This window comes from Mobula birostris, chromosome 9 (assembly GCF_030028105.1).
Source record: "Mobula birostris isolate sMobBir1 chromosome 9, sMobBir1.hap1, whole genome shotgun sequence".
Lineage (NCBI taxonomy): Eukaryota > Metazoa > Chordata > Chondrichthyes > Myliobatiformes > Myliobatidae > Mobula > Mobula birostris.
The window spans coordinates 4621943-4675832 of record NC_092378.1 but is presented as its reverse complement, the minus strand read 5'-3'; the positions used below and the strand labels follow the sequence as shown (position 1 = coordinate 4675832).

Here is a 53890-nt window from a genome sequence, read left to right as displayed (position 1 = left end):
ATGGGAAGCAACAGAGAGACATTCTGTAATGATCAATAAACTATTTGTTTGAAATTAAACCACCTTGCCTGATGTCTCAAGGCTGGGTGTGTCTGCACCCACACCACCCCCCACCCCTGACATTCCTTCTCTGCCACCTGTCCCACTCCCTTCCCGTTGAACACCTCCCTCACCATTCCCAACACCATTTTCCCCCACCAGATTTACAAACACGCTCTCCACTCTGTTGACAAATACAGCATTGCGCAAATATCTCAGGTGCTCCAGCAATATACACTGTATAATGTATATGCCTAAGACGTTTACATAGTACTGTATATGCCTGTAATTGTTCAGTGAATTTTCCAGTAATTGTGATACAGTTTCTTCTGTATTTTTCCAGAAGCTTCTGAGTTATCAGTAGCCAGTGTCACACCACTTGAATCTGGCCATTTCATGGGTTAATTTTTATCACTGTGATGTTGTTATCTCTCGTCTTCATATGAGACGACCACGACTGCTCGTTCCTTTGTCTTTTCTTCTCTCAGCCCCTTTCTTGGTCATCTTCTACTCTTCCAACACGTAATAAAACAATTGAAAGCATTATGTCCTATATCTCACTCTTGTATTCCTAAGAACCTTTGGATCACAGAAATATCAGGATCCAACAAGGGGGTATTAGAGGTCAGGCCAGAGTCCAGGTTGGGGAACCCCGCAGTCGAAGGCCAGTGATTCTCATGCGTGGATATTGTGTCAGCAAGTGCTGTGGACAACGACCAGTGGAAATGTGGGTTGGTGAGCCCTCCCACCACCCCCGCCCCACCGGCTGGCGGATCCCAGGAGGTTCATGCAGGCAAGCGGCACAAGGCTGTTGGCTCATTAGGTCATCGAGACCAGAGTTTGAGGCCTGCACTTCGCCATCCTGGCATTGACAAGTCTTGGAGTTGATAGTGAAGGCTGAAATCCAATGGCCAAGGAGCAAAGTCAGAGACTATGCAGTCCAGAGGTCAAGTTACGACAGCCAAACCCGTATGCCTGCTAGGCCACAAGTCCACTCAAGGCTGGAGGCCTAGAGGTGGCTAGTCCTGGAGTTAGAGACTGTGTATGTGGGTGGCTGAGTGATTGGGAGGGAGGAAAGGGGCTTGTTTTGCTGTTGTTGTTGCTTGGGTTGTTCCGCTGAGCATCGTGGGTAGGCTATGTTGGCACTGGAATGGGTGGGAACACTTGCAGGCTGCCCCCAGCACAACCTTAGGTGTGTTGGTCGTTAACACAAACAACACATTTCACTGCCTCTTTCCATTCATGTCTGATCAATAAACTTCAACTTGAATCAATACTTCATTCAAGTATTGAATCTTGAGATACTTGATACTTGAGAAATAAAAATAAAAGTGTAAATAAGTTATGGAATATTTATGGAATGTCAGAATTCTCTTGAGCTGGGCCATTTCAGGGGTAAGAACTGTTCATAGTGGTGTGGCTGGTTTGACGTATTAGCAGGACTGGGTAAGGATAGCAGATGATCTTCTTTAGAACATAGAATACTACAGCACATTACAGGCCCTTCGGCCCACAATGTTGTGCCGACCCTCAAACCCTGCCTCCCATATAACCCTCCACCTTAAATTCCTCCATATACCTGTCTAGTAGTCTTTTAAACTTCACTAGTGTATCTGCCTCCACCACTGACTCAGGCAGTGCATTCCACGCACCAACCACTCTCTGAGTAAAAACCCTTCCTGTAATATCCCCCTTGAATTTCCCACCCCTTATCTTAAACCATGTCCTCTTGTATTGAGCAGTGGTGCCCTGGGGAAGAGGCGCTGGCTATCCACTCTATCTATTCCTCTTAACACCTTGTATACCTCTATCATGTCTCCTGTCATCCTCCTTCTCTCCAAAGAGTAAGCCCTAGCTCCCTTAATCTCTGATCATAATGCATACTCTCTAAACCGGGCAGCATCCTGGTAAATCTCCTCTGTACCCTTTCCAATGCTTCCACATCCTTCCTATAGTGAGGCGACCAGAACTGGACCCAGTACTCCAAGTGTGGCCTAACCAGAGTTTTATAGAGCTGCATCATTACATCGCGACTCTTAAACTCTATCCCTCGACTTATGAAACACCCCGTAAGCTTTCTTGACTGCCCTACCTACCTGTGAGGCAACTTTCAGGGATCTGTGGACATGTACCCCCAGATCCCTCTGCTCCTCCACACTACCAAGTATCCTGCCATTTACTTTGTACTCTGCCTTGGAGTTTGTCCTTCCAAAGTGTACCACCTCACACTTCTCTGGGTTGAACTCCATCTGCCACTTCTCAGCCCACTTCTGCATCCTATCAATGTCTCTCTGCAATCTTCGACAATCCTCTACACTATCTACAACACCACCAACCTTTTTGTCGTCTGCAAACTTGCCAACCCAACCTTCTACCCCCACATCCAGGTCGTTAATAAAAATTTGTAGGGTATTAGTGAACATCTTAATAGCTCCCTACTCATTTTTCAAATCACTATTGGTTTAGTTGTTTGAACTTAAATTCTAATTACGCCGTGAAGAACATTGAACTTCCTGAAAGAGGGTTCCCTCTGGCTTCTTCTCCCTTACTTCTCAGTCCAGATGAAGGGTCTCAGCCCAAACCCATCAACTGTTTATTCCCCTACCTGACCTGCTAGGTCCCTCCAGTATTTTGTGTGTATTGCTCAAGATTACCAGCATCTGCAGAATCTTGTGTTTAGAATTCCAGGAATCCCTTTTGTCAAAACGATTCTGGAAAAGAGTTTAGTTGATGTTTCAGGCTGAGACCCTTCGTCAGGACATAGTCTTTTCCATGGATGTTCCTGGCCTGCTGAGTTCCTCCAGCATTTTGTGTGTGCTGATGGGATTTTCAGCCTCTGCAGAATTTCTTTTGCTTGTGAGAGGGTTCAAAGGAGGATCATGAAAATGATTCCAGGATTGACTGACGTCTCATGAAGAGCATTTGGCGGCTCTGGGCCTGTACTCACTGGAATTTAGAAGAATGACCTAATTGAAACTCATTGAATGGTGAAAGGCCTCAATAGAGTGGATGTGGAGAGGACGTTTCCTATGACCATTAGACCATAAGATATTGGAAAAGAATTAGATCATTTGGCTCATCGAGTCTGCTCCGCCATTTCATCATGGTGATCCAATTGTCCCCTCAGCCCCAACCTCCTGCCTTCTTCCCATATTCCTTCATGCTCTGACCAATCAAGAATCTATCAATCTCTGCCTTAAATATACATAAAACTTGGCCTCCACTGTTGCCCGTGGTAAAGAATTCCACAGATTCACCACTCTCTGGCTAAAGAAATTCCTCCTCATCTCCATTCTAAAAGGAAGCCCCTCTTTCTAAGTCTGTGTCCTCTGATCTTAGACTCTTCCACCATAGGAAGTATCCTCTCCACATCCACTCTATCAAGGAATTTCACCATTCAATGGGTTTCAATGAGGTCACTCCTCATTCTTCTGAATTCTAGTGAACACAGGCCCAGAGCCATCAAACACTGTTCATATGCCAGGCCATTTAATCCTAAAAACATTTCGTGAATCTCCTTTGAACCCTCTCCAGTTTCAGCACATTTTTCTAAGATTTGGGGCCCAAAACTGCTTACAATACTCCAAGTGAGGCCTCACTAGTGCTTTATAAAGTCTCAATATGACATCCTTGCTTTTATATTCTAATCCTCTTCAAATGAATGCTAACATTGCATTTGTCTTCCTCACCACAGACTCAACCTGCAAATTACCCTTTAGGGAATCCTGCACAAGGACTCCTAAGTACCTTTGCACCTCAGATTTTTGTATTTTCTTTCATTTAGAAAATAGTCAACTCTTTCATTTCTTCTACCAAAGAGCATGACCATACACTTCCCAACACTGTATTCCATCTGCCACTTCTTTGTCCATTTTCCCAATCTGTTTAAGTCCTTCTGTAGCTTCTCTTCTTCCTCAAAACTACCTGCTCTCCACCTATCTTCATATTATCTGTAAACTTTGCAGCAAAACCATTAATTCCATCACCCAAATCATTAACATATAATGTAAAAAGAATCGGTCCCAACACAGACCCTTGTGAAACACCACTAGTCACTGGCAGCCAACCAGAAAAGTCTCCCTTTATTCCTACTCTTTGCCTCCTGCTAATCAGCCACTGCTTTATCCATACTAGAATTTTTCTGGTAACACCATGGCTTGTTAAGCAGCCTCATGTGTGGCAACTTGTCAAAGGCCTTCTGAAAACCCAGGTGCACAACTGCAACCAATTCTCCTTTGTCTATCTTGCTTGTTATTTCTTCAAAGAATTTCAACAGATTTGTCAGGCAAGGGTTTTCCCTTGAGGAAACCATGCTGACTATGGCCTATTTTATCATGTGCCTCCAAGTACCCTGAGACCTCATCCTTAATAGTCAGCTCCAACATCTTCCCAACCACCGAGGTCAGACTAACAGGCCTAAAGCTTCCTTTCTTCTTCCTCTCTCCCTTCTTGAAAAATGGAGAGACATTTGCAATTTTCCAATCTTCCAGAACCATTCCAGAATCTAATGATTCTTCAAAGATCATTACTAATGCTTTCAAAATCTCTTCAGCCGCATCTTTCAGAATTCTGGGGTGTACACTGTCTAATCCAATTGACTTATCTACCCTCAGACCTTTCAGTTTCCCAAGTAACTTCACACACTTCATGACCCCCGACACCTGGAACTTCCACCATAGTGCTAGTGTCATCCACGGTGATGACTGACACAAAATACTTATACAGTTCATCCACTATTTCATTATCCTCCATTACTACCTCTCCAGCAAAACGATATCTACACTTGCCTCTCTATTACACTGTATGTATCTGAAGAAACTTTTCGTATTCTCTTAAATATTATTGGCTAGCTTACTTTCATATTCTATCTCTTCCTTCTCAATGACTTTTTTAGTTGTCTTATAGGTTTTTAAAATCTTCCCAATCCTCACTAATTTTTGCTCTATTATATGTCCTCTCTATGGCTTTTATATTGGCTTTGATTTCCCTTGTTATCCACAGTTGTATCATCTTTCCTTTAGAATACTTCTTCCTCTTTGAGATGTATATATCCTGTGATTTCAAAATTGCTTCCAGAGATTCCAGCCATTGCTGTTCTGCCATCATCCCTGCCAGTGTTCTTTTCCGATCAATTCTGGCCAACTCCTCTCTCGTGCCTCTGTAATTCCCATTACTCCACTGTAATACAAATACATCCGACTTTAGCTTCTCCTTCTCAAATTTCATTGGGAATTCAATCATATTATGATCACTTTCCCCTAAGGGTTCTTTTACCTTGAGCTCTCTAATCAATTCTGGTTCATTACACAACACTCAATCTGGAATAGCTGATTCTTTAGTAGGCTCAACCACAAGTTGCTCTAAAAAGCCATCTTGTAGACACTCTAGAAACCCCCTCCTGTAATCCAGCCCCAACCTGATTTTCCCAATCATCCTGCATATTGCAATCCCCAATGACTGTTGTAACATTACCCTTATGGCATGCATTTTCTACCTCCCACTGTCATTTGTAAACCAAATCCTTAATACTGTTTGGGAGTCTGTATACAATTCCTCTCAGGGTTTTTTTTACCCTTGCAGTTCCTTAGCTCAATCCAGAATGATTCAACACCTTTTGACCTTATGTTACCCCCTTCTAATGATTTGATTTTATTTTTTACCAAGAGAGCAATTCCGCCCCCTCTGCCTTCCTACCTGTGGAACAAGCTGCCAGAGCGAGCTCGATATCAAGGTTTAAGAGAAGTTTAGCTAGACACATGGATAGCAGGGGTGAGGGGTGTAGAGGGCTATAGTCCCAGTGTAGGTTGATCGGAGCAGACAGTTTAAATGGTTTGGCATGTACTAGATGGGCCAAAGGGCCTGATTCTGTGCTGTTCTTTTCTATGACTGTATAACTCATAAAATCCTGAAGTGGAGGAAAGAAAAATGATAAAACTGTAAACGTAACTTTGCTGGATCAAATAACGACAGCACATGAAGATTGTTACTTATCTTTTCACCTGTTTATTTCTTCAAGCTCAGCGGGCGAGTGAACTTGGACCCGATATCAGGGAGAGACCCTTTCTCATCTCCCCGGCAGTTCTACAAGTTCACTGCCCGATGTCAGAATTGTCAGCAGTTATAAGGCCACCAATTCAAAAGAACAAACAGTTTGATAACCATTCCGGTGAAGTCAATGGACTATTGATACAGAGAACAATCAGTTTGATAACCATTCCGGTCAAGTCAATGGATTATTGATACAAAAGTACAATCAATTTGTTAGACACTCCAGCCACCTTAATTAAAGAAAAGAATGTCCTACCTGGTTTGCTGGAGTCACAACTTAATGACAAAGATAAAAACATCCATCAAATTTGTGCTTTAATTAAGAAAGGAATGTTCTGTCTAATTTCCATCAAGTACTGCTTTTTGTCAAAATCAAAAGATGTGAAAAGCCCAGAGACATCTTATGTGGATCTGGGCGAACTTTAATTATCTTGCTCCAAAGAAGGCAGCTGTGGGACATTATTCAAACACACTGCAGTCACAGACATAGTCAGTACTTGATTCATTATTTATAGGGATCTGAGAATCCCCCATTCCCTTAAACTTAAAAGAGATACAAGATGATGAAACACAAAATCTATCAATTTCTTCAAAACAACTTCACTGATTGGTTAGGGGGCGCTTTGGAATATTTTAAGGTTGTCAGGATGAACACTCCTTTGAAAAGTATTCCCACTATTGGTTAGATGGCACTCTTGCAATTCTGGATTTTACCACCGGGTGGCAGGCAATGTCCAAACATAGCCCAGTTTAGACTGACTTCAGAGTCCTGTGTGTGTTTACATGAAAAGTCAGAACTACCACTGAATTACCTGCTGCTTCCCCACCCTGAATCCACAGAATCCTGCACAGCTCTGCCGCTTGTGTTTGTTGTTTCTTAATTCCCGCCCGCAGCCCGCTGCTACCTCTGGCCGATCCATGTGAGCATCTCGTCTACTCCACTTGTGTTTGAACACACTCTCCAATCCAGATTCAGATTTAGATTTATTTATCACATCTACACGTGTTGTTTGTGTTAACAAGAATGTGCTGGGGGCAGCCCGCAAATGTCATCACCAAAGTTCAGTCTGTGCAAACGTCTTAGGCACATATATATAGCTAGGGTGCCTAAGACTTTTGCACAGTACTGTAGTAACTTTATGTTTTACACTGTACTGCTGCAAAAAAACAAATTTCATGACATATATGAGCGATGATAAAGCTGATTCTGATATGAGTCTCTATTGTGGACTGAGAGTAGGGGGCAGGGAGAGGGGAATCTTGGTTGGGAAAAGGGGAAGGGAGAGGGGAGGGAGCAGGAAGCACCAGAGAGACATTCTGTAATGATCAATAAACCAATTGTTTGGAATCAAATGACCTTGCCTGGTGTCTCAGGGCTGGATGTGTCTGCACGTATACCACCCCCTCCCCCTGGAACTCCTTCAGCTGTCCCACACCTCTTCCGTGGCACTCCACCCTCGCCATTCCCAACATCCTTTGCTCCCGCCAGATTTACAAGTCGCTCTCCGCTCCATGTTGACAAAAACAGTGCTGTGCAAAAGCCTTAGGAACCCTAGCTATATACATGTGGCTAAAGCTTTTGCACAGGACTGTAGCGTGTCCACAATACTCAGCAGGACAGCCCAACGAGCCACAAAACAACAGCAGGGAAACAAGCCCCTTTCTCAGCCCCCCTCACACCCACTCGCACACCAGGACTGGCTTCCAACTCCAGAATAGGCCTCCAGTCTTTAGATGTACATGTCACAGATAAAGCTGGGGGTGTATGGGGTGTCCAGGGAGAGTTAGCACCTCTGGTGCAGGAGCTTGTGGTGTCCATTCTGGGGCAGCTCACTCACCTTGGGTCCCGACCGGACACTCAGCTCTCACCTGAGGCCCCAAGTAACTGTCTGCATGTGACGGCGGCTATCTGCTTCAACAGGCAGGCTAAACCAGGTGAGGGTAGCTGGTGAGATAGGGACATGCCTGTCCCAGTATGCAAAGTCAGTTCTGGCGGACTGGGCAGATGAGATCTACAGTGAAATCCAATGGCCAGTTAGATGGTACTGCAACGCTCCGTGGAGAGAGAAGGGCACGACAAGGCATAGAAGATGCGGTGGTCATCCTCCACAACCAAGGAAGACCCCAGTTTGTGATGCTTGTTCATATCACTGATCCTGGACTTTCAAGGTTAAGAGGGAGGGACTGCCTCAGTAAAATGGCTTTTCCACTTCAAAACCTCTCCCACATAGGTTTCCCGTCATCGTCGGATACGACAGACAGCCACTAGCAACAAATAAAACTAACCTTTAATTTTTAATGTTTACTCATTGACCAGTTGGGGTTAGTGAGTTGTGGGCTTGCTGTGTGAGTGCCAGAAGCACGGTGACACTTGCAGTTCCCCCGGCGTGTCCTTGGACTGCGTTGGTCATTGCCACAAGGATAACGCATTTCACTGTAATTTTCAATGTACTTGCATCGAATAAAGCTAATCTTTAATTTTAAAAAGTACTGTTTATTCCCCTCCATAGATGCTGCCTGAACGCCCGAGTTCCTCCAGCGTTTTGTGTGTGTCCAAACCAAACTTGTATAAACTCCACTTGGTTCCATCACAGTGAACAGCTAAGTCAGCACACTGATTAATAAGGCTCCCCAACCACAGCCTCCAGATCCAAAATAATCTACCTGACTGCATCACCGGCTGGTCTTGGGGGGCGGGGGGGGGCGGGATCGGGTGGCGTGTACTGCATAGGATCAAAGTGAGCTGCAGAAAGTCGTAAACTCAGTCAGCTCCATCATGGGTACCAGCCTCCCCAGCATCCAGGACATCTTCAGGGAGCAATGCCTCAAAAAGGTGGCATCCATCATTAAGGACCCCCATCACCCAGGACATGCCCTCTTCTCATTGCTACCATCACGGAGAGGTACAGGAGCCTGGAGGTATACACGCAACGATTCAGGAAAAGCTTCTTCCCCTCTGCCATCAGATTTCTGAATGGACCTTGAACCCATGAATACTACTTCACCACTTTCTTTGCACTATGGAGGAATCTAAGGTGGGGGCTTATATGGGAGGCAGGGTTTGAGGGTCGGCACAACATTGTGGGCCGAAGGGCCTGTACTGTGCTGTACTATTTATGTTCTATGTTCTATTTATTTAATTTAACATATTCAGTTTGTATTATTATGTATTGCAATGTACTGCTGCCACAGGACAACAAATTTCATGATACATGCCGGTGATATTAAATCTGATTCTGAATTTTGATGTAGATGTGACAAACAAAGCTAATCATTTTTATCTTTATCGTGTATGGTTTGTTGTCTCCTTATCTCAGTAGAAATACAGCTCCAAGGCAGTGGGGTCAAATCCATGCCTAGACAGAAAGGGCTAAGATTTACCTGGTCACTGCTGATCTGCAAGTGCAGTAAGGTTCCAGGGATGGTGGGTTGCCAGGTGAGGATGTTTGTCTTCTCTTGCACATTGGTTGTTTTTGTTAATGTTGTTTTTCATTGGTTCTGTTGTACTTCTCTGTTCTACTGTGAATGCCTGCAAAGAACGTGAAATTCGGGGTCATATATGGTGACGTATATATTCTGTGCGTACTTTGATAATACATTTACTTTGACTTCATATGTCACCATATCTTGCCCTGAGGTTCATTTTCATGCAGGCATTAACAGAAATGTAAAGAAATACAAAAAAATTATGAAAAACCATACTTTGGTTGTGGACTACAGGAGGAATGGAGACAAGCTAGCCCCTATTGACATCAATGGATCTGGGGTTAAGATGGTGAACACTTTAAGTTCCTCGGCATAAACATCACCGAGGACCTCACGTGGTCTGTACATACTGGCTGTGTGGTGAAAAAGGCACATCAGTGCCTCTTTCACCTCAGACAGTTGAGGAAGTTTGGTATGGGCCCCCAAATCCTAAGAACTTTCTACAGGGGCACAACTGAGAGCATCCTGACTGGCTGCATCACTGCCTGGTATGGGAACTGTACTTCCCTCAATCACAAGACTCTGCAGAGAGTGGTGAGGACAGCCCAGCGCATCTGTAGTTGTGAACTTCCCACTATTCAGGACACTTACAAAGACAGGTGTGTAAAAAGGGCCCGAAGGATCATTGAGGACCCGAGTCATCCCAACCACAATCTATTCTAGCTGCTACCATCTGGGAAACGGTACTGCAGCATAAAAGCCAGGACCAACAGGCTCCAGGCCAGCTTCTTCCACCAGGCCATCAGACTGATTAATTCATGCTGATACGATTGTATTTCTATGTTATATTGACTGTTCTGTTGTACATACTATCTATTATAAATGACAATAAACTACACATTGCACATTTAGACGGAGACATAACGTAAAGATTTTAACTCCTCATGTATACGAATGATGTAAGAAATAAAGTCAATTCAGTTCAATTCAATTCAATTAACACAGACCGGCAAGCAACCACAGTGCAAAAGAGGACAAATTGTACAAATAATGAAGAAGAAGAACATAAATGATGTTGAGTTGTCGAGTCTTTGCAAGTGAGTCTGTGGGTTGTGGAGTCAGTTCAGTGTTGAGGTGAGTGAAGTTATCCATGCTGGTTCAGGAGCCTGATGAAGTGTAATAACTGTTCCAGAACCTGGTGGTTTGGGACCTAAGGCTCCAGTACCTCCTGCCCGATGGTAGCAGTGAGAAGAGAGCCTGGCCTGGATGGGGGGCTCCTTGATGATGGATGCTGTTTTCTTGTGGCAGCGCTCATTGGTGGGGTGGGATTTGCTTAAGTTGGACTTCCTGTAGACTTCTGTTCCTCCTGCAGGGAATTTGTTTCTCCAGCTGAAGAGAACAAGGAAGCACTGGAACGTAACACCACAAGGCATAGGAACAGAGTTAGACCATTTGGCCCATCGAGTGTGCGTCACCATTCCATTACAGCTGATTTATTGTCCCACTCAATCCCACCTCTGACACCCTGACTAATCAATAACCTATCAATCTCCATTTTAAATATACTCAATGAATTAGCCTCTGCAATCATCCGTGGCGATGAATTCCACAGATTCACCACCCTCTGGCTAAAGAAATTCCTCCTCATTTTGTTCTAAAGGCTTATCCTTTTATTCTGAGACTGGTGGTATACTCCCCCACTTTCGGAAACATCCTCTTCACATCTGTTCTGTCTAGGCCTTTCAATCTTTGATAGCTTTCAGTGAGATCCCCCCTCATTCTTCCAAGTTCCAGGAAGTACAGTTCCAGAGACATCAAACACATCTCATACATTAACCCTTTCATTCCCAGGATCATTCTCGCAAACCTCCTCTGGGCTCTCTCCAGTGCCAGCACATCTTCGCTTAAATAAGGGGACCAAAACTGCTCACAATACTCTAAATGTGGTCTGACCAATGCCTTACAAAACCTCAGCATTACATCCTTGCCAAGCACTGCCATTGCTACTCCCTGGGCTGCTCGGACTCCTCCCAAAATACGTAAACTGTCCCACCAGGGAGGGAATTTTGGACCTTCAGTATTCTCAATGGAAATGCATTGTTGTGGCAGCATCTATCATTAAGGAGCACCTCCAGCAAGAGAGGAGGTTAGAGGAGAGATTGGACTCATTCTAAAGGTCGCTTTGTGCCTGCTGAGTTGCTGGTTCTTTGAACCAGACTCGGGTCGGGGTCAGATCACCTGCGCCTATTGGAAGAAGCACGGAGGCACGGGAGGGTAATGGGCTAAAGGCCGTAAATGGGGACATGGTGATCAGAATCGTGTGCTCCATGTTTCTATAGTTCCGTTCTAAGATCCGGCATTGGGCAGCCAGTGAAGGGTTCACACCTCTGCAACACAGGAGGTGCCACAGCTGCTGGGAAGCTTGTACTTTGTCAGGGCGTAGAACGACAGCTCTCAGGGTGATCACTTCAGTCCCATTAGCACCACCTATCCCCTCCCCCAATCTATTCATATTCTCTTACTCTCTCTGTTCTCCCTCCCTTTCCCTCTTGCCCTCCCTCCCTCCCTTGGTCCTATCATCTCCCTCCAGGTTCTAAGCCTCACCCACATGCTGGGACCAATTAACTCACCAACCCACAAGTTCTTCGGGAGACCTGAGCACTCTGGGGTCATGAGAGTAGATACAAATTACACATACAGGCAGCATCTGAGGTCAGGATCGAACCCTCTACCAGCTGCACCAATCAGCTGCCTCAACAGGACTGAGTTCCATCCAACAGCGTTGTGGGCACTGGGTAAATAATCATTTTCAGGGATCCTGACTGCGGGATAAATCTTGGGCCTGGGACACACTGGCCCACTTTTCTTCAGAACAGCATCACAGATGCCTTACTCAGCACGTTGGAGCCTGGGTTAATTTCCTAGGACTATAAAGATAAAAATTAAAGGTTAGCTTTATTTGTCATATGTACATCAAAACATACAGTGAAATGTGTCACACACACAAAACGCTGGAGGAACTCAGCAGGTCAGGCTGCATCTATGGAGATGAATAAACAGTCAACGTTTTGGGCTAAGACGCTTCATCAGAAGTGTCTCGGTCTGAAATGTCAACTGTTTATTCCTCTCCATGGACGCTGCCTGACCTGCTGAGTTTCTCCAGCGTTTTGTGTGTGTTGCTCTGGATCTCCAGCATCTGCAGAAATGCGTCACTTGTGTCAGTCCAAGGATGTGCTGGGGGCAGCCCACAAGCGCTGCCACACTTCCGACACCAACATAGCCTACCCACAATTTACTATCCCCACCCCTAAGTCTTTGGACTGTAGGAGGAGACCAGGGCAACCAGAGGAAACCCACGCGGTCATGGGGAGAACGTACAAGCTCCTTACAGCCAGCGGTGGTGTTATAAAATGTTACGCTCATGCCTAGGGCACCACGGTAGCTCAGCAGTTAGCGCGATGCTATCGCCGCTTGGGGCTTCGGAGTTCAGAGTTGAATTGTGATGTAATCTGTAAGAAGTTTGTTTACCAGGAATGTGAGGGTTTCCTCCCACACTGTCATTGTAACTGTCCCATGATTACGCTAGGATGAAATTGGTGGGTCACTAGCGTCGTGGCTCAATTGGCGGAAGGACTTGTTCCGTGCTGTGTCTCTAAAAACCTTAGGTGGGGTGTTTGATTATGCTGCCTGCTTTACTGAGGTAGCAGGCCACAGACAGAATCCGTGGAGGAGAGCTTTCTGCACAATTCTGCAGTTTCTATGGTTACAGGCAGAACAGATGCATCGGGCGAGGATTCCGTTGGCGCGTCGATAGAAATTGATAAGGGTCAATGTGGACATATCAAACTTTACTCAAAGGTGCAAAGAGAATCTCCCCAGGCAGCACTTGTAGAAAGCTCAGTCATAGTGAGCGTGTACTTCCTCTGTAACTGTAACATGGTTATTCTGTTAATGGCTTACCATCAGTGCCCTTTGTAATGAATTGATCTGTATGAACTGTCTTTCAATTTTAATTTTACTTAGAGTTGCAGCACAATAACAGGTGCTTCTGGCCCGGCAGGTCTGCACCACCCAATTGTACCCATCTGTCCAATTAACCAGTATGTCTTTGGAATGTGGGAGGAAACCAGAGCACCGGGAGGAAACCCACGCAGTCACGGGGAGAATGTACAAACTCCTTACAGCCAGTGGCAGGAATGGCACTGTAATAACATTACACTAACAACTACACTACCCTTGCATGACAAGTTGTTCACTTATGCCTTCATACGTGACAATAATAAACCAATTCCAATATATTCACCCGTCCCCTGTCCTGAGACAGTTCATGGAATCCACCATCTCAGTGTTGACAGAGAGTGCTCAGGAGTAAGCACAGCTGGAAATACTCAGCTGGTCAGTCAGCATCTGTGAAGAGGGAAGCAAGGACAAAGCACATCAAAGATCCTTAGGCAGAATTGGGACTGGCAGGGTCTGCTGGGGGCTGCCTTCTTAAGGATGAAGGACGTGCAGCTTCAAGAGAATTTTACTGGTTGTTGAAGTCCGTTTTCAACAAATATCTTTGTTTAACTACTTGAAGTCCTCTTATTCTGACTTCTTTCCATATGACCATAACACTACAAGGCACGGGAGCAGAATTAGGCCATTTGGCCCATCGAATCTGCTCCACCACTCCATCATGGCTGATCCATTTCCTTCTCAACCCTATTCTCCAGCCGCCTTCTCCCCATAACTTGTGACACCTTTCCTAATCAAGAAACTATCAACCTCCGCTTTAAATATTCCCAAACACTCGGTCTGTGGCAGCCAATTCCACAGATTCACTATGCTCTTCCTCCTCCTTTCTCCAGTGCTGACGAAGCGTCTCCGCCCGAATCGGCGACTCTTTATTCCTCTCCATAGATGCTGCCTGACCTGCTGAGCTCCCCCAGCATTTTGTGTGTGTCGCTCTGCATTTCCAGCATCCGCAGAGCCTTTCCCGTTGCGCCGTTGGTCCTGGGAATTTAACAAATGTAATGGACGTGACCTCGTTATTCTTTTTCTTGTTTTGTTTTGGTAATCTACAGCATTTTTTATGCTTTGGCGCTGCACTGCTGTCTAAATACAACGAATTTCACGTCATTTGAATCTGAATGTCCGCGGAGACAATTCGCTTTGAACTCGATTGTCCACGCACTCGATAAAATATTACTTTTAATGCCGTTCCGGGGATCGGCGAGGGTTTCTGCAGCTGTTTTCGTGTGTGTGTGTGTGTGTGTGTGTGTGTGTGTGTGTGTGTGTGTGTGTGTGTGTGTGTGTGTGTGTGTGTGTGTGTGTGTGTGTGTGTGTGTGTGTGTGTGTGTGTGTGTAAACTCGCTGCACACGGAGGGGGGGGGGGGAGTTCTCAAATTGCCCTTGACTGAGATGAGATAACTGGTCAGTGCTCCCTCACCCTCCCGCCCGCCCGCCCGCGTCCGGCCAGGCGCCGAGCGCACAGCAGCACCGCCGGGGACCTGTCTTCCCATTCGGCTGCGGGGCAAGAGAAACTGAGGTGATGGAAGATCCCGGGAATGGTGCGGAATTATCCCCGTCTCGCTTCGAGCTCCTTGCACAGACGGTGCACAGCCGGTAGAGACCGCACAAATGAGCTTCCAAGTGCGGGGACGAGGCGTCAAAGAATAACTAGGTGTGAAGCCCCGATGACGGGTCTCGATCCGAAACGTCGACTCTTTATTCCTCTCCATAGATGCTGCCTGATCTGCTGAGTTCCTCCAGCAATTTGTGTGTGTGTTACTCTGGGTGCGAAGACAGCTTTCGATTAATTGCGCGCAGTCCCCAATCTTGAGGTTAGTTTTAGAATTGTTTGTGGAAATTTGAATATGTGAACGCCGTACTGCAGTTGAAACCGATGGGGTTAATGCTCGGTTTACACCGCTGCGTGTCCAATTGACCGAAAACACATTTTAAAATGTAACGAGCGAATATTTTCCATTAGGCGAGTTTTTTACGCCCGGGGTAACGGAGTGCTTGAGGTTGTTTGGGAGTTAAATGTTTACGCAGATTCAGAGGGAAGTTGGGCAGTGTTGGAAGCCCATCGCTGCTTGTACGAACTCATCAGACCGTAGCACATAGGAACAGAATCAGGCCATTCAGCCCATCAAGTCTGCTCCCCATTCCATCATGACTGAATTATTATCTTTCTCAACCCCATTCTCCTGCTTCTCCCCGTAACCTTTGACACCCTGACTAATCAAGAACCTTTCAACCTCCGCTTTCAATGTACCCAGTGAGCTGGCCTCCACAGCCGCCTGTGGCAATGAATTCCACAGATTCACCACCCTCTGGATAAAGAAATTCCTCCTCATCTCTGTTCTGAATGAACGTCCCTCCATCCCAGGGGTTCCCACCTGGGGTTCACGAAGCCCTTGCTTAATCTCATTGGTCCAAGGTTGGGAACCCCTGCTCTATTCGGAGGCTGTGACCTCTGGTCCTGGACTCCCCCACTGTCGGTGAAGTTACTGTCTCTGTGCTCTGACACGGCCCCACTCGAGTTTCAAGGCACTGGAGCATCGCTAAACCCGCTCGCTGTTAAACAGGATGACATCTTTCTTCCCACCTCCTCCTCACCACCTCTTCAAAATTACCTGTTGCCGTTGTGCGAGCGTAGCCGGATGTTATAAAAACGTAATTATTTCCTTCAGAATCTTTATCCACTCTCCCTTTCGCTATTGCACTCTCTCTACCTGAATTCACCTACGTTAATTTGCACGGTTTCGCTGTCAACGATGGCGTGAGGCTATTATAGCACGGGGAGTTCCGGAGTTCGGAGTTCAGTCCCTGCGTCCTCTGGCAGGAGTATGTACGTTCTCCCCGAGATCGCGTGGCTCTCCTCCCTCACTCCAAAAATGTCTGGTTGAGCAGGTGAATTGTTTGTCCCGTGGTTTGGCTAGGGTTAAATGGGTGGATTGATGAATAGTGAGTCTCGTTGAGCCAGAGAGACTTGTTCCCCACTGTATCACCAATAAAAATAAAAATAAATAAACTCGCAGTCTGATTGCTTAAAGAGATACCCAATCATTTACCCTCTTTTTGTCTTAAAACCTGCTGCCATAATGGGCAACTTTCGACTACCTGTTTACCTGTGAGTGATTGGGTGAGGTTAAGGTGGATCCAGTGATCAGACAGAGAGCTGTCTCTGAGGTATTGGAGACACGCTATTATTTAGTAAGTTGCTATTAAAATTCGTCAGATTTCATTGGGTGGAGAATGTTATTTTCCCTTGGAGAACCAGAGGAGCCTTAATTTGGGAATGTTTTTGATTTTCATCTTGTTTTTCCTTCTCATTACATTTGCCAAAGGCTATCAGACATCAAAGCTGCAAGTACACTTATTATCGAAGAATGTATACCATAGACAACCCTGCGATTCATCCTCTTGCAGGCAGCCACAAAACAAACAAATACAATAGAACCCACAACCCCCCACCCCCCCACCACACCACATAGACAGTCAAACACCCAACAAATCGTGCAAATGGTTAAAACCAAATGAACAAATAACTCATAGACTCTGATCTGCAAATTTCCCAAAAGTGAGTCAGTTCAGTGCTGTGGGGAATGAGGATGATCCAGGAGCCCAATGGCTGCAGGGAGCAAGGACATAGAGAATAGAACAGTACAGCATGGGACAGACTTTCTGGCCCGCAACATTGTGCCAACTTTTTAACTTCCAATCAGCTTGCTGTGGTGTGTCGGCCAGGGTGCAACACAACAAAAAACAACATTCAACAACTCTAAAGAATGAAGTTTTATATACAGATAGGTTAGAGGTTAAAGTAGAGATATGGAATAAAATGTGCACAAATAAATAAATACCAACATGCAATAGCAATGTAAACAGCGTTATGAAAAGTGGTTTGAAAATATTTACAGTACACTGACTGAGGTAATACTTTATTAGGTGCAGCTGTACACCTGCTGGTTATTGCAACTATCTAATTAGCCAATCATGTGGCTGCAACTCGATGCACAGAAGCATGCGGACATGATTAAGAAGTTCAGTCGTTGTTCAGACCAAACATCAGAATGGGGAAGAAATGCAATCTCAGTAACTTTGACCATGGAATAATTGTTGGTGGCGGATAGGGAGGTTTCATTATCTCAGAAACTGCTGATCTCCTGGGATTTTTACACAGGACAGTCTCTAGAGTTTACAGAGAATGGTGTGAAAAACAAACAAAACCATTGAGCCATTGAGTGAGAGGAGTTCTGTTAATGAGAGAGGTCAAAGCAAAATGGCCAGGCGGTTCAAGTTGACAGGAAGGGGACAGTAACTCAAATAACCACGCATTACACAGTGGTGTGCAGAAGAGTGTCTCTGAATGCACAACATGTTGAACCTTGAAATTGATGGGCTACAGCAGCAGATGACCATGAACATACACTCAGTAGCCACTTTATTAGGTACAGGAGGTACAGGAGGGTGGGGAGCCTATTAGAATGGTTGATCAGATTAATTGCCTGAAGGAAGAAACTTTTAAAATTTCAATTTAAGGGACTTTGACCATGGAATGATTGTTGTTGCCTGACTGGCTGGTTTGAGCATCTTCACTCCCATATAGCCCTCCCATTTTCTTTCATCCATGTACCATTCTAAGAACGTCTAAAAGGACCCTAATATATCTGTTTCTATCACCACCCCGTCAGCGTGTTCCACACACTCTGGAAAGGAAGTACCTCTGACTTCCTCCCTTTGCTTTCCTTCAATCGCCTTAAAATTATGCTGCATCTTATTAATTATTTCCCCTGGGAAAAAGTCTCTGGCTGTCCATTTGATCTTTGCCCCTTATCATCTTGTACACCTCTATCAGGTCACCTCTCACCCTTTTTCACTCCAAAGAGAAAAGCTTTAGCTTGCTCAACCTCTCCTCATAAGACATATTCTCTAATCCAGGCGACAACCTGAGAATTTTCATTTGCATCGCCTCTAAAGCTCCCATAAACGAGGTGACCAGAACTAAACAAAAAGTGTGGTCTAATCTGGCTTCCTAACCACCGTCTCAAGGAGTGCAGAAACCTTGCGGGATCTATTGACATGGACTTCCACACTGCTAAGAATCTTGCAATGAACCCTACATTCTGCCTTCAGTTTCGACCTTTCAAAGAGTATCATTTTGTACTCTTCTGGATGTAAGCTCCATTTGTCACCTCTCAGCCCAGGTCAACATCATGTCAATGTCCCGTTGAAACCTAAGATGGTCTTCTACATTATCCACAACACCACCAGCATGTGCTGGGGTTCATGGACTCGGAGATGGGTTTGTGTGCATATCATTACCATCACCTTCCCCACCAGCCAATGGGTTTCCAGGGATCTTGCAATGGGTTTAGTGGGTTCAATGGGTTTTACAACCTGGATCCATTATGAAGCAAAACTGAAATCTCAATCCAGGTCCTTGCTCTGATCAATCTACAACGTACCACTCAAAGCCACAGCCCCCTGACCTGGAGCAAGGCAAGGCACGTTTATTTGTGTGGCATGAAGCAGTTCAAAATGCTTTACATAAAAGAAGATATAAAAATCAAATATTTAGTCAAATATTTATATGACTTCAGATCCCCTGGAAGATTATTCCAGGTATGTGGAGCATAGTAACTAATTGGGCAACGTGTTAATTTGGGAGGATGTGGTGTAGAAGAATGGGGGACTGCAGGAAGTTACTGAGCATAGAACAGCTCCCACACTTGGCAGATGCTAGCCAAGCTACACCTTGCATCGAGAGAACTCTGTCTTCAAAGTGAGAATCCAAGGGGCTTCACTGGAGAGTGAAGTCTGTGCTGTCTGCAGAGATGCTAATGGGAGGCTGTGTGAGTGAGTGAGGGGAGAGAATTGCATCACCATCTGGTATGGCGGGGCCACCGCACAGGATCCGAAAGAGCTGTGGAGGGTTGGAGACCCATTTTGGCACCAGCCTCCCCAGCATCGAGGACATCTTCAGAACACAACGCTTCAAAAAGACAGCACCCATCATTAAGGACCCCATCACCCAGGGCATGCCCTCTTCTCATTGCCACCATCAAGGAGGAGGGACAGGAGCTTGCAGACACACACTCAATGTTTCAGAAACAGCTTCTTCCTCACTGCCATCAGATACCTGAATGGACATTAAACTCACGTATACCCTCAGTACTTTATCCCTCTCCTTCTTGCACTAGCTATTTAATTTATTTTTATATTTGTTGTAACTTTTTATTATTATGCATTGCAATGTACCGCTGCCACAAAACAACACATTTCACAACATATGCCGGTCTAATTAAACCTGATTCTGATTCTGATCAATAGATTAGGTTTGGAGATTTCAGAGGAGTTAGGAGCTGTGGGTAACTTTTGTTTGCTTGTTTATTTATCTATCTATCTATCTATATCTACCATATTTATTTATTGATTGATTGATTGATACAGCACAGTAATGAGACCGCACTGCCCAATTACACCATGCATCCAAGTAACCTACTAACCCGTTTGTCTTTGAACGTGAGAGGAAACTGGAACACCCAAAGGAAACTAACGCAATCACGGGGAGAACGTAGAAACTCCTTACAGACAGCGCAGGAATCAAACCCAGGTCACTGACCTTGAGGTGGTGTTACGCTACCATGTGTATTTTAAGAAAACAAGAATGCTGTTGCTAAAAAAGACCACACTTGAAGTATTCTGATCGGATTTTGTCAGCCTGAGTATGGGAAAAATATTATTAAATTGGAAACAGTGTAGAAAAGATTTACCAGGATGATGTCAGTACCTGAAGGACTGAGTTACAGGGAGAGGTTTGGCAGGCTCGGAACTTATTCATACAGTCATAGAGCACTAGAGAAGAGGAACAAACTCTTTGGCTTATTCAGTCCATACACAATTGTTATTCTGCCTAGTCCTATCAACCACACCTGGACCATGGCCCCCCATAATCTCCCATCCACGTTCTTATCCAAACTTTTCCTAAATATAAAATCGAACCTGCATCCACTGGCAGCTCGTTCCACTTTCACACCACTCTGAGTGAAGAAGCACCACCTCAATTTCCCCTCAAATATTTCATCTTTCACCCTTAATCTATGACCTCCATCTCTAGTAGAACTAGGGTTTATAGGCTTGTATAGTTCCTTGGGGTGTAGGAAACCGAGAGGTGGTGTTTTAGAGGTGTATAAAATGATGAAGGGTAAATCCACCCAGTCTTTTTCTCCAGGGTTAGGGTATCCAGAACTAGAGGGTGGGAGGGGAAATATTGAGGAGGAACTTGAGGGACAACCTTTTTACACAGAGAGTGGTTTCCAATTGGAACAAGCTGCCGGAGGAAGGGGTTGTGGCAAGTACAATAACAACTTTTAAAAGACAGTTGGACAGATACATGGATAGGAAAAGTTTAGACAGATATGGGCAAATGGGAGTGGCTCGGATGGGGCGTCTGTGTCATCATGGAGGAAGGGCAACACGGCAACATGGTGGCTGGCACGATAACTTCACGCCTGCCAGCTATAAGAGACCAGGTTACTGGCACTGAGCATGGGTGCGTGCTGCAGAAGAGGGGAGCAGTAGTGATAGGGGGGCTCAATAGTCAGAGGAACAGGCAGGAGATTCTGTGGACGTAATGAGACACCCAGAGATAGTATGTTGCCTCCCAGGTGCCAGGGTCAGGGATCTCAGACCGTGTCCAGAGCATTTTGGAGGGGGGGCAGCCAGATGTCTTGGTACATGTTGGTACCAACGACATAGGAAGGAAAAGTAAAGAGGTCCTGAAGAGAGAATTTAGAGAGCTAGGTAGAAAGCTGAGAAGCAGGACTTCCAGGGTAGTAATTTCTGGATTGATACCTGTGCCACGTACCAGTTAGGGTAGAAACAGATGATTTGCCAGATAAATGTGTGAGAAGCTGGTGCGGGGGGCAGGGCTTCAGGTTCTTGGATCATTGGGATCTTTTCTAGGGGACATATGACCCATTCAAAAGGGACGAGTTGCATCTGAACTTGAGGGGGACCAATATTCTCACAGGTAGCTTTGTTAAAGGTGTTGAGGAGGGTTTAAACTAATTTGGCAGGGGGGTGGGAACCGGAGTGAAGGGACTCAGGATAGGACAGATGGTAACAATGCAAAGACAGCTTGCAGTCAGATTGTCAGGAAGGGCAGGCAGGCGATGGGACATAGTCGCAGCCAACAGAGTGGGTATTAGATCATTAGGGATGCAAAATCAAAAAGGGTGGCAAATACAGTGTGATATCTCAATGCATGGAGTATAAGAAATAAGGTGGACGATCTTGTTGCACTATTACAGATTGCCAGGTTTGATGTTGTGGCCATCACTGAATCGTGGCTGAAGGATGGTTGTAGTTGGGAGCTGAATGTCCAAGGTTACACGTTATATCACAGGGATAGGAAGGTAGGCAGAGGGGGCGGTGTGGCTCTACTGGTAAAAATGGCATCAAATCATTAGAAAGTTGTGACATAGAATTGGAAGATGCTGAATCCTTGTGGGTTGACTTAAGAAACTGCAAGGGTAAAAGGATCTTAATGCCAGTTACATACTGGCCTCCAAAAGTAGCTGGGATATGGACCACAGGTTACAATGGGAAATAGAAAAGGCATGTCAAAAGGGCAATGTTATGATAGTCAAGGGAGATTTTAACATGCAGGTAGATTGGGAAAATCAGGTTGGTAATGGATCTCAAGAGAGTGAGTTTGTTGAATGCCTGCAAGATGGCTTTCAAGAGCAGTTTGTGGTTGAGCCTTCTAGGGGATCAGCTATTCTGGATTGGGTGTTATGTAATGAACTGGAGGTGTTAGGAAGCTGAAGGTAAATGAACCCTAAGGTACCAGTGATCACAATATGATTGAGTTCAGCTTGAAATTTGATAGGGAGCAAGTAAAGTCTGACATAGCAGTATTTCAGTGGAGTAAGGGAAATTACAGTGGTATGAGAGAGGAGTTGGCCAAAGTAAATTGGAAGGAGATGCTGGCAGAGATGACAGCAGAGCAACAATGGTGTGAGTTTCTGGAAAAAATGAGTAAGGTGCAGGATAGATGTATTCCAAAAATGAAGAAATATTCAAATAGCAAAATGGTACCACTGTGGCTGACAAAGTTAATGTTAAAGCAAAAGTAAATTAGTGGGAAGATAGAGGATTGGGAAGCTTTTAAAGACCTACAGAAAGCAACTGGAAGAATCATTAGGAGGGAAAAGATGAAATATGAAAGCAGGCTAGCAAATAATATCAAAGTGGATAAAAAAAGCTTTTTCAAGTATATAAAAAATAAAAGAGAGGCGAGTGGATAAAGGACCACTAGAAAATGAGGCTGGAGAAATAATAACAGGAGACAAGGAGGTGGCAGATGAACTGAGTGAGTATTTTGCATCAGTCTTCATGGTGGAAGACACTAGCAGTGTGCCAGATGTTGAAAGGTGCGAGGGAAGAGAAGTAGTGTTGAGGAAACAGGAAGGCTGCAGAAGGACTTAGACAGATGAGCAGAGTGGGCAAGAAAGTGGCAAATGAAATACAATGATGGAAAATGCATGGTCATGCACTTTAGTCATAGAAATAAATGTGGGGGTTGTTTTCTAATAGGAGAGAAAATCCAAAAATCTGAGATGCAAAGGGACTTGGGAGTTCTTGTGCAAAACACCCTAAAGGTTAACTTGCAGGTTGACTTGTGGTGGTGAAGGCAAATGCCATGTTAGCATTCGTTTCAAGAGGTCTAGAATACAAGAGCAGGGATGTGATGCTGAGGCTTTATAAGGTCCTGGTGAGGCCTCACCTTGAGTATTGTGAGCAGTTCTGGGCTCCTCATCTAAGAAAAGATGTGCTGGCATTGGAGAGGGTCCAGAGGAGGTTCACAAGGATGATTCCGCGAATGAATGAGTTATCATACGAAGAACATTTGATGGCTCTGGGTCTGTACTCACTAGAGATTAGAAGGATGAGAGCGGGAACCCATTGAAACCTTTCATATGTTGAAATGCCTAGAAAGAGTAGACGCAGAAAGGAAGTTTCCCATCGTGGGAGAGTCTAGGACAAGAGGGCACAGGATAGAGGGACATACATTTAAAACAGAGATGTGGAGAAATTTCTTTAGCCAGAAGATGGTGACTTTGTGGAAGTTGTTACCACAGGCAACTGTGGAGGCCAGGTCGTTGGGTGTACGTCCTTGAGGCAGAGATTATAGGTTCTTGATTGAAAGCTTACGAGGAGAAGGCCGGGGAGTGGGGCTAAGGACAGGAAGGAAGGATCAGCCAGGATTGAATGGCAGTGCAGATTTGAGGGGCCAAATGGCATAAGTTTGCTCTTGCATCTTATGGTCTTAAGTAAGGTTGGGGTTTGATTCCTGCTACCGTCTGTATGAATTGGTACGTTCTCTTCTTGACCGCGTGGATTTCCTCTGAGTTTCCTCCCCCATTCCCAAAGATGCATAGGTTAGGGTTAGTAAACTGTGAGCATGTTATGTTGGCACTGGAAGCATGGCACCACCTGTGGCTGCCCAGCACAGTCCTTGCTGATTTGATTTAACCCAAATGACGCATTTCACCGTATATTTCAATGTTTTGATGTACATGTGACAAATACAACTAATCTTTTTCTCTTGGAAAGGTGTCAATAAGATGGAAAGAGTGCAAAGATAAAATCACTAGGATGTTGCCAGGACTCGAGAACCCAAGTTATAGGCAAACAAATAAAGACAATCTTTTAAATCTTTTTTAAAAATCTGATATTGGGCCTGTTTCTGTGCAGGATAACTCTGTGATTCTAGAAGCCAATATTCATGGTTTTTATAGCCTCTACCTTTGGCAATAAACTGGAACTTGAATGTTTGCTTTTTTTAAACCCTGAGATATTGCTTAACTAGAAGCCGATACAGGTCAGTGAGCAAAGGGGTGAAAGGTGAATGGGACCTGGTACAAGTTAGGACACGGCCCGTGATTTGGAAGAGCTCAAGGTTATGTAGGAAGCTTGTGACAGCTATCTGCTTTAGTCAAACACTGGTGGCTGGGTGATGGGCCTTTGACCATTGTTTCTGTTCCCTCTGCAGGCTGCAAGGATGCACCTTGCCTTCTACCCACCCATGTTCTGCCTGATGCTGTGCACGTTAACCCTGCGTGGGGCAGAAGCTGGCCCGGAGAATCTCTGTGGGGCAGAGCTGGTGGACACGCTGCAGTTTGTCTGCGGTGACCGTGGCTTCTATTTCAGTAGGTACAATTCCTTCCCCTTTCGGAGTTAGTGATAGCCGGGCACTGGAAGCCACGGCTACAAACTGTAAAGATTAGTTTTATTTTCAACGTGCACATCATAACATATGGAAAAATGCACCACTTGCATTGACAACCAACGCAGTCCGAGGATCTGCTGGGTGGGGAGTGGGGTTGGAATCAGCCCACAAGTGTCGTCACATCTGCGGTGCTAATGTAGCATGCCCACAACTTAGAAACCATTATCCACCTCTATGTCTTTGGAACGTGGGAGGAAATGAGAGTAACTAGAGGAGACCCATGCAGTCATGGGGAGAATGTACAAACTCCTTATAGACTGTGAGATACATGGGTCATGACCGGGTCAAGGGAAAATGGCTGGAGTTGCTTAGCACTTTAGTGCAAGGCTGTTTATTCGGTGCATCAAAAATCAAACCGACAAAAATTAACGAAAATAGGGAAAAGAACACTGCCATTACTTACAAAAAGATACCTACCAGAAAATACTATAATAGCTCCATACTTTGTTCGGTGTGAAATCCTGGCAATCCAATCTCTCTGCCACTGAGGGTGAAGAGCTCCTTTAAATCTGCACCAGGTCATACCATCTTTAATTACTCACAAAGTTAACATAAATCTATACATGAGTTAGAATATGATGCACCCCACAGTGTATTTAGAATCATTTTACAGGATAAACAAAATATCTGCCTTAAAATAGTATACAAACAACATATACACATGTACACATGCCCATTACTACAAAAATGGAATATTTCACTGTGTATGGTGGGAAAGGCTCCATAAAGCCAAACCTTTTACCCTTTATAAGAATATACTGGGGGGAGACGTTGAATTGCATGTATTCAGAACAATGACAGCAAAATAACAAGGTTGTGTGTGTGTGTGTGTGAGAGAGTGTGTGTATGTGTGTGTGCATGTGTGTGTGAGTGTGAGTGTGAGTTGTGTGCACGTGTGCATGTGCACATGTGTGTGTGTGTAAGAAGCACAGTTACTGAGTGCTCTCCATTATGCAGACAGTGGCGGGAATTGAGCTCCTATTGTTGGCGCTGTAAAATGTTATGCTAACACTACACTACCGTGTTGCCCCAGTGCTCCTGACCGAGGGCAGAATTCTACCTGGACTGTGGCCAGCGATGGGAGTAGAAGCTAGCCCTGTTCATCTCCTGAGACAGTGTAAATGGAATGGGTTTGACATGCATTTGACTGCGTCTTGTCAGCCCAGCTCCGCATCCTGTCAATGTACCATTGTAACCTACAACAACCTGCCACACTATCCACAACTCCACGGTCCTTTGTGTCACCTGCAGACTTACTAATCCACCCTTCCACTTCCTGACCAAGTCACATATGACAATCAGAAAGAGCAGGGGTTCTCAGAGCAGATCCCTGTGGAATCTGGTTAGCGTGATACTATCACAGCTCGGGATGTTGGAGTTCAGAGTTCAATGCCAGCATCCTCTGTAAGGAGTCCCTGTACATCCTCCCCATGGAGTGCAAGGGTTTCCTCCCGCAGTCCAAAGACGTAACGGGTGGGTTAATTGGTCATGTAAACTGACCAGTGATTAGGTTTCGGGTTAATTGTGGTTGTGGGGTTGCTGGAGCAGCTTGGCTTGAAGGCTCTGGAGGGTTTATTTCATGCTGTAATGCTAAATGAGTAAATATGAGTAACCACTGGTCACTGACCTCTGGGCAGAAAATTCTGCATCTACAATCACCCTCTGCCTTTTGTGGGCAAGCCAGTACTGAACTTACACCACGATGTTTCCTGGATCCCATGCCTCCTGACTTTCTGATTGAATCTACCATGGAGAACCTTATTAAAATCCATATTCACCACATCCAGTGCTCTACCGTCATCAATGTGCTTTGTCACGTCCTTCAGGAATTCAATCAGGCTCATGAGACATGACCTTCCCCTCACAGAGCCTTGCTGACGAGAAGAAGGAGCAGGAGAAGGGTGGTACGGTTAGTGAAGCCTCTTCCCCACAGCTCCAGAGACCTGGGTCAATCCCAATTTAACGCATTGTCAGTGTGGAGTTTACATATTCTCCCCACAAGTTTTTGGCAGATCCTCCAATTCAAGACTGTTTAATAAACACAAAATACTCTGCAGATGCTGGGGTCAAAGCAACACACACAACACGCTGGAGGAACTCAGCAGGTCGGGCAGCCTCCGTGGAAACGATTAGTCAACATTTCGGGCCGGAACCTGATGAAGGGTTGTGGCCCGAAACATTGACTGATCGTTTCCACAGATGCTGCCCCCAACCTGCTGAGTTCCTCCAGCATGTTGTGAGTGTTGCCAAGATTGTTTAATGTCATTTCCAGCGCACAAGTATAAAGCAGAATGAAATAATTTCAAAACCATGCAGCCCTCCAGGTGGAGAGACCCTTCCTCGATAGCTGACCTTATAACCAATACTCTGCTCCATGGATTTAGACCTAATCGTCCAAGGTAAACAGTCTCTCAACAACCATCCTGCCAAGATCACCATGAACTTCCTACTCCCTGTGTAGGCTCCTAAGAATACTCATTTATTCCTAGGGGAATATATTCTTTACATTCCTATTGAGATATATTGCAAAAGCTTATGAAATCCACCAGCTACGCGTGTTCTGTAGTAACTCACCAAGCATTCTTGGGCAGAACCTCCCAAGTTCCTGATCTACCACCAGGAAGTGGCTTATTCCAAGTTCAAAGTTCAAAGCGAGTTTTATTATCAAAGTCCATATATGTCACCATATTCCTTTTCATGTGCGCGTACTCAGCAAATCTATAGAATAGTAGCTTTAACAGGATCAATGAAAGCTCAACCAGAGTGCAGAAGACAACAAACAGTTGTAGTTTGTAGCAATAAATAATGTGAACATGAGCTAATGAGATAACGAGTCCTTAAAATGCAATCATTAGCAACAAGTGAAATAGAATGGTCATGTATTCGCACAATCAATGGTTCCACTGAGTTGGGACAATATGTTACAGGTGCACAAGATGTTGGCGAGAGCTCGCCTGGAATACTGTGTGCAGGTGCACAAGATGAAAAGATTGAGTGGAAGCCAGAGACTTTTTCCCCGGGTGGAAATAGAAACACAGAAATCTACAGCACATTACAGGCCCTTCAGCCCACAATGTTGTACCGACCATGTAACCTATGCTAGGAACTGCCTAGAATTTCCCTACCACATAGCCCTCTATTTTTCTAAGCTCCATGTACCTGTCTAAGAGACTCAAAAAAGACCCTATAGTATCCGCATCCACCACCACAGCCAGCAGTGCATTCCACGCCCCCACCACTCTCTGTGTGAGAAACCTACCCCTGACATGCTGAGGATGTTCTACGAGTCTGTGGTGGCCAGTGCGATCATGTTTGCTGTTGTGTGCTGGGGCAGCAGGCTGAGGGTAGCAGACACCAACAGAATCAACAAACTCATTCGTAAGGCCAGTGATGCTGTGGGGATGGAACTGGACTCTCTGACGGTGGTGTCTGAAAAGAGGATGCTGTCCAAGTTGCATGCCATCTTGGTCAATGTCTCCCATCCACTACATAATGTACTGGGTGGGCACAGGAGTACATTCAGCCAGAGACTCATTCCACCAAGATGCAACACAGAGCGTCATAGGAAGTCATTCCTGCCTGTGGCCATCAAACTTTACAACTCCGCCCTTGGAGGGTCAGACACCCTGAGCCAATAGGCTGGTCCTGGACTTATTTCCTGGCATAATTTACATATTACTATTTAACTATTTATGGTTTTATTACTATTTAATTATTTATGGTGCAACTGTAACCAATTTCCCCCAGGATCAATAAAGTATGACTATGACATCCACTTGGTACCCATTTCCCAAGCATCTGAAAACAATGCCCCCTTATATTAGCCATTTCAGCCCTGGGAAAAATCCTCTGGCTATCCACCCGATCAATGCCTCTCATACACCTCTATCAGGTCACCTCTCATCCTTCATCGCTCCAAGGAGAAAAGGCTGAGTTTCTCATAAGTCATGCTTTCCAATCCAGGCAACATCCTTGTAAATTTCCTCTGCATTTTCTGTATGGTGAAAACCAGAGGACACGGGTTAAGGGTGAGGGGGGAAAAGTTTAAAGGGAACATTAGGGGGGGCTTCTTCACACACAGAGGGTGGTGGGAGTATGGAATGAGCTGCCAGACGAGGTGGTAAATGCGGGTTCTTTTTTAACATTTAAGAATAAATTGGACAGATACATGGATGGGAGGTGTATGGAGGGATATGGTCCGTGTGCAGTTCAGTGGGACTAGGCAGAAAATGGTTCGGCACAGCCAAGAAGGACCAAAGGGCCTGTTTCTGTGCTGTGGTTTCTATGGTATCTACATCCTTCCTGTAATGGCTAACATCTGCACTGCACTTTCTCTGTAGCTGTTACATTTCATTCTGCGTTCTGCTGTTGTTTTCCCTTGTTCTACCTCAGGGCACTGTGTAATGATCTGATCTGTATGAACAGTATGCAGGACAAGCTGTTCATGAGAATGATCTCGGGAATGAAAGGGTTAATGTGTGATGAGTGCTTGATGGTTCTGGGCCTGTACCTGCTGGAGTTTAGAAAAATGAGGGGGATCTCATTAAAACCTGTTGAATAGTTAAAGGTGAAGTGATTGGAAGAAAGTATGCTCGGGATGTCAGAGGTCGTTCTTTTATGCAGAGAGTTGTGGGTGTGTGGAATGTGCTTGCAGGCAAGCTGGTTGAAGTAAGTACATTAGAGATATTTAAGAGACTCTTAGGCAGGCACGTGGGTGGTTGAAAAATGGAGGGCTGTGTGGAATGAAAGGGTTAGATTGACCTTAGAGTAGGTTCCCACTGCTGCCTATGTTCTCCCCGTGACTACGCAGATTTCCTCCAGGTGCTCCAGTTTCCTCCCACAGTCCAAACATGTGCAGGTTACTGGGTTAATTGGTCACTGTAAGTTTTCCTGTGATTAGGCTGGGGTTAAGTAGGTGGGTTGGCAGATGGAGTGGCTCGAAGGGTTGGAAAAGGGCCTGTTGCACACTGTATCTCAATCAATCAATCAATCGGTGTACCATCATGGGTCGAGGGACCTGCACTGTTCTGGACACCACACCAGGGGAAAGATGTGATTAAGTTAGAGAAGGTGCAGGACAGATTCACGGGGTTTGCTGAGACTGGAGGGTTTCTGCCACAAGGAGAGTCTAGGTAAACTGGGACTGATTTCCCGGGATCAAAGGGAGGCTGAGGAATGATCTAAAAGTCATGGAAGGACTAGACAAAATGGATTTTCAATTTTTTTCCCAGGGTGGAAGAATATAAAACTGTAGAGTACAGTTTTATGATGAAAGGGAGAAGGTTTTAAAGGGGAACCAAAGGGCAAATATTAGCAAAATACTATTACAGCAACAACAATTCAGGTTCAACAATTCCTGCCACTGTCTGTAAGGAGTTTGTATATTCTCCCCGTCACCATGTGGGTTTCCTCTGAGCGATACGGTTTCCTCCCACATTCCAATGACGTAGGGGCTAGTCGGTTAAATTGGTCACATGGGTGTAACTAGGCAGTGTGGGCTGACTGGCCAAAAGGGCCTGTTATCAGTACAATTACATAAATTCATCACGTAAAGGGTGGTGAGTGTTTGGAATGAGGAGGTGGTAGACATGAGTACGATTACAATATTTAAAAGACATTTGTATAGGTACATGGAAAGGAAAGGATTAGAGATATTTAGACAAAATGCAGGTGTATGGGACCAGCTCAGAAAAGCACCTCGGCTGGCATGGACGAGTTGAGCCAAAAGGCCTGTTTCCATGGTGTATGGCTTCATCAGACACATGGGACCACCAACCCACGTAGACCACCCTCCAACTCACACCAGTGTAATATCGCTGGTCCACATCCCAACCAGCTGGAGTGTGTGTTAACGCTGGCCTTGTCAGCACCGTACAAATCCTGTAATTGAATTTTAAAACATACTCAACTCTATAGAAGAATGTGTGGGGATCTCATTCAAACCTGTCAAGTATTGAAAGGCCTGGATAGAGTGGATGTGAAGAGGATATTTCCTATAGTGGAGGAGTCTAGGACCAGAGGACATAGCCTCAGAATAGAGGGATGTCCCTTCAGAACAGAGGTGAGGAGGAATTTCTTTGGCTAGAAGGTGGTGAATCTGTGGAGTTCATTGCCACAGACAACTTTGGAGGCCAAGTCATTGTGTATGTTAAAAGCAGAGGCTGATAGGTTCTTAATTAGTAAACACATCAAAGATTACAGGCAGAAAGAGAATGGGGTCGAGAGGAATAATAGATCAGCCATGATGGAATGGTGGAGCAGAATCGATGGGCCAAATAGACTAATTGTGCTTCTATGTTTTAGAGTCAAACCCTACACTATTTCACACCAAAAATGTGAATAAAAGGTACACAGGCAGTAAGTGTTTGATAATCGCAATATGGTTAAGTCAATCCTTTGAATGACTTCAGTGGCACAAAACTACTGTGCTGTGTCAATGGTTCTTGGGACAGCCTGGTTAAAGAAGTAATTGAAATAAAACTAGAGGAAAAGAATTTTAACAAAGACAAAGGTCTCAGTCTAAGTAAGAACTGGAATTCCATTCTGAACAAGATGGGACAGCAGAAACCTGATTGGATGAGGGCTAACCAATTAGGAGGGACGGATGATGGGGTGTAAATACCACCAGACTAGATGTGCCCAGACATGATTGCTGATGAAGGTGGCAGAGTTTGTCATCGGAACATAAGTTAAAGTCGATACCTATATCCGGCTCTAAGTCTGAGAAGCGTTTATTCTTTAGGAACCTTTGCGTAAGATGTTTTAAGGGACGTGGGTGTTCTCATGCAGGATTCCCTGAAGGTTAATTTACAGGTTGAGTCTGTGCTGAGGAAGGTAAACACGATGTTAGCATTCATTTTGAGAGGACTAGAATACAAAAGCAAGGATGTAATGCTGAGGCTTTATAAAACACTAGAGAGGCATCACTTGTAGTACTGTGAGCAGTTTTGGTCCCCTTATATTAGAAAGGATATGTTGACATTGGAGAGGGTTCAAATGAGGTTCACAACAATGATTTTGGGATTGAAGGTCTTGTCATATGAGGAGCATTTGATGGCTCTGGGTCTCTACTCTAAAGAATGGGGGGTGACCTTGTTGAAACCTATTGAAGGTTGAAAGGCTTCGATAGAGTGTGTGTGGAGAGGATGGTTCCTATACTGAGGGAGACTAAGATCAGAGGGCACAGCCTCAGAATAGAGGGGCATCCTTTTAGAATGTTGATGAGGAGTAATTTATTGAGCCAGAGAATGGTGAATCAGAGGAATTCATTGCCACGGGCAGCTGTCAATGGGTATATTTAAGACAGAGGATAATAGATTCTTGATTGTTCAGGGCATGAAGGGATATGGGGGTAAGGCAGAAGAGTGGGGTTGAAAGGGAAATGGATTAGCCATGATGAAATGGCGGAGCAGACTCGATGGGCCAAATGGTCGAATTCTGTTTTTAAATTTTACAGCCTTATCCTGATTAAACCAACAGATAGTTGTTCTTCAATAAAATAATTCAGTGACATCTGCCTTTAATATTACCAGCAATTTTGATCTGTGCAGCAACTTATCTGGGGAAAACACACCTTTTAACAATGGATGAACAACTTCAGCCGAAACTTAAAAAAAACATGCGTTTCCTTTCCAGAAATAGAAATGTACAACACAGCATTTCTTCTTCCAAGTGAATTCTTTTTCTGGCACGGGGGCTGAGCTGGGGCTGTGAGCCTGCAGATTCTGGCAAGGAGCTGCCTACACAGCCTGAGCCAGACTCTCAGATGATACATCAAATCATCAGAGCTGTTTGGGTTTCCAGTTGTCTGCTGGTCAGGACAACTTTAGAATGCAAAGCACTGTGCGGTGATTGGGGGAAAATATCTACAGTGTAGATCTAGGCAATTTGGTCCAGATATATCATACTGTTTTTTCCTCCTGCTTCATGTCTGTTCTTACCTTCTGTTCTCAACATAGAACATTACAGCCCACAGTGTTGTGTCAGCCTTTTAACCCACTTGAAGATCATCAGAATCAGGTTTAATATCATGAAATTTATTGTTTTGCAGCAGCAGAACATTGCAAACATAATAATAACAAAATATAAATTACAATAAGAAACAAATATATAAATGAAATGAAATAAGAAAAAAAGAAAATAAGTACTGAAGTAGTGTTGATAGGTTCAATGTCCGTTCAGAAATCTGATGATGGGAGAAGCTGTTCCTGAAACACTGAGTTGTGGTGTGTCACTGGAATTTATTATAGATAACACAGAGCATTAGAGCACACCACAGGCCCTTCGGTCCACGATATTTTAACCTATTCCAACATCAACTTAAACCAACTCTCCCACATCGCCCTCCGCTTTTCTTTCATCCATGTGCCTACCTGAGGGTCTCTTAAACATCCCTAATGTATCTTAAATACAAAATAATCTGCAGATGCTGGGGTCAAAGCAACGCTCACAACACGCTGGAGGAACTCAGCAGGTCGGGCAGCATCCGTGGAGAAGATCGGTCAACGTTTCGGGCCGGAACCCTTCGTCAGGACTGTAGAGGGAGGGGGCAGAGGCCCTATAAAGAAGGTGGGGGGAGGGTGGGAAGGAGAAGGCTGGTAGGTTTCAGGTGAAAAACCAGTAAGGGGAAAGATAAAGGGGTGGGGGAGGGGAGGCAGGGAGATGATAGGCAGGAAAGGTGAAGAAAGATCCATTTTAATCAGGATCCATTTTATGAACATAGAATTCTCCAACTTCTAGTAATTCCCTCCCCCTCCCTTCCCCTATCCCTATGTCACTCTGCCCCCTCCCCCAGCTGCCTATCACCTCCCTCTTGGTTCCGCCTCCTTCTACTACCCATTGTGCTTTCCCCTATTCTTTCTTCAACTTTCCTGCCTATCACCTCCCTGCTTCCACTCCCCCACCCCTTTATCTTTCCCCTTACTGGTTTTTCACCTGGAACCTACCAGCCTTCTCCTTCCCACCCTCCCCCCACCTTCTTTATAGGGCCTCTACCCCTTCCCCCTACAGTCCTGACGAAGGGTTCCGGCCTGAAACATCGACGGATCTTTTCCACGGATGTTGCCCGACCTGCTGAGTTCCTCCAGCATGTTGTAAGTGTCCCTAATGTATCTGCCTCCTCCACCACCCCGGCTGTGGTTTCCATGCACCCACCACTCTCTATGTAAAAAATTACCTCTGACATCCCCCTATACTTTCCTCTAATCTCCTTAAAATTATGCCCCCTCATATTAACCATTTTTGCCCTATGAAAAAGTCTCTGACTGTCCACACTATCTGTGCCTGTGATCATCTTGTACACCTCTGTCAAGTCACCTCTCACCTTCCTTCACTCCAAAGAGAAAAGCCCTAGCTCGCTCAACCTCTCCTCATAAAACATGCTCTCTAATTCAGGCAGCATCCTGGTAAATCTCCTCTGCACCCTCTCTAAAGTCGTTAAATGGTTCTGCACTCTCTGGGCAAAGACTTTGGAACTGACAATTGGCTTATTATTGTTACATGTACCAAGATATCTTGAGGCTTTCTCTTTGCCTGCCACCGTGACAGATCATTCCATACACAAGTACACCAGGGTAGTTGAAAAGGAAAACAATGCAGAATATGGTGGCACAGGTTCAGGGTAAGTAAATCATAAAATGCAAAGGTTACAACAAGATAGATTGGGGGATCGTCTTTTATTATATGAGTTATGCTAAAAACTCATAATTCATATTATATGCTAAAAGATAGCGCTCTAGCCAATGGCGTAACGGTTTCTACTGAGAGGAGGAGGAGTGAAGGCAGATTGCTGGTGCCTTAAAACCAGCTGCTTCAGGCAGATGGGCTGATCAGCTGTGGTGGGCGGCTCACCTAGGGGAAGGAACGTCTGATCTCTGTACCAAATTGTATCGGGCCCCTGCTGTTCCTTTGGGTTAATCAGATGTGTGGAGAGTGGGAGCTTGCTACATGGGCATGTTCCCATCTACAGTACTGTACAAAAGTCTTAGGTCCATATATATATCTAGGGTGCCTAAGACTTCTGCATAGTACTGTAGTGATTTTATGTATTGTTCTGTACTGCTGCTGCATTAAAACATGCCACATGTGAGTGATGATAAACCTGATTCTGATATGGGTCTCTCTTGCGGACTGAGAGTGGGAAGAGGGCAGGGAGAGGGGAATCATGGTTGGGAAAAGGGGAAAGGAGAGGGGAGGGAGCAGGAAGCATCAGAGAGACATTCTGTAATGATCAGTAAACCAATTGTTTGGAATCGAATGACCTAGCCTGGTCTCTCATGACTGGGTGTGTCTGCACCTGCACCACCCCTGCCCCTGGCATTTCTTCTTTGCCAGCTGCCCCACACCCCCCCCCCCACAGTGCTTAATCCTTGGCATCCCCAACATCCTTAGCTCCCGCCAGATTTACAACTCGCTCTCCGCTCCACGTTGACAAATACAGTACTACGCGAAAGCCTTAGGCACCCCAGCTATATATATATTTGCCTAAGACTTTTGCACGGTATTGCACTAGCTTGAAAATCATTTTCTTACAGGCATTTACAATAGAGGTTACAAAAATCAAAGAAAAACATAACAAAGATAAACAAACAAACAATGTGCAAAAGAAGGCAGATTGTGCACATAATAAGTAAATAAATAAATAAATTGACTGGTACTGAGAACACGAGTTGTCGAGTCCGTGAAAGTGAGTCCATAGGTTGTGGAATCAGTTCAGTGTTTGAGGTGAGTGAAGTTATCCAACCTGGTTCAGGAGTCTGATGGTTGAAGGGTAATAATTGTTCCTGAGCCTGGTGGTGTGGGACCTAAGGCAACAGTACCTCCTGCTGACGGTGGTAGTGAGAAGAGGACATGGCCTGGATGGATCAGAATTGGCACAGATACCATGAGTTAAAAGGCCTTCTACTCTCCTGTGTCCTCCATGATCTGATATTCCATATTGTCCCCTTCACAATGCTAAAGATGTCTCTCAGGACAGCTTCTGCTCCCTCACAGAATACAGAACCATAGTCTGTTAGGCTCTTCCCTGTTGGTTCATGACCTCTTGGGTTCAGCAAACCTGGAGCCCAGAGTCCGATGTACGCCTTTTCATCCTGCCCACTCTACCCCCTGCAGACAAACCCACAGGCTACAGATCCAGCCTGCGGAGGTCACACCGCGGGATCGTGGATGAGTGCTGCTTCCAAAGCTGTGATCTCAAGTTGTTGGAGATGTACTGTGCAAAGCCCCAGCGTCTGGACAGTTCTGCTCGCATCCAGCGTCACACCGAGAAAGGACAGGTGGTAAGTGTTGCAAGAATGACAACGGAACAGTAGAATTAAACATTTCTACTGAGTCAGCTTAGTAACGGTACTGGCTGGGCAACTTACAGCGCAGGAAGGTGAGTCGGCCCACCGAGACGAAAACATGCGCACTCAAAGAGCAACCTTCTGCGCGTAGGAAGCCCAGTTGACAGGCCGCACGATCAATCGGCCATGTGCACACTCACCGCATTCTCATAATTTTGTACACCCCTATCAAATCTCCTCTCCATCTTCGACGTTCTAAAGAATACAGTCCTGACCTATTCAGTCTTTCCTTATAACTCAAGTCCTCCAGACCCAGCAACGTTCTTGTAAATCTTCTCTGTCCTCTTTCAACCTTATTTCCATCTTCCCTGTAGGTAGGTGACCAAAACTGCACAGAATACTCCAAATTAGGCCTCACCAATGTTTTAATTAACTTCAACATAACATCCCATCTCCTGTACTCAATGCTGGAGAGAAAAAAATTGAATGACAGAGCAGACTTGATGGGCCAAAAGGCCCAATTCTGCTCTTATATCTTATAAACCTTCTCTATCCATGTATCTGTCCAAATGCCTTTTAAATATTATTAATGCACCTACCTCAACCACTTCCTTGTGTAGCTTGTTCCATATACTAACCACCTTTTGGGTGAAAACCTTGCCCCTCAGGTTCCTACTAAATCTCTCCCGTCTCACTCTGAGCCTATGCCCACGCGTTCTCCATTCCCCAACCCCATGGGAAAGACAGCATGCATTCCTCTCTTTATGTACCTCAATTATAGTTGAGGGCACACATACTGTAGTGGTTACCACAACACTTTACAGTACAGGTGATCGGGGTTCAATTCCTGCCACTGACTGTAAGGAGTTTGTACGTTCTTCCCGTGACTGCGTAGGTTTCCTCCGGGTGCTCCGGTTTCCTGCCACAGTCCAAAGATGTATCGGTTTGTAGGTTAATTGTTCATTGTAAGTTGTTCCATGATTAGGCTAGGGTTAAATCTGGCAATTGCTGGACAATGCAGCCCAAGGAGCCGGAAGGGCCTATTCCGAGCTGTATCTCAATAAATAGATAAAAATAAGGTCACCTCTCATTCTGTTACACCACAATAAATAAAACAAAAAACTACTCTTCCTCTCTCTATAACGCCTCTGTCCATGAATAAGGTCCCAACCTCAAAGCAGGGGAATAAACAGTCAACATTTCAGGCTGAGATTCTTCATCGTGACTGGAAAGAAAGGGAGGAGAAACCTTACATTCTTCTTCTGCCCCTCCCCCCTTTCCAGTCCCGAACAAGTATCTTGGCATGAAATGTCGACTATTTATTCCCCTCCATAGATGCTGCCTGACTTGCTGAGTTTGTCCGGCATTTTGTGTGTGTTGCTCAACATTTCCCGTATCTGCAAAACCTTTTGTGTTTAATGCCCTAGCCTGCTCGACCATAACCCATTCCCTCAAATACCGGCAAATTTCTCATAAATCTTTTCTGTGCTCTTTCCAACTTAATGGCATCTTTTCTATGTTAAGAAGACATGGGGGATTTCAATATGCAGGTAGATTGGGAAAATTAGGTGGGTGTTGGATCCCAAGAGAGGAAATTTTTAGTAAACACAAAATAATCTGCAGATGCTGGGGTCAAAGCAACACTCACACCACGCTGAAGGAACTGGTCCACACGTCCCTCCCCACGGATCTCCCACCTGACACTTATCCCTGTAAGCGTAAGTGCTACACCTGTCCCTACACCTCCTCTCTTGCCACCATTCAGGGCCCCAAACAGTCCTTCCAGGTGAGGCAACACTTCACTTGTGAGTCTGTTGGGGTCATCTATTGCATCCGGTGCTCCCGGTGCGGCCTCCTCTACATCGGTGAAACCCGACGCAGATTGGGGGACCGCTTCATCGAGCACCTCCGCTCCGTCCGCCACAACAGACAGGATCTCCTAGTAGCCACCCACTTCAACTCTGCTTCCCACTCCCATTCAGATATGTCCATACATGGCCTCCTCTACTGCCATGATGAGGCTAAACTCAAGTTGGAGGAGCAACACCTCGTATACCGTCTAGGTAGTCTCCAGCCCCTTGGTATGAACATAGAATTCTCCAACTTCCGGTAATTCCCTCCCCCTCCCTTCCCCTATCCCTATGTCTCTATGCCCCCTCCCCCAGCTGCCTATCACCTCCCTCATGGTTCCGCCTCTTTCTACTACACATTGTGTTTTCCCCTATTCTTTCTTCACCTTTCCCGCCTATCACCTCCCTGCCTCCCTTCCCCCACCCCTTTATCTTTCCCCTTACTGATGTTTCACCTGGAACCTACCAGCCTTCTCCTTCCCACCCTCCCCCCACCTTCTTTATAGGGCCTCTGCCCCTTCCCTCTACAGTCCTGACGAAGGGTTCCAGCCCGAAACGTCGACCGATCTTTTCTACGGATGCTGCCCGACCTGCTGAGTTCCCCCAGCGTGTTGTGAGGAAATTTTTAGAATGCCTATGAGATGGCTTTTTGGAGCAGCTTGTGGTTGAGCCTACAAGGGGAACAGCAATTCTGGACTGGATGTTGTGTAATGAACCAGATTTGATTAGGGAGCTTAAGGTAAGGGAATTCAAAGGAGGTAGTGATCATAATACGATCGAATTCACCCTGCAGTTTAAGAAGAAGAAGCTAAAATCGGAAGTATCAGTATTACAGTGGAGTAAAGGGAATTATGGAGGTTCGAGAGAGGAGCTGGCCAGTGTTGAATAGAAAGGGACACTAGCAGGAGAAATGGAAGAACAGCTGGAGTTTTGGGGAGCAATTTGGAAGGTGTAGGAAATATACATCCCAAAGATGGAGAAGTGCTCTGAAGGGAGGATATGCGAACCGTGGCTGACAAGGAAAATCAAAAACAGTGTAAAAGCAAAAGAGAGGGACTATAATGGAGCAAAAATTAGTGGAAAGGTAGAGGATTGGGAAACTTTTCAAAACCAACAGAAGACAACTAAAAAAGCCATAAAGAGAGAAAAGATTAAATATGAAGGTAAGCTAGCCAAAAATATAAAAGGATACCAAAAGCATTTTCAGATATGTAAAGTATAAAAGAGAGACGAGAGTGGATATTGGACCACTTTAAACTCATGCTGGAGATGCTAGTAATGGAGGACCGAGAAGCGGCAGATGAACTTAATAAGTATTTTGCATTAGTATTCACTGTGGAAGACACTAGCAGTATGCCAGAAATATGAGAGTGTCAGGTGAGTGTAGTTGCTATTACTAAGGAGAAGGTGCTTGGGAAGTTGAAAGGTCTGAAGGTAGATAGGTCACTGGCACCAAATGGACCAGCTCAGGGTTCTGAAAGAGGTAGCTGAAGGGATTGTGGAGACATTAGTAATGATCTTTCAAGAGTCACTAGATTATGGAATGGTTCTGGAGTACTGGAAAATTGAAATGTCACTCCACTCTTTAAGAAGGGAGGGAGGCAGAAGAAAAGAAATTATAGGCTAGTTAGCCTGACTTCAGTGGTTGGAAAGATGTTGGAGTTTATTCTTAAGGATGGGATTTCAGGGCATTTGGAGGCACATAACAAAATAGGCCAAAGTCAGCATGGTTTCCCCTTAAGAAGAAATCTTGCCTGACAAAGCTGTTGGAATTCTTTCAGGAAATTACAGGCAGAATAGAGAATTGGTAGATATTATGTACTTGGATTTTCAGAAGGCCTTTGACAAGGTGCCGCACATGAGACTGTTTAACAAGATAAGAGCCATGGTATTACAGGAAAAGTATAAGCATGGTTAGAAGATTGGCTGATTAGCTGTAAGCAAAGAGTGGGAATAAAGGGGACCTTTTCTGGTTGACTGCTGGTGACTAGTGCTGTTCCACAAGGGTCTATGTTGGGACCACTCCTTCTCATGTTCTATGTCAATGATTTGGATGATGGAATTAATGACTCTGGCAAGTTTACAGACAATACAAAAATAGGTGGAAGGGTGGGTGGTGGTGAGAAAGCTGGGAGTCTGCAGAAGGACTTGGATTAGAAGAATTGGCAAGGAAGTGGCAGATGGAATATAGTGTAGGGAAGTGTATGGCCATGCACTTTGGCAGAAGGAGTAAAGATGTGGACTATTTTCTAAATGTGGAGAAAATTCAAAATTCAGAGGTGCAATGGGACTTGGGAGTCCTTGTGCAGGATTCCCTAAAAGTTAACTCACAGGTTGAGTCAGTGCAATGCAATTTTTGCATTCATTTCGAGAGGACTAGAATATAAATGCAAGGATGTAATGATGAGGCTTTATAAGACATTGGTCAGACTGCACTTGGAGTATTGTGAGCAGTTTTGGGCCCCTTATCTAACAAAAGGATTGACCGACATTGAAAAGGGCCGAGATGAGGTTCGCAAGAATGGTCCCTGGCATAAAGGGTTAACATATGAGAAGTGTTTGATGGCTCTGGGCCTATAATTGCTGGAGTTTAGAAGAATGAGGGGGGATCTCACTGAAACCTATCATATATTGAAAGACCTGGATAGAGTAGATGTGGAGAGGATGTTTCTTATAGTGGGGTGTCTAGGACTAGGGGGCACAGCCTCAAAATAAAGGGACATCCATTTAGAAAAGAGATGAGGAGGAATTTCTTTAGCCAGAGAGTGGTGAATCTGTGGAATTCATTGCCACAGATGGCTGTGGCGACCAAGTCATTGGGTATATTTAAGGCAGAGTTTGATAGGTTCTTGATTAACCAGGGTGTCAAAGGTTACAGGAGAAGGCAGAAGAATTTGAGGATATAATGAGTGCAGTGGATAGAGGGGAACAGGTGGATGTCGTATACTTGGATTTCCAGAAGGCGTTCGATAAGTGCCACACAAGAGACTTATAAATAAGATACGGATGCATGGAGTCGGAGGAAGTGTATTGGCATGGATAGTGGATTGGTTAACCAATAGAAGGCAGAGAGTTGGTATAAATGGGTGTTTCTCCGGTTGGCAGTCAGTGGTGCCGCAGGGGTCGGTGCTGGGCCCGCAGCTGTTTACCATTTACATTGATGATTTGGAACAGGGGACTGTGCGTAACGTAGCAAAATTTGCTGATGACACTAAACTAAGTGGAAAAGCAAATTGTACAGAGGATATGGAGAGTCTGCAGAGGGAAATAGATAGGTTAAGTGAGTGGGCCAAGGTCTGGCAGATGGAATACAACGTTGGTAAATGTGAGATCATCCACTTTGAAAGGAATAATAGAAGAGCAGATTATTATTTAAATGGTGAAAGATTGCAGCATGCTATTGTGCAGAGGGACTTGGGAGTGCTTGTTCATGAATCACAAAAAGTTGGCTTGCAGGTACAACAGGTTATTAAGAAGGCAAACAGAATGTTGGCCTTCATTGCTAGAGGGATTGAATTCAAGAGCAGGGAGGTCATGCTGCAACTATACAGGGTACTGGTGAGGCCGCACCTGGAGTACTGTGTGCAGTTCTGGTCTCCATACTTGAGGAAGGATATACTGGCTTTGGAGGCAGTGCAGAGGAGGTTCACCAGGTTGATTTCAGGGATGAAGGGTTAACCTATGAGGAGAGATTGAGTCCCCTGGGACTATACTCTCTGGAGTTCAGAAGAATGAGAGGGGATTTTATAGAAACATACAAAATTTTGAGAGGGATAGATAAGATAGAAGTAGGAAAGTTGTTTCCATTATAGGTGAGACTAGAACTAGGGGACATTGCCTAAGATTCCATAGAACCATAGAAACTACAGCACAGAAACAGGCCTTTTGGCCCTTCTTGGCTGTGCCGAACCATTTTCTCCCTAGTCCCACTGACCTGCAACACGGACCATATCCCTCCATACACCTCCCATCCATGTATCTGTCCAATTTATTCTTAAATGTTAAAAAAGAACCCGCATTTACCACCTCATCTGGCAGCTCATTCCATACTCCCACCACTCTCTGTGTGAAGAAGCCCCCCTAATGTTCCCTTTAAACTTTTCCCCCCTCACCCTTAACCCATGTCCTCTGGCTTTTTTCTCCCCTTGCCTCAGTGGAAAAAGCCTGCTTGCATTCACTCAATCTATACCCATCATAATTTTATATACCTCTATCAAATCTCCCCTCATTCTTCTACGCTCCAGGGAATAAAGTCCTAACCTATTCAACTTTTCTCTGTAACTGAGTTTCTCAAGTCCTGGCAACATCCTGGTAAAACTTCTCTGCACTCTTTCAACCTTATTTATATCCTTCCTGTAATTTGGTGACCAAAACTGAACACAATACTCCAGATTCGGCCTCACCAATGCCTTATACAATCTCATCATAACATTCCAGCTCTTATACTCAATACTTTGATTAATAAAGGCCAATGTACCAAAAGCTCTCTTTACAACCCTATCTACTTGTGACACCACTTTTAGGGAATTTTGTATCTGTATTCCCAGATCCCTCTGTTCTACTGCACTCCTCAGTGCCTTACCATTAACCCTGTATGTTCTACCTTGGGTTGTCCTTCCAACGTGCAATACCTCACACTTGTCTGTATTAAACTCCATCTGCCATTTTTCAGCTCATTTTTCCAGCTAGTCCAAGTCCCTCTGCAGGCTCTGAAAACCTTCCTCACGGTCTACTACACCTCCAATCTTTGTATCATCAGCAAATTTGCTGATCCAATTTACCACATTATCATCCAGATCATTGATATAGATGACAAATAACAATGGACCCAGCACTGATCCCTGTGGCACACCACTAGTCACAGGCCTCCACTCAGAGAAGCAATTCTCTACCACCACTCTTTGGCTTCTTCCATTGAGCCAATGTCTAATCCAATTTACCATCTCTCCATGTATACCTAGCGACTCTATTTTCCTAACTAACCTCCCATGCGGGACCTTGTCAAAGGCCTTACTGAAATCCATGTAGACAATATCCACTGCCTTCCCTTCATCCACTTTCCTGGTAACCTCCTCGAAAAACTCCAATAGATTGGTCAAACATGACCTACCACGCACAAAGCCATGTTGACTCTCCCTAATAAGTCCCTGTCTATCCAAATGATTGTAGATTCTGTCTCTTAGTACTCCCTCCAATAACTTACCTACTACCGACGTTAAACTCGCCAGCCTATAATTTCCCGGATTACTTTTCGATCCTTTTTTAAACAACGGAACATGAGCCACTCTCCAATCCTCCGGCACCTCACCCATAGACAGCGACATTTTAAATATTTCTGCCAGGGCCCCCGCAATTTCAACACTAGTCTCCTTTAAGGTCCGAGGGAACACTCTGTCAGGTCCCGGGGATTTATCCACTTTAATTTTCGTCAAGACAGCAAGCACCTCCTCCTTTTCGATCTGTACAGTTTCCATGATCTCACTACTTGTTTCCCTTAATTCCATAGACTTCATGCCAGTTTCCTTAGTAAACACAGACACAAAAAACCTATTTAAGATCTCCCCCATTTCCTTTGGTTCCGCACATAGCCGACCACTCTGATCATCAAGAGGACCAATTTTATCCCTTACAATCCTTTTGCTCTTAATATACCTGTAAAAGCTCTTTGGATTATCCTTCACTTTGACTGCCAAGGCAACCTCATGTCATCTTTTAGCCCTCCTGATTTCTTTCTTAAGTATTTTCTTGCACTTCTTATACTCCTCAAGCACCTGATTTACCCCCTGTTTCCTATACATTTCATACAACTCCCTCTTCTTCTTTATCAGAGTTGCAATATCCCTTGAGAACCAAGGTTCCTTATTCCTATTCAATTTGCCTTTAATCCTGACAGGAACATACAAACTCTGCACTCTCAAAATTTCCCCTTTGAAGGCTTCCCACCTACCAATCACATCTTTGCCAGAGAACAACCTGTCCCAATCCACACTTTTTAGATCCTTTCTCATTTTTTCAAATTTGGCCTTCTTCCAGTTCAGAACCTCAACCCTAGGACCAGATCTATCCTTGTCCATGATCAAATTGAAACTAATGGTGTTATGATCACTGGAACCAAAGTGCTCCCCTACACAGACTTCCGTCACTTGCCCTAACTCGTTTCCTAACAGGAGATCCAATATTGCATCCCCTCTAGTTGGTCCCTCTATATATTGATTTAGAAAACTTTCCTGAACACATTTTACAAACTCTAAACCATCTAAACCATTCAGGGGAGAAGATTTAGGATGGAGACAAGGAGAAACTCTTTTTCCCAGAGAGTGGTGAATCTGTGGACTCCTCTGCCCAGGGAAGCAGTTGAGGCTTCTTCACTAAATATATTTAAGAAACAGTTAGATAGGTTTTTACATAGTAAGGGAATTAAGGGTTATGGGGAAAAGGCAGGTAGATGGAGCAGAGTTTACGGACAGATCAGCCATGGTCTTATTGAATAGCAGGGCGGGCTCGATGGGCCAGATGGCCTACTCCTGCTCCTATTTCTTATGTTTTTGTGTTCTGATTTGTTTGAGGGGGGTAATAAATCAGCCATGATGGAATGGCAGAGCAGACTTGATGAGCCGAATTGTGTAATTCTGTTCCTATGTCTTATGATGACCAAAGCTGAACCCAAACTCATAGTCTCCATCCTTTTGACTTAGTCTAAGATCAATCTAACCCATCCCCCCTCCCCTGCCACATTGCCCTCCATTTTTCTTTCATCCAAGTGCCTCTTAAATGTCCCTAATGTATCTGCCTCTGCCACCTTCCTTGACAACACATTCCACGAACCTACCACTCTCTGTGTTTTTTTAAAAAACTGCCTCTGAGATCCTGCTTATACTTTCTTCCAATCACCTTAAAGCGGGGGTTCCCAGCCTTTTTTATGCTACAGACCACTACCATAACCAAGGGGTCCATGAACCCCAAGATGGGACCCTCCCCACCTTAAAGTTATGTCACTTCTTCCCTGGGCAAAAGTCTCTGGCTGTCCACTTGATCCATGCTTCTTATTGTACACCTCTATCAAGCTACCTTTCACTCCCAAGAGGAAGGTTCTAACTTGTTCAACCTATCCACATAAGGCATGCTCTCTCCTTCAGACAGCATTCTGGAAAAATGAGATCCTCGTACCTTTCTAAAACCTTGGATACAAGGCATTACGTTGCTCGATCTCTCCTCTCCGCCTTGTCTAATGAACCTTGACTGGGTTTCTTTGAAAGTAAGTCTATCGCTGTTTAGATTAGGAGGCCAAAACTCTCCACAGCTTTCCAGGTCCAGGTCTTGGTCCTTTCCAGCAGCTAAACTGGAGAAGGACCAAATATGTGGAGGACTCTTGAGGTAACCAACACAAGTTCACTTGGTTAACGTATGAGGGTTGTTTGATGGTTCTGGACCTGTACTCACTGGAGTTTAAAAGAATTAGGGTGGAATTAGGGGGATCTCATTGAAACCTACCACATATTGAAAAGCTTGGATAAAGTGGATGTGGAGAGTATGTTTCCTATAGCGGGTGAGTCTAGGACCAGAGGACACAGCATCACAATAGAAGGGAGCCCCTGTTGAACAGAGGTTAGGAGGAATTTCTTTAGCCGGATGATGGTTAATCTGTGGAATTCATTGCCACAGATGCCTGAGGAGGTCAAGTCATTGGACATATTTAAAGCAGAGGTTGCTGGGTTCTGAATTAGTCAGGGAGTCAAAGGTTATAAGGAAAAGACAGGTGAATGGGTTTGAGGGGGATAAGAAGTCAGCCATGATGGAATGGCAGAGCAGACTCAATGGCCCAAATGGCCTAATTGTGCTCCTGTACCTGTGGTTGCATGGTCTTATGATCCTAATATCCTTCTTCTTCTTCTGGTGTTATAGGAGACCCTCTGGAAGAATCCCAGCCGAGCTAATGCCAGCACTGTCAACAGGAATTATCGGATTTGACATTGGAAGCCGTGTGCTGGGTGGACTACGTTTGGTGGTCTTTGTGTAAATGTTCCCAATGATGGAGGCACCCTCTGGTCACAAGTTATTGAAGGACTCTGATCAATACACAAACTCTCTCTGTAGAATGTGTGTCATACTCCATGTAATCGCCACACATGGAAGGTGGCAGCTTCCATCGTTGCGGGGCGAAGTGTACGAATGGACAAGCAATGAGTATTGTTTCTACAAGTGCGCCTTTCCAAGCACATTCACTGTCCACAGAGCCACCACCCCCACATACCTAAGGCAGCAAAGATGTAGAACTCATTTGAACTTGTGCCTTGTTATTGTGACATGTTCTCTTTAACATTATCTGTGAATTGGACTAGACTGAGCCACGGACAATGCTTGGTATTACAAGCCAACTTCTATGTAACAAACAGTCTGTTGAGAGAGACTTCTGGATCGAGCAGAATCTGTGGAAGGAAAGGACTTGTCAAAACCTTGCATCAAGATTGGGAATGGAGTGGGAAGGTAGCCAGTACTGAGTCAAGAGAGGCAGAAGTTGGACATTATAATGCCTTTCCCATCACAGAAGCTACTCAACCTGCTGAGTTCCTCCAGCAGATTGTTTGTTGTTCCAGATGTGAACATCTGGATTTTCTGTTGTCTCAAATTTTATGTAAGTTTGAAAAGCATTCAAGTTGGGAGTGCTCTTAAGAGATTAATACTTTTTATCTCTGCACTGGAAGGGCAGAGTGATGGATGAGGTGAGATGCAATGAATGGGACCACATGAATAAGGATCAAGTTTGGGGTGCTTCTAACAAGCAGGTGTGACATATATGTGTGACAATATGGTAACTGGGCTGCTCACCAGAAAAATGCCGGTCAGGTTTGAAGTACTTTCAATATTTGTACTCTTTAGTGGACTGTTGACACAAGTTGATGATTATTGCTGATAACCTGAAAAAAATGTGAGATTAACTGATCTTTGCTCCTTCATTGGTAAAATTCCCTAACTTGAAATTTGTATCCAAAGGGCAACTGTCTAAATGTGTTCTGTAGTGCCAATCTCTGACATTGATTCACTCTCCTGGTGAGACTGCAGGTAGAGAATGTCATGAAGATGACAATTCAAATTAACCCATCTTTCTCTTTTCCCTGGTGTGAACATTGGATAGCCGGAAGTGAGGGCATTACATTTCAATACGACGTGGCTCAACTTTGCAGTCATGTCCTGTCCAACCAAATGGACCATCAGGACTTTGAGCTGCACTAGATTTTTGATTCCAGTTTAGGGCATTGATGCCGAAGTGTGTAAGTTGGGGACCAGGGCTGGTGAAACTGGACTTTGCCAAAAAGTAGATGGTGAATCTGCATTCCCATGTTTTACACTACACACAATTTTATTCTATTTTTCTGTAAACCAGTGATCAATGCAAGCTGAATTCCAATATCTTGTCAGCTTTATAATCGTGTGCTAGCCTCCGAACTCATCCCACTGCGGGCTTCGTGGGGCTGACACTACGATCTGCAGAAGATGCCAGTTTTATACATGAGGTGGTTACCACCTACCAGGAAACAAATTTCATCATCAGTATCAGGATTATTACCACTTTTGTATGATAAATGTGTTACTTCATGGTAGCAGTGCAGTGCAATACATCAAAAATTACTATAAGAAATATACGGTATATCTATAAAAGAAGTAGTGGAGAAACAGAGCTGAGGGGTGACATAACAAGCATGGCTTCATGGTCTGAGATCAGATGGCGGAGGGGAAGAAGCTGCTTCTAAAATTTTGAGTGTGTCTTCAAGCTCTTGTATCTCCTCTCTGATGGTAGCAATGAGACGAGGGCACGTCCTGGGTGATGGGGGTCCTTACTGATGGATGCCAGCTTTTTGAGGCATCGCCTTTTGAAGATGTCCTCGATGGCAAGGAGGCTAGTGCCCACAATGGAGCTGGCTGAACCTACAACCCTCCACAGCTTTTTCCCTGACTCTGTGCACTGGAGCCTCCATGCCAGCTGGTGATGCTCTCCAAGGTACATCTATAGAAATTTACTAGTCTTTCGTGACCTACCAAGTCCCCTCAATATTCTCAAACATTTGCACTATATTCACTCTCTGCTTTTCCCACAGTGCTGGAGAACCTTTTAAAGAGACATTCTTTACATTATGTAGCAGATGTCGAAGTCCAAACCGGTGTGTAAACAGGGTGAAGACAGTGTAACCCGTAACCCTGCTGTAAATAGTTTGTGATGGGGCTGATATAAGAATCTGCTTGTTTTAGAGGTTGACATTTTGTGTATGGGAGGGAACATAGTTTATTTGCAATGTGATGTTCGATCTGTTCAATACAAAGGTGCTATAATGTTGTTTGTTTGTGAATTTGATCTTAAGAGCAATATGTTTCATGTAACAGAATGCTGAAACTTCATTTCAGATGTTGACAGATAGTAGATGTGACCAACTTTGGTTAGAATTCGTCCTGCGCTGTGTTACACAGTGGGTTCCTACAACGTCACCAACCTCGCCCACGCAGTGAGGTTTCTGTTTGAGAGGCCCTTTCCTGAACGATGAAGAACCAACTCTGTCAGTGTGCGCTCGCAGGACTGGGTCCACCGTGACAGAGAGAGCTGCTGTTCCTCCGCTCCTGGGTTGAGTCATGAGCCTGCGGTCCGCCGCTCCTGGGTTGAGTTGGTGCCCACGATTGCCATGACAAAGAGTCTGATGGTCTTCCACACTTGGACCCAATCCTGTAAGCACACACCATGACACAACTCATTGGGCTGTTCAGGCATTCTATCAGGCCTTTCCTGGCAGATGAACCTCACCGGCAAGGTTGACCTTGGAGGCCCAGGTAGATGTGAGCTGTCCCCACGAGCTGCTTCAGTCCTCTTGCTGAGTCAATCTAGCTTTGCTTCTTTACAATAATGTTTTATTAATTATAATGATTGGCGGACTTAGTCTGCAAGTCTTCCCCCAAATCCTTCCCGGTATTTACCTGGACACTAAGTTATACAGCATGGAACCAGGCCCTTCAGACCAACTGGACCATGCACACCAAAATGTCCCATTTTCTAGACTTTGGTCCATCACCTTGTAAACATTTCCAGTCCATGTACCTAGTCATAGTCATAGTAATACTTTATTGATCCCGGGGGAAATTGGTTTTCGTTACAGTTGCACCATAAATAATAAATAGTAATAGAACCATAAATAGTTAAATAGTAATATGTAAATATGCCAGTAAATTATGAAATAAGTCCAGGACCAGCCTATCGGCTCAGGGTGTCTGACCCTCCAAGGGAGAAGTTGTAAAGTTTGATGGCCACAGACAGGAATGACTTCCTATGACGCTCTGTGTTGCATCTCGGTGGAATGAGTCTCCGGCTGAATGTACTCCTGTGCCCACCCAGTACATTATGTAGTGGATGGGAGACATTGTCCAAGATGGCATGCAACTTAGACAGCATCCTCTTTTCAGACACCACTGTGAGAGAGTCCAGTTCCATCCCCACAACACCATTGACCTTACGAATGAGTTTGTTGATTCTGAGTGATAGATTCATAGAACACTACAGCACAGAAACAGGTCCTTTGTCCCATCTAGTCCACTCCCTAGTCCCTTTGACCTGCATCTGGACCATAGCCCTCCATACCTTTTCCATCCATGTACCTATTCAAACTTCTCTTCAATATTGAAATTGAACCTGCATCCTCCACTTTCACTGGCAGCTCGTTCCACACTCTCACCTGTCCATGGGCTTGTCATCATTCAGTAACCGAGAATGTCTCCTCTTTGGGTGCTGGCATTGGTTTCCAATGTTAATGCAACCGAAATGATATGAAAAATTCTTGGTATCACTAAACCAATCATTCCCAGAATCTGATCAGTTAGATTTATCTTGGCTTCACTGTAATTCTTTTATCTTTGCTGGATGACTCGATTCAGGAACAACTTCTTCCTCTCTGCCATCTGACTTTTGAGTGGACATTGATCCCACGAATACTACCTCACTGCATTTCTGCACTGCTTATTTAATTTAACTATTATATATATACATACTTAAATATATATATTGCAAACTCACTCTTTGTTCCACTATTATCTATTGCACTGTACTGCTGCTGCAAAGACAATAAATTTCACGATATATACCATTGATATTAAACCTGATTCTGATATTGTCAGGAGCAGAATCAGAATCAGGTTTAATATCACCATCATAAGCCGTGAAATGTGATGTTTTGCGACAGCAGTACATTGTAATACATAATAATAAAAAAACTATAAGTTACAATAAGAAATATAAATGAAATAAGCAGTGCGAAATGAGAGAGAAAAAAAAAACAAAGTCGCGAGGTTCAGAAATCTGATGGTGGAGGGGAAGCAGCTGTTCCCGAAACGATGAATTCTGGCGTGTCACCAGAATTTATCGTAGGAAGCATATGGCGTTAGAGTTCAGTAGAGGCCTTTCAGCCGACAATGTTGTGCCGACCTCTTATCCTACTCCAACATCAATTTAACCTGTTCCTCCCAGATAGCCCTCCATTTTTCTAAGAAACAGAGTTTCTTAAATGTCTCTAGTGTATTTGACTCTACTATCACCACTGGCAAGGGCGTTCCATGCCCCCACTACTTGCTGTGTAAAAAAACCCACCTCTGACACCACCCCTATACTATCCTCCAATCACCTCAAAATTATGACCCTCATGTTTGCCATTTTCCCCCAGGAAAAAGTCTCTGGCTATCCCGCCTGATCTATGCCTTTTATCATCTTGTACACCTCTATTCAATCACCTCTCATCTTCCTTTGCTCTAAAGAGAAAAGCCCTTGCTCGTTCAGCCTATCCTCATAAGACATGCTCTCAAAACCAGACAGCAACCTAGTAAATCTCCTCTGCCCCCTCGCTAAAGCTTCAAATTCTTCCTATAATGAGGTGAGAACTGAGCACAGAATGAGGGGTAAGAGAGTAGAGGATTAGCCTGAGAGTTTTAGATGAAGAAAGATGGCCGGTAGCTGGGTTGAAGCTTGATTGGGTAGGGCTGATCTGTGTTGTATGCACATTTGGTAGTTCGATTTAGATTCAAAGCCTCTGCCATGCTGTCCCAGTAACAGCATTCCCTGGGATATTTAGTAAGTGATTGGAAACAAAGAGAGAATGAAATGGACTTGGATTTGATGAAAATGTTATTTCAAAACTTTGAACATGAAGCCATTGATTTGACTAAAAAGAGACCAGGTTAAAAGTTATTGTGACCTAAAACTCCCAACTGGTTCAACACTGTTCAGTGGGAAGGAACTATCAGCTTTCCATTAGAAGCAGCAGATCCGAGGCAAGGAAGAGTTGTGGGGTTGGAGCCCAGGACCGAGAATGATGAACAAGTCAATGTTTGGCTGATTTAAGCACTGGGCTTAAGTAGTAGTAGTAGTCGTACTTTATTGACCCCAGGGGAAATTGGTTTTCGTTACAGTTGCACCATAAATAATAATTAGTAATAAAACCATAAATAGTTAAATAGTAATATGTAAATTATGCCAGGAAATAAGTCCAGGCCCAGCCTATTGGCTCAGGGTGTCTGACCCTCCAAGGGAGGAGTTGTAAAGTTTGATGGCCACAGGCAGGAATGACTTCCTATGACGCTCTGTGCTGCATCTCGGTGGAATGAGTCTCTGGCTCCTGTGCCCAACCAATACATTATGTAGTGGATGGGAGATATTGTCCAAGATGGCATGCAACTTAGGCAGCATCCTCTTTTCAGACACCACCGTGAGAGAGTCCAGTTCCATCCCCACAAAATCACTGGCCTTACGAATGAGTTTGTTGATTCTGTTGGTGTCTGCTACCCTCAGCCTGTTGCCCAGCACACAACAGTAAACATGATAGCACTGGCCACCACAAACTCGTAGAACATCCTCAGCATTGTCCAGCAGATGTTAAAGGACCTCAGTCTCCTCAGGAAATAGAGACTGCTCTGGCCCTTCTTGTAGACAGCCTCAGTGTTCTTTGATCGAGGCAGTGGGGCCCAAGCCTTAGCTTAGAGTGTGCTGAAGTTGTGGGCATAGATCCGAGAGCAAGGAATGAGTCCATATTTGCCTGATTTAAGCATAGGGCCAGATTAAAAAGGACAGGGTTCTCAGAACCAGAGGAGGGGGATGGGCTAGTGTTTGGCTTGCTACTCTACAAGGTTTACTCGTCTCTATACTGAACTGAGGCTGTGACCTGCATTTAACAGACTCCTACACCAACTGCGGAAATGACTGGCTTCTTGCCTGTGAACTCACTTTCCTGAACTTTAGTTCTGAATGTTACTTGCTTACTTCTGATTGTTTGCACGATTTGTTCTTTTTTTTTGCACATTGGCTGTTTGACCGCCTTCTTCTTTAGTGGGTTCTATTGGGTTTCTTTGTTTGGTGGCTGCCTGTAAGGAGACGAATCTCAAGGTTGTATATAGTATACATTCTTCGTTAATAAATGTACTTTGAACTTTGGTCTTCTATCTGTGTCTGGTCTTGTTCACTGCAGAAGTAACCTGCCGTGGGCAGCCCATCAGTTCCAGGAGAGCTAAGATGGGAGAAACGGAACAGTGTAGCCACACCCTGAGAATTTAAATACAAAAAAGATGCTTTGCAGTAAATACTTCCATCACTGTTTACTGTTCATGACTGCAGTTCTCAAATGAAATTTTCTGTGAATATTTTTCATCTCGATAGACTGGATGTGGAGAGGGTGTTTCCTATGGTGGGAGAGTCTAGGACCTGAGGACACAGTTGAAGAACAGAGGGCCATCCCTTTAAAATGGAGATGAGGAATTTCTTAAGGCAGTGTGGTGAATCTGAGGAATTCATCGCCACAGGCGCTGTGGAGGCCGAGTCACTGGGTATGTTTAAGGCAGAGGTTGATAGATTCTTGATTGGCCAGGGCATGAAGGGATACAAGGAGAAGGCAGGAGATTGAGTTTGAGAGGGATCAGCCATGATGAAATGGCACAGCAGGCTCAAGGGGCAAATGGTCTAATTCTGCTCCTATATCTTAACGTCTTATAACAGACACCATTGTGAGGTTGGCTAAATAAAATTCTTCAATATTCTTTTGTTGTTAGTAGTTGATTTGATTGATAGTAAATTTAGACTCTTTATTTTTTTATTATCTATTTATTGAGATACAGCACAGAATAGGTCCTTTCCACCATTCGATCCACATCATCCAGCAATCTCCTATTTCATCCTAGCCTAATCACAGGAAAACTTACAAGGACCAATTAACCCACCAACTGGTATATTTTTGGACGGCGGGAGGAAACCGGAGCACCCAGAGGAAACCCACACAGTCACAGGGAGAATGTATAAACTCCTTACAGACAGAGGCAGGAATTGAACCCAGGTCACCTGTATTGGAAAGTGCTGTGCTATCCACCACACTACCATGCCATCCCAGCACAATGGCATGCCAGATGAATTTACTCTCAGTAGCCACCGTATATATATTTCTTTCTGCAGCTGTAGCCCATTCATTCCAAGGTGTGATGTGCTGTGCATTCAGAGATTCTCTTCTGTTCACTATCATTGCAACACGTGGTTATTTGAGTTACTGTCACTTTCCTGTCAGCTTGAACCAGTCTGGCCATTCTCTTCTGATCAGCCTCATTAACAAGGTGTTTTCACCCACAGAACTTCTGCTCACTGGATCTTTTCTTCTTCTTTTGCTCCATTCTTTATAAACGCTAGAGACAGATGTGCATGAAAATCTCAACAGATCAGTAGTTTCTGAGATACTCAAATCATCCATTTGGCACCAATGGTCAAAGCCACTTAGGTTATATTTTTCCCCATTCCCTAAACATCTTGAACCTCTTGACCATATCTGCATGCTTTTGTGTATTGAGATGCTGCCACTTGATTGGCTGATGAGATATTTGCATTAGTGAGTGGGTGTATAGGTGTACCTAACAGAGGCATCACTGAATGTGGAACACTACAGCGCAGAACAGGC

The 53890-nt window shown here is 44.6% G+C and overlaps 1 protein-coding gene across 1 annotated transcript; it reads left to right on the top strand.

Annotated features, from left to right (window-relative positions):
• Positions 1-14929: 14929 nt before the first annotated feature.
• Positions 14930-52888, top strand: igf1 (insulin-like growth factor 1). Its single transcript, XM_072267409.1, has 4 exons — positions 14930-15338; positions 24566-24722; positions 35915-36081; positions 45840-52888. Exons 2-4 carry the CDS (start codon positions 24575-24577, stop codon positions 45903-45905), a joined length of 381 nt encoding a protein of 126 aa, XP_072123510.1. The 5' UTR covers positions 14930-15338; positions 24566-24574; the 3' UTR covers positions 45906-52888.
• The last annotated feature ends 1002 nt before the right edge of the window (positions 52889-53890 follow it).

Coding starts and splice junctions, on each gene's coding strand:
- igf1 (XM_072267409.1), top strand. CDS start 24,575: ATGCACCTTGCCTTCTACCCACCCATGTTCTGCCTGATGCTGTGCACG. Junction 24,723..35,914: donor TGACCGTGGCTTCTATTTCA/GTAGGTACAATT, acceptor TACCCCCTGCAG/ACAAACCCACAGGCTACAGA. Junction 36,082..45,839: donor ACACCGAGAAAGGACAGGTG/GTAAGTGTTGCA, acceptor CTGGTGTTATAG/GAGACCCTCTGGAAGAATCC.